This window comes from Psammomys obesus, unplaced genomic scaffold, assembly GCF_907164565.1.
Source record: "Psammomys obesus unplaced genomic scaffold, mPsaObe1.curated_primary_1811, whole genome shotgun sequence".
In the NCBI taxonomy this organism is placed as follows: Eukaryota; Metazoa; Chordata; class Mammalia; order Rodentia; family Muridae; genus Psammomys; species Psammomys obesus.
The window spans coordinates 18,989,351-19,054,692 of NW_026585504.1; the positions used below are offsets into that span (position 1 = coordinate 18,989,351).

The window sequence follows — 65,342 nt, forward strand, 5'->3', positions numbered from 1 at the left end:
ATGCTATAATAATTAAAGAAAACAGAATCTGAGATAGATCAAAAACAGCAGGACATTTAATGGAAAGGGTTGGAGGGAGGGAAAGAGGAGAATGATGTTATTATAATTTTAAAAAAATAACAAAAAGACATTGGAAAAAAAAAACAAAAACATACCTCACAATGAAAACTTCCTGGTGACAGAGAAGGTAACCAAATGTTCTTAGAGATTTGTGGTGACTCATCCACCCTCCAATCTGAGGGAAGATTTCATTTCAAAAACTACTTTCTAATGTTGAGAGATAATAGTTCAGTATTGAAAAAAGTTCACCAGGAATGCATCGCACAAAGGATGAAAAGACCTAAGACACAACACAGACTGACCCCTGAGAAAAGGGATGGTAATGACCACCAGCATTCAGGCTCAGAGAAGGGAGTGTTTACAGACTAGAGAAAGGAAGAGAGCTGAGTCAGATCTGCAGGGATCACGTCCCCTTCCTGTACTTGTTTTGTGAAAGAGTATTTCTGGGGTGCTTCCACTGTCTCCAAGAGAGCTGGATGCAGTTCTAAGTTATGAAATTTACATAGACGCAGCCTGGCTCTTAATGTCTGGGAGGAAGGAAGGATGGCAGAAGCTCTGGGCATTCTCCTGGAATGACAAATGCATGCTATCAATTCAGCATTCACATGGGGTGTGTGTGTGTGTGTGTGTGTGTGTGTGTGTGTGTGTGTGTGTGTGTGCTGGGACCTCAACTCTGGTAGGGCAAGCATTTTACAGACTGAGTATCTCCTCAATCCCCACTTCCAAGATGTTTTTGGAAAGTCAGCATGTGCTGGACTGAGAACCTCAGGGGGTTTCTCAGAGCCAAAGTCTGTGTGCCATTCCTTCTGTTGCTCCGCACCTTTCACTGTCATGGCCATTCCATCTCTCCCGCTATTTAGCGCAGAAGGCACTCACTGTAGAGTGGAACAGGACATGACTGCTAAGGGATGGTTGAGAGAACAGAGGTGACGCTTGCTCCTAGAAAGTTTGTGTAAAGTTCATGAGAGCTCTTGCATTAAAAAAAAAAACAATGATAATTGCAACATCAGGTTTTAAATCTGTGGCTTTGCAATTTCCTTTAGGATTGGGAAGCTTTCGTCTGTCGTTTTCAACTGCTCCTTGTGTTTCTCCTTTGTGAGCTGGAGTTACACATACATAAAGGTGCTTTCAGTTTTGTGGTAGCCCCGTTATATTGCATTACATCATATACGATGTATTATATTGCAAATGCTTCCTTTTCATTTTGATTTATTATACACAATGTCTGCTGCTTTGTCTTCAACTCTACCAGCTTTGTCTGTCTGTGAGATCTAATCTATATAAATTAAGTCCAGCATGTTCTGATCTTTTTATATGTTACATAAATCTCTTTTAAAAAAATAAGGCTTTATTGAAGTATAGTTGGCAATGTTGAGATTTACCTATTTAAATGTACAAAGTCGGTACTTTTCAATAGGTCTTTGTGCAGTTGTATTTTTTATCAGTTAGATAGCTGATAGTGAGTGTGTTTTCTTGTATATCTGTGTTAATATTTTTTCAGGGTTGCATTACTTTTCAATGTGGCTGCACCATTCTACACTTCCAGAAACAATGCTTGAGGCTTTCATTGCTCTATGGACTTACAAACCTCTGCGGTTGGCAATCTTTTTCATTAAGCCATTCTTGTGGATGTGAGGTCATAGCTTAGGGTTTAAATTTACCTTTCTCTGAAGACCTTGAACACATGACCTTGCTCATGTGTTTATTGGTCTTTTGCCTATGTCTTTGATGAAATATACATTGTTATCATCTGTACATTTTAAATTGGGTTGCAATCATATATTTTTTCTGTTATAAGAGCTTTGTACATTCTGCATATAAGGCCTCTTATTCACTATATGAGTTAAAATATTTTCTTTCAGCATTTTGCTTATCTTTCCATTTTTGTCTGTTTTCTGAAGTGTCAAGGTTTCAAATTTTAATGATGTGTAAGAAGTCATTGTTTCTGTTTTCAGTGTATTCTATTAAAATTATCGCCTGTTGGTGTCCATGAAGACTATTTCTTGTCTCCGGGTTGTTGCAGGAGGTAGGCTTTTACACTTATAGATATGTCCATTTTGAATCTTTATAGTTTTTTCTGTTTAGTTTTTGAATAGCAGACTACAGTTTGAGCTGTTTAAGGATCTTCTGTCTGTTCTACAACCCTCCCCCCCCCATTTGGCTTCCCTGGTGGCCCACATTCTCTTACCTTTTTGCATGTGTAGTAGGCTCTGATTGGGTGCTGGATCTGAGGAATTTGGTTATGCTGCATTGTAGATATTTGCATTCTATTCATATTTATGATCTTTGTTCTAATACATAGTTAAATTACTTGGAAACAGCCTGATCCTTTTAAGCTCTGCTTTTAAGATTTGTTAGGTGGTCCCAGAATAACATTTAGTTCAGGGCTAATTATCCCCCATACTGAGTCAAGACTTTCCTGTGTGTTCTATCTAATGTTGTGCGAATTACAAGGTTTTTCCACATGGCTGGGAACAACAGGCACTATTTCTGGCCAGTGCAAGTGCCAGCTACTGTTCATGCCTGTTTGACTTGAATGTGAAATGTCCCCCACAGGATTCTGTATTTGAACGTTTGATTCCTAGCTCATGGTGTTCTTCTGAGAGGTTTTAGAACCTTTGAGGTATGGGACATGGATGGCGCAAATGTTTCCTAGGAAGGGGTGAGGGCCAGATCTTTGAGGATTATAGTTCAGCCCGGTCCTTATCACAGGTAATGAGACCTGGCTGTGTGTTCCCACTAGGAACTCTGCCAGGCCTTCCCCATGATGGATTCTGATGCCCAGGAGTCAATATATAGTTGCTGCTGTCAGGCATTTGTCACCATGGTGAAGAGAGCTCAGAATACACTGCTGGTTCTATTACTGTCTTTTTCTGCCTTGACTAGTTTCATCACACACATGTGATAGCATTTAGTGCTTATGAGAGCCCCCCTCGAGTCACCAGAGCTTTCTATTTGGCAGATGTGTCCTCTCAGGGTCTCAGTGCTGAGAAATCTGGCTGACCTTGTCTTCCACAACTCTAGGAACTCCACTTCCTGTCACAGACACTGCTGGCCTTTGTCTGGATTCCCTTTTCTTCGTGACGCTTTCTTCCAGCATTTACAGGTCACTTTCTGGTTGTCTGTCCTCAGTGTTTTTTTTTTTCTTAATTTTTTATTAATTATACTTTATTCATTTTGTATCCCCCCATAAGCCCCTCCCTCCTCCCCTCCCGATCCCACCCTCCCTCCTCTTTCTGCATGCATGCCACTCCCCAAGTCCACTGATAGGGGAGGTTCTCCTCTTCTTTCTGATCTTAGTCTATCAGTTCTCATCAAAAGTGGCTGCATTGTCCTCTACTGTGGCCTGGTAAGGCTGCTCCCCCCTCAGGGGGAGGTAATCAAAGAGCAGGCCAATCAGATTATGTCAGAGGCAGTCCCTCTTCCCATTACTATGTAACCCACTTGGACACTGAACTGCCATGGGCTATATCTGTGCGGGGTTCTAGGTTATCTCCATGAATAGTCCTTGGTTGGAGTATGAGTCTCTGGGAAGTTCCCTGTGTTCAAACTTCTTGTTCTGTTGCTCTCCTTGTGGAGTTCCTGTCATCTCCAGCTCTTACTATTTCCCACTTCTTACATAAAATTCCATTCACTCTGCCCATCAGTTGGCCATCAGGCTCAGCATCTGCTTTGATAGTCTGCAGGGCAGAGGCTTTCAGAGGCCCTCTGTGGCAGGTACCTAGGTTTCCTGTTCTCTTCTTCTGGCTTTCAGAAGGCCTCTGTAGAAGGTTCCTAGGTTGTTTCCTGTTTTCTTCTTCTTCTGATGTCCATCCTCTTTGCCTTTCAGGATGGGGATTGATGTTTTAGTTAGAGTCCTCTCTCTTGCGGTCCTCAGTGTTTTAATATTGGTCCCAGTCAGTCCATGTTAGGTCAAATGCAGAGTCTGTAAAATGACATTTTTACAATGCTGAAAGCAAATCTGCCCCTATATGGAACTTTTCCTACCCCCCAAAAAAGTGCCCAAACAATGACTCAAGAGTAAACACTTTACCAGATAAATAACACTGGAAGAATTTGTTAAACGCAATCACAGGTAGAATGGAAAAGGATTTGTGAAAGCCTCACATCTCTGAAAGGAAACGTGAACAATTGAAGGCTTAATCAGTGTAAAAACACAAATTAATATTTGTACAAAGCAATTCTGTACACAAATGTACATCTGAATATATAATTCACTAAGCATAGAACATAGCGTAGTGGAGAAATAAAGATTAAAGTTTTTCAATTACCTTTTCATTCTCCATGACTTCGTGCTTCCTTCCTGAATCTAGGAAGTCAACTGAAGAGGTGACACATGTGCTGAAGTGCTTGGTATATGAGCGCAGGGACCTATATTTACGTTTGCAGCGCTTAGAAAGCAACTGCTGCATGTACCGGGGCTCCTCGGACCGGGGGGTGGAGCCAGGACCAGAGATCCAGAGGGCTCATTGCCCAGCCAGTATCCCCGAATGGTAAGGACCAGATGCAGTGAGAGACTATGTCTCAAAATTAAAGTGGAGAAGTGTTTGAAGAAGACACCCAGTGCCGCTCTCCATGTGTATCTGCGCCCTCCCCGCACACTCACACACACACACCACAAAAAAAGGTAAAAAATAGTACATAATCCAAGGCTTCACTGTTAAAAGGATTTAAAAATCCATCAGAAAGCAACAAAGGGTTAGAAAGTTAAATTATTTTCTTGTTTTATTAACAGCATGAAATATATCTTAGGTCACTAGCTTCCTAATACAAAAATCGATAGGGTCAAATTTAAAGAATATAATTTTGAGATCTATTTTCTCTTCAATGAGAAAAAGTAAGGACCAAAAATAATCTGCATGCCATCTCACTCTGGTTCTAAACTTCATAAATTCTTTCCTTGTAATTCCTCTGAGGTTGAGAGATATATGGTAATCAATTAGTTATCATAGCTCTGGTTATAGAAATTTCTGTCTCTCTATGAATGGAACATGAATGTGTCTGAAAATGGTATCCCTTAGAGTTGGTAGAACGTGATTACAATGACTTACTATGGGCACCTGCTTTACATATTAATAGCTAATATTTATTTATGTACTTATTTATTTGATAGGTTCATATCTGTATATAATAAATTCAGTAACCTTACCCTCACTTCTCTCTCTCATTCCTCTCCCTCTTCTACTGACACCCTTCTCATTGCATTCCTTCCCACTGCTTTGATGCCTTTTGTAGGATCCACTGAGTTTAAGGAGAGTTGCTTGCACGAGCATGGGTTGGAGGTTATTTACTGGAGTATGGGCTATACTACTGGAAAAATGGTAGTCCTCTCCCAGCAAACACTAACTCCCAGTGTTCCCTGGAGAGGCATGGAGCTTCATGAGCTCATTGCCAGCCCATGATGACACGTAGATGAGTCCAGTCTTGTGCAGATGACCACGGGTGCAGTGAGGTTGTAAGTGCAAAAAGACTATGTCTTCTCCAGAAGACTCTCTCTTTTTTGTAGCATACCTCCTTATCCTTTACCTCTGATATCCCTTCTGTCCCTTCTCTCATGAGGTTGTCTGAGCCATTGAGAAGGTGAAATAGATAGACACGGTTTGGATATCTAAAAGCAAGCCCTAGACAGTTTCTGCAGAGTAAGACATGGGAGTTGGAGAATGAAAAAAAAAATATTTAAGAGTATCTTTTTCATATGACACAGGATGTTAGAGTGGCCACAGATGTTCCTACCTTTATTTTTTAGGGACCCACCCCATTCAATGTCAAATCGTTGCTCAGATGCAAAATCACTGAGTCTGCTAAAAGCGTCATCAAAACTTTGGTATAAAACGAAGTGAGTTTTGGCATGTTGAGTGAACATGAAATGGAACAAATAGAATAAGCACATGAGAATACAAAGGTCCAAAATTCAGCAAGGCAGCAACATATAATCTGACGTAGTCATGGCAGCTTGGATTCCTAAAATTTTCTAAAATCTGGAGAGTAATCACTAGTTATACTTAACCAATTTCCCAATTTCATTTTGATTTCGAAGAACAGGCTAACATCACCAGATACCTAGTTAGAACATTTTTTTTCTCTTTTACGTATTTGTGTTTTTTAAATTTATTACAAATTATTCACTTGGTATACCAGCTGTATTCCCTCTGCCTCATCCCCTCCCATTCCCTCCCTCCCTCCCTCTTCTCCTTCCCTGCCCCTCCTCCAGTCCACTGATAGGGGAGGTCCTCCTCCCCTTCCATCTGACCCTAGTCTATAAGGTCTCATCAGGACTGGCTGCACTGTCTTCCTCTGTGGCCTGGTAAGGTTCTTCTCCCATCAGGGGAGGTGATCAAAGAGCCACATACTGAGTTCATGTCAGAGACAGCCCCTGTTCCCCTTATTAGGGAACCCACTTGGACACTGAGCTGCCATGCGCTACATCTGTTCTGGGGTTCTAGCTTATCTCCATGAATGGTCCTGGGAATCAGTCTCAGAAAAGACCACTGGGCCCAGATTTCTTGATTCTTTTGCTCTCCTTGTGGAGTTCCTGTCCCCTCCAGGTCTTCCTATCTCCTCCTTCTTTTGTAAGATTCCTTGAACTCTGCCCAAAGTTTAGCTATGACTCTCAGCATCTGCTTTAATACCCTGCAGGGTAGAGTCTTTCAGAGGCCCTCTGTGGTAGGCTCCTGTCCTGCTCCCTGTTTTCTCCCTCTTCAGATGTCTATCCTGTTTGCCTTTCTGAATGAGAATTGAGCTTCTTTCCTGGGGTTCTCTTTCTTGCTTAGCTTCTTTAGGTGTACAGATTTTAGTATATTTGTCCTGTATTATATGTCTAATATCCACTTATAAGTGAGTATGTACCATGTTTGTCTTTCTGCTTCTGGGTTACCTCACTCAGGATAATCTTTTCTAGTTCCCACCATTTGCCTGCAAGTTTTATGATTTCCTTGTTTTTAATTGCTGAGTAGTATTCCATTGTGTAAATGTACCACAATTTCTGTATCCATGCCTCAACTGAGGGACATCTGGGTTGTTTCCAGATTTTGGTTATTACAAATAAAGCTGCTACGAACATGGTAGAGCAAATGTCCTTGTTGTATACTTGAGCATATTTTGGATATATGCCCTCCATGCCTAAACAAAATGCCAGTGTGTGTATGTGTGTATGTGTGTGGGGGGGGGACTACATTTTCACTATCTAGTCATTAATGGATAAGTATCTAGGCTTCTTCCATTTCCTGTCTATTATGAATAGAGAAGCAATGAGCATGGCTAAAGATCTGTGGACTCGGATGTTGATCCCTTCAGGTATAGTTACATTAATTTTTGAGGGGGAGTAGGTATGGTTTGTTTTTTTAATTTGATTTTTTTTAAAGTTAACATCAAAGCAATGGATTTCATCAGGGCATTTCCATACCTGATTTGTCCTTTCCTGCCCTCTCTAGTACTACTCTCTCTCTTCAACTCCCCTCTATAATCCACTTCCTCTTCTCATACACTTCACTATCCTCTTTTTCTCCTTTCCTTCCCTGTCATCTCTTCTTCCCTTCCAATAACTCTTTTTGTTTATGCCAAATGTTAACACATACTATCCAATCCTTATGAAACACTGTAAGAAAGCAAATCTGCATTTTGTGCTTCAGAGAGTATCAGTAAGTTAAAAATCTATGTTCAAATACATGGTTATGAAGTTAAAATTGAATACCTTCAATTACACTGCTGAGGTTCATTTTTAAGCCAGTGATTTTCCTCCTGAGAATTGGCTTTAAAATAATGTAAAAAATTTTAAAGCTATAATCATGTAAATACAGCAACAGGATTTAGCAATAACATTCTAAATAACTTACTGTGGTTTCAGCAGTGTTGTTATTTAGTAAGTCTTGATCCGTGCCCCTATTGGAGGAGGAACCAGCTGTCTGTACCTAGCAGTGTGAGCTTTAGGTCTCAGGGATTCGTGTGCATAAGCTCCGCATACAGAACCACGGGAAGGGTGGGCTTTAAAAATGTATTGTGCGTTTATAAAAGTTAGAAAGATACTATTTATAATGACCACAGTTTTCACTTTAGACACCGGGACAGTGAAATACAGCCGCTGTTTTCCACAGTGATGCTATTTTATTACTTTTCTGATTAAAAAAAAAAATAACATCTGTGTCCAGCAGTTGACTAAAAGTCCCAAGGAGAAACATAAACAAGAGTTGGAGGCTTCAGGGTGAGGCGAAGAATAAATACTGAGGTCTGAGTTAGGAGGACAGAGTCATGGGGTGACTTAAGCATGGCTTCGGAAAGTGAACGCAGTTTAGGTAAACAGAATCTTATTTCTTCCAAATTCATTCTGCGGAGCAGTTCCTAACATCACACCTCACTGGAGGGAAAAAAAAAAAAACGGAAAGGAAGAAGGGGTGTTCAGCTATCATATAATCCACATAAGCCCTTTACCTTCTTACTGTAGTAGAAGCCTGGAGGTTCCAATATGACAGTGAAGAAGGAAGGATGCTTCAATTTTTTTTTTTTTGCTCTGAAAGATCTAAATTTTACAATACATCTCTTCTGCACTCCACCTAGCGTTTCCTTCTCTCTTCTCCTTTGGAGGGGGCGGTGTAAGGCAGTAAATGGCCGAAAGAGGCCCAGAGAGAAAAGACACACGAAAGACGCACAACTTCAAGCAATTCTTTGATTCCATTAATCTCGGCCTTCAGTCTCAGAAGCAACAGATATTCAAAGTCTGCTTGAGAGCTTTAGGCTCAGCACAATGTCAAGTGAGTTTATTGGGGGTGCTCTACCTCTAAATACTGTCCTATTCCCAGGGTGGCTTTGCCTGTCAGCACTGTGTCCTTAGGTCAGCTCCAGGCGTCAAAGCATGGATAAGCACATGGAAGCTTTCCTTATGGAACCTATTGATTTGATCAGAATAAACTATTTATTCTGATAAACAATTAATCCCATGGTATTAAAACATTGCTAGCCTTCCACGAACAGAATAAAAATCAATCGACCATTTGAGATCAGGGAAGGCAGCGCGATCCCACTGATGATGACACCTGTAAGTCATGTTATAATTACTTCTCCTAAATCCCGACAGTAACCAAACCGGAGCACAGCAGCAAAGCAGGGAGTGATGTTCGTGTGTCAAGGAATAACCAGAAATCTTCTCCCCTCCCTGCTAAGGTAAGAAGCGTAAACACATTAGGGGCATTCCAACCATAAGCTGTACTTTCTCTTTCCACCCAACCTCCTCACTCACTGAACGAAATAACCAGCACATAATGGCACTTTCCTCTTGCTGAAATTTGGTCTTAAAGCGAAGCGTAACTTTCTGAATAATTATTTTCGGCTTGTAAATGGTGTCTCTCTCGACCCATCCAAGCGTGTAACAAGAAGATGGAGATGAGACTTCGCTTTCAGTTCATTTCCCTTCTTTGTAATTGACAAGCTCTTGCTGGGTGTCAACTTTAAAAGATGACAAATCCTAAATCTTAGAGGACCCAATTCAATAGTTCAGCTCTCTAAATTGTTTGCAAATTAATCTACATTTTCAAATGAGTCAGGCATGAAATATAAGATGACATCTATATTACAAAAATATTAATTTCCTTGTCTTTCTTTTTTTTTTGCCAAAGACAAAAGATACGTTTAAAATATCCATTCTGTTAAGATTTTACAAATGAACATACACTGTGCATTTTAGTGGCTTGGAATTTTCTAATTTATTTTACACTAATTCATTTCCATCTACTTAATGCAGGTTATTCAGTTTGTAAATGTTCTGTGCATTGATGAGGGGAAAATTAAGTACGTGAAGTATTTTCACTACACCACATTTTTAATGAAGGCTTATTTGCGTTTAACAAATGAAGTAACGTGAGTCCCGCTGGTTTATGGCCTAGTGTGAGCCCTCTTTTCAAGTAGCCATGGCCTCAGTTTACCCATGTGTAAGTAAATACTGCTGTGCTGTTTTCATGTGAACTAATTGGTGGTTGGTGAGAATTCTGCACATTTTTAATTTCTGGCTGAGCTTGCCATCATACTGATACCGATGATTTACTGAGGTTACGGTATATAAGATCGATGTTGTATGGTTTTCCATTCCTCTAACATGAATCTTCAGATAATTTTAAACTCCATTGAGTCACCATATATCCTGTGCCTAACAATTAACTCTAATATCAATATCAAAAGAAATTTATCTAAATTAATTAATGATCATTAAAGGACAGTCAAGCATAGTTCCTTAAATATACCACATTGCAGATAAGACTATTTCCTGAACCTGAACCTGTTAGTACATTCTAGTAAAAAGACAGGAAGATATCTTCATTTCAGAAATATAAGTGAAAGAATTTCTAAGTTGTTATAGACACTAGATTATTCTTAACTCAATGTCACAGCTATTTTCATCAAATACTACTTTACATATGTTCCTAATATAACAAAGTAGTCGTTTACATGAACGTGGTCTCTACCGCAGCTATAAAACAACAACAGCAAGAATAAAAAAAAAAATACAAAACATGGACCAGTAAAGCAGGTTAAATCAACAGAGATGTGCTTGAGTAATGTATGTAAACCATGTGTTTGAACATCCAAGGCGGACTTTGTATGCCACCCAATTCAATTCAGTTATTTTACAGATAAAGGGAGTCTGATTAATGAGACAAGTCCAGAAGGAAGGGTTATTCAAAAAATAATAAGTACAATGGCAGAAGTACTTTTAGATTTTGTGTGCATTATACTATGTGTATGAGTGAAAACGAAAAATGACTTTTTGTTTGTGAACAGATCCACGACTGACCTACTATATATTACACTAACAACTGTGGCCCCACAGTAAACCTGACAGAGAGATGATACAAAAACCCTGCTCCATGACTTCCTGATTCAGCTACTGCCATCAAGGAGGGGGCAGAATTTGTATCTGATGTGGGTCAATGAAAGGAATATAATTTAATGCAAAACTCTGAGATTGAAGAACAGAGGAAGAAACCAGAGAGTCTAATTTAGGATTCTGAAACAATTATGCATGAGCCCGTCTTTGATTTCAATGGTTCTAATATTACCGTTTCACTAATTAAAATGGAATCTCTTGACTGAATGTTCTTCATTGAACTATGCTGAATGTATCTCTAAAATGCTCTGTCCCACACTGGCTACACTGTGCTAATAATTCCTACATCCTGTCCTTTGGACATGGTGTCTTGTATCCAGAGAGCGTTCGTTACACATATGGGTGATGATGATACGTTTCTTCTGCTTTCATGGTTGGTGCCCTCAGAAATTCCAGTGTGAGACAGAAGGTTTTTATTCTAAAATAGTTATGTGCATAGATGTTTGTCTTCCTTCTTACACTGTGAATTCCTGGGAGTCTGTTCTCTGTATAATGTGAACTAAATGTCACAATCCAAGTTGCTGTAAAAAAATGTTTTGTTAAAATATGAGTTCGTGAGAATGCATTTCTGCAATTGTTCTGTTGACTGGCTATTTACATTTCTCTAGGTTTGATCATATAGGTTTTGGTCTTGTGTTTTTGTGGGATTCCTATGTGTGCAAATGTGTGTCTCTACATTCATATGTGTTTCTTGTGCTTTTCTTTTGTATCTTTTTCTTATGTTTATTTTGCCTTATTCTTTTTCATTTTATTTTACTATTAATCTTTAGAAGGAGAGGTGTGGGGAATATCAGAGAAGATGTGCAAGGAGAACCATAATCAGAGTACATTGTATGAAAAAAATTACTCAATAAACAAAAATTAGGAAAGAGATGCACACACACATATATGTGCTTTTTATGTTTAGATACTTTTTTTAAATACCTTGAGACTCTCAATGGTGGGACAGAGTCCTACCAATGAAATGTTGGTATACAGACTCAGTAGCCATTTCACATTGGTTGTATCTAATTCTTCCCTTTCCCAGAAATAATTTTTATTCTGACAAGAGTGGACAGTGGGACGACATAAGAAAGCAAAGGCAAAGCCACCAAGTCACTAATTACAGATGTTGTTGGCCTATACTCCAGATTTCAGCCATTGTTCTGATTTGCACTTGGCTGCTTAGGTTGTAATCACCTTCATCGTTGGTCTTTGAAGAGTATTAAAATGTTTATCCAGAAGGCCACTCATAGATTAAGGTCTCATAGAGTGTGTCACATTTATGAAAAAAATAATTTATTATTTAAGAGATAATTTGATTATACATTTGTTTGTTGTTTCATTTCCTAGTTCTATATTTTTAATTGTTTGTTTACCCAGAGAAATTATTCCTTATCCCACATATCCATGAATCATTTGAAACACAGGTTGCTGACAAACAAAAAAAAATTTTCTTTAAGATTTATTTTTTATTATTTTCAACCACGTGTGTGTATGAGAGCAAGAGAGAGACAGAGAGAGAGAAGGAGGGAGAGAGATTATACCTGTGATTTTAGGTTCTCAGGGGCCAGGAGCATTGAATTCCCACCCCAGGATGTATAGGCAGTTGTCAGTCACTCTCTAAAAGCAGTATGGGCGCCTAACCATGAAGCCCTCTCTCCAGTCCTCAGAGTATTCCTTTACATCCCTAGATCACTCTGCACCCTGAAAGATATTAGCTTTCTTCATCCATAAAATCTTCCATGAAAATATCATTTCTGTATAAATCCATACTGATGTTGTTTCTTGGTTCAGCCACAACACACTTACAGAAAGCTGCAACTTTTGGAGAGATAATGAATGCTCCAACAGTATGAATCCATAGACACATTACCACAAGACCCAAGACTATTTGTCAAAGCACTCAAAGCCGTAATAATAGTAATGGTCCTCAATGGCAACATCTTTCTATTTGATGAACAACTAGGGGCAATTTTAAAAGGATAGATAAATTGATGATAGATAGATAGATAGATAGATAGATAGATAGATAGATAGATGGATAGATAAGGTATTCTGCCTTAATCTGCTACTAGAATTTCAGGCATGAGCCACCACACCAGACCAATATTTTTGTTTTAGCTCTGACCTCGGTCCTGTGAAAGAACTATTCAGTGAAAGATGGGAGCAGTCACTGGATCACTTCATCATGAACTTATTTTTGTTTTTTGGAGCTTCCTTATGGATTTGAGACACTCCAACACTCCCCACTTCCCCCAGGCTCTTGTATAGATGAATAACCTCTTTCGTTTAGGAATCGTTTTGAGGGTCTTCCTTTAGAGGGACTGATGTCAACATGTTCCGTATTGAAGGCCATGTGGAATCCTTTGCAGCTATTCCAGTTCTGCCATTGTAGTGAGAAGGCAACAGTGGACAGGTCATAAAGAAGTAGACACAGCTTCCTTCCAACAAAACTTTATCTACACAATAGGTAGGATGCTGAGTCTTGGGTCATAGGTTCTCAACCCTGGGACTTCTTTTCCTAGTTTTGATTCCAATTGTACTTCACTTGTTTTTCAAATCTGGAACAAATATCTACCTTTGATGCTAATTTGAAGCACTTAAAGTAGCTTAATCTTTTTAGTCATGTAAATGCATAGTAGTAGTTTTCTCATGAGATAACACGAATGTACCTCTCTACTTCTTTTGTGATGACAAAATTACTGCACCTGAAATTTTTCTTTAATCTATTGTGTGCAAAGCTGATGTAGAAACTGTTTTTAATGATTTCTAAATCTGTGGAATTATTCGTATTAAAAGTGGCAGCACCCTTAGTCTTAGAAATGAAAAGTTTAAATATAAGAAACCTTATGATACTTATGAAAAGTCCTCCCAGACCATCTCAAGGTAAACATGGCTCATGATTAATTTACATTAAATGGCATCTCTAACTCTTTGGCATCAGCATTTTACTTATCTATCCACAGTCACCGCAGAAATCTTTGCAGCGAACCCAACAAAAAACAATGTGTTCTGTTTCACGTGCCATTTCTAATTGAAAAAAAAAAAAAAGCATTCAACAATGTCAAAGATTTTGACCGAATGACCTAAGTTAGCATCAATAGTTACAGGATTGTAACTGTATCTTTCCCATCTGCTTTTTCTCATGTGTAAAGCAGATTTGGCCAGTTTCTTGATGCTTTCGCTTCAATATATAAAATTGTTCTCTTTAAAAAAAATGCTGCAGCAGAGCCAGAAAGAAAATGGAGTATGTACTCACCGAGCTGTGAAATTCAAAGATCTATTCGAGTCCATTAGCTACAAAACATACATCATCCACTAACGTACTGGACAGTGAGCAGAAGCCTCCGAGGAGCACAGCATATACAGACTAGGGAGAGGTAAGCACTCTAGCGAAGGTCAGATGCTGCAGATAGCAGTTTAGACATTTCCCAGGACGGTAAGCAGGGTTGGTGGCCAAGCAGTCCTTTCCAAAGCTGTCTCTCCAACTCTAGTGACCACTGTTGGGATTTTATAAGATTCCCTTAGAGATTTTTCAGTGGTCTTTATTTTGACCATAGATAAAAAAATAAATATTTGACATGCTTTCCATTTTAGGAGGCTTCAACCCATGTGGCTTTGGAATGGTTGGTATGTATTAAGCTTCTTGGAAGTTTTATCTGAATGATGAGGATAAATAGGAAAGGAAATAAGTAAGCTTCCGTGTTCAGCAAGAAACTTAAAGCAGTATTTACCCAGCATGAGCTTCAGTACTTATGAAGGGAAATGATTCATACCTGTCTTCAGTTTTGAAACCCTTCCCCAATTGTTGCCATGAGGTAGAAATACTTAAGAGATGCTTGCCAAGATTAAAAATAACTCAATTAAAAATTTCTTCTGGAGTCACACTCATCTGTTTGTCTGTTTTTTACTGTGACATGTGCAGGTTTTATGCTCTTGTAGGAAAAAGCACTAAATGATAATCATATGAGCAGCAAAATGTCTCTTACTCGTAACAAAGGACAGTCAAGGGATGAGATGGGTGAGTATCCTAATTCCAGGCAGAATTTTCTCCATGTGCTCACACCATTGTACCCCAAAGGAAGGGTGTGCATGAACTGAGACATTTATAGTTAGAACAACAAATAATTCAAAGAATCCTGAGATTACTTGTAACAGCTAAAATAAGTTAGGGATTCAGAAGGACCGAATATCTTCATCCTTTATAACAACAGTGGTTATAGCCATGAAAATCCAGTACTTGTTAAGTACTTGCTCCAGGAAACTTCTGTGTAATAATGTCACATGTTCAAAGTTCAATATCTTATTCCACACTTTAGACCTGTGCACTGTCTAGGCATGGGAACACTTTCTATAATGTGTTGTGTGGCTATCCAGCCACTGGAAATTTATTCATAAAGTTATTATCAACTATGAGTTTAGGGAGAAATGAAGACTAGTAAAAAATATACTATATATATGTGTGTGTGTGTGTATACATATATATAGTATATTACAATATAACTAATATAGCAATTACAATCTAACCTGTGGATACTAAGAACTCTGCAGTGTTTTAGTGAGAAAGATCACTTCATGTCAAATGTTTTAGCTAAAGCCTATTAAAGGTATATTTTTAAGAACTGTGGAGGAGGCTAAGTTGGTAAAGTGCTTATTGCACAAACTTGAGGATCCAAGTTTGGATGTCCAGCTGCCACCTACACAGGTAGACGTAGCATCATACAGTTCTCACCCGAGTTCTGGGGAAGTAGAGATAGGAGAATCCTGAAGCTTGCTGGCCAGCCAGCCTGGCTAAAGCAGTGAGTTCCAGGGTCAGTGAGATATCCCATCTCTAAAAGCAAGGTGGAGGGATTGCAGACCAAGAAACCAGAGGGCTGTCCGTGATCTATACATGTACATGTGTACACGCGTAACCACAGAGAGACGGACAGACAGACAGACACACACACACACACACACACAAAGCACACATGCATGCACTATTTCAGAGACCACAAAAATAACCATCACTTTACAGAAAATTACAAGAAGCAAAATGAAAATACAAACAGTAAATATTAGTGGTGCAATTTTCTTCTTCCTCATTTTCCCTATTTTAATTTTTCCCTACAATAGCTTGAGAACGATTGCCCTCAAAATGAATCTGGGTATTTTCCCCCATGCTTGGACCATAAACAGATCACCGCTTTAGGAATCTGTTCCAAATCAGAAATTACCTACTGACTGTAATTTATTTTGAGTGGATGTAGCTAAGTGGACATGAAAAGTGCAGACTTGCTCGGTGCCCATTTGAACAACACTTCCTGCAGTGCAGCTATAAGACAAGTGTGGCTGGAATCTGAGTGGGAAAGGCCTATAGCTGGAATTCGATGGCTCTCTTCTTACCAATTCTTTGAATTATGACTCCTGTGCATTTCAATCAATCTTCTTAATGGCACCAATCATTTCTGTGGGGTCAGAGTTTTGCCATAACGTGGAACAGCATGGTGTAATAACTTTTCTTTGTTAGTACAGCATAACTAATCAACCACTTCCTTTTAATGTGTGATTGGATTTAGTAAAACCATAGTTCAAACAAAGGAAGGTCTATTGCTGACCTCAAAATGGGACCTGGGTCTACGGAGACCCTTTAACACAGCCACTGAATGAATTCTTTTCTTCGCTCTGCTTTCTTCAAGATAGGCAATCTCTCATGCAGCGAGCCTAGGAGTAAAATTGTGAGTGTGTTTGTAGGGTGATGACTGACTGGTGTGCTCCCCAGCTCTGATCTAAATGTTAAAGGAAAACCACAATGTTCTTTGTGCCAATTTTATGTACATGTGTGATTTATACAGAAATTTCCACTTTTTCTTTTCAAACGTTATTAAATCAGGACAACTGCCTACCACATTCCCATTTATAATAGTGTCACATTCTTTCAGGGTTGTCATGTAAATAATAGGCAATCAGGAGTGAAAGTTTTTCAAAATTGTAGTCCTTTAGATGTTACAATTAAATTAATTACAAATCTCGAGTAAACAACTCTTAATCACATTAAACATCTCTGCCGCATTATACACACTTTTGTTATGATGTAAATTGAAAGCCAATGGAATATGTTTTAAAATAAACACAGCCACACACTCCCAGAGCTCTTGCTAACCCTTTATTAATAAACAGATGCGTGGCAAAGATGTGCCCCAAACATCTGCTCTTGCTAAAAGTGGCATCTTGTCTTTCAGTCTTAATAGGGGCAGTTTGATAACCTAAATAATACTTATTTTTAATTTTTTACATGAATAGTCTACGGCTAAACAATTCTTAAGCACTTTGTTAATTAGCAAAGTAGCTTGGCAAAATAAACTGTTTCATCAGAAAGTCAAGGAAAGGTGGCCAGTGACCAAAGAAAATTATCCAAAGACCCAGGCCTTGAAACAGTGGATTTTTGCAAGGAAGTTTATAAGGCTGATCTCAGATACTATAGAAGGTAGGGTAGGGAGATGTTGGTGAGAAAGATAAGGTAAAGAAACTGATTCGAACAGTAGCTTCTAGGGAAAAAAAAGTGAGGTAAGGGAGAGAGAGGGAGACAGACAGAGAGAGGGAATTCTTATGAATGGCAAACTGGTGAATGCCTTCATGATTACCATGTCACAGACATGGTGTTGCCCTTTAATATGCCTGTGGTATAAAAAATATATCAAGTTGAACGGCGTGCAGTCTAAAATTCTAATGCTAGGATGTGGGCTTGTGCTCATCATGACTATCTTCAGGCGAAGAGCTGAGAATGAGCATTTCTTTGGCACCACGTGATGTTCTCTAGTCAAAGAAAGTTTGATGCAAATTGAGATTGGCTTTGCAGCGGTTTCATGAGACCACATGTACTATCCCAACTCACTTCCACTTAAGTAGCCCCAAAGTGAGAGGCCCAGGCAGCAATTCTGATAGGAAATTTTAGTAAAAAAAAAAATCTGCCTCTCTGATTTTGAATCCTGTGGCTTCAGAAATCTCAGCTGGGACCAGTAGGCTCTTCGGATTATGATGAGGCCTTCCTAAACTCATAGTATCTTTCTAGAAAAATACTTGGAAGTTGGTTCTACCTATCACAGTGTTTTTGTGTCTGTGTGGGAAATAGATTAAAAAAACAGCTGACAGAAATGAAAATCATATTTTGGGGTGAAAGATATTCACTGACCCATATAAAATATGTCTCCAACTGTTATACACATTTCAAGCTACAAATTATAACCTATCCCAGATACATGCTTTAAATGTACTGGAATGAACTAAGTAATGACTTGGTCTAAATTCTTCTTTTCATGGCCTTGCCTGCTCCCCTAAACACCTTCAGCAAACATGCAGGTACTACTCTAGGTCCCACGGATGTGGAGGCCCCGGCTCTGCTGTTCCGCATCCTGTTCTTCAGCAACCCCGACCCCTTTGGATGTGGGCCGCACTTGGGCAAGTCCAGGGTTATCACTGAAACTCATGTGAGCTAAGTGAAACTTCAAGAAGAACACAAGCTTCTGCTTGAAGTGATGGTGGATGGTTCACACAGCAGTTAGCTGGGACAACAAGAAGAATGGCTCTTACGACCTCCTTTCCGTAAGGCCACCGCTTGGAAAGGATATCAAATACAAAAATCTAGATCTGATCTTTTAAATTCTGCACTGCCTTTCTCCACGTCCTCTCCAGCATGTGTTGTCACTTGAGTTTTTGATCTTAGCCATTCTGATGGGTGTAAGATGGAATCTCAGAGTCGTTTTGATTTGCATTTCTGTGATGACTAAGGATGTTGAGCATTTCTTTTAGTGTTTCTCCACCATGCGATATTCCTCTTTTGAAGAGGGAGGGAGGGTGGGACTGGGAGGAGACAAGGGAGGAGGTTGCAGCCAGTATACAAAGTGAATAAATTGAAATAAATAAATAAATAAATAAATAAATAAATAGGAAAAAAAATAATTCTCTGCTAAGCTCTGTACCCCATTTTTAATTAGACTATTTGGTTTGTTGAGTTCTTTATATATTCTAGATATTAGCCCTCTATCAGATATGTGGTTGATGAAGATTTTTTTTTCCCAGTCTATAGGCTGTCATTTTGTTCTGTTGACAGTGTCCTTTGGTTCACAGAAGCTTTTCAGTTTCATGAGGTCCCATTTACTAATTGCTGATCTTAGAGCTTGAGCTGAGCCAGGGGGTCCTGCAGAGACTGATACACCAACCAAGGACCATGCATAGAGAGGGCCTAGACCCCCTACTCAGATATAGCCAATATGTAGTTCAGTCTCCATGTGGGTTCCTGAGTAAGGGGAGCAGGGGCTGCCTCTGCCATGAATTCGGTTGTCTGCTCTTTGATCACTTGCCCCTGGCAGTGCAGCCTTGAGGATCCAGGTCACAGTGGAAGAGGATCCAGGCATTCTTATGAGACTTGATAAGCAATGGACAAATGGCAAGGGAGAACTCCTCCTTTCAGTGAACCAGGGGAAGAAGATGGGAGGAAGAGGGAGGGAGGGTGGGACTGGGAGGAGTTGAGGGAGGAGACTACATTCAGTATATACAATGAATACATTGTTAAAAATTTAAAAAAATACAAAAACAATCTTCACTGCCATATACAAGGAACATTTTGTTCTTCCCATGAAGCCATGCTAGGTAATTCCCCCTCTTTTACCTTTCCCTGGGGATGACAAACACTAGAGCTGCATCTCAATGTTAGTATGATCAATATAATGACACACAATTGGAATTCCAGCCCCATGCAAGCAGAGGCAGGGGGATGACTCAAGGTTAGCTTGAGCTACATAGTAAGCAGGAAAACAGTCCTTGCTGCATGGAGACATATTGCAACAAAACAAAGCAAAATGCACATATGCAAAATAACAATGTTTGCTCTTAAACAAGCAGTTTAAGAGTAAAAATAGGGTTAGAACTGATACGGCCAGGTTAATTGTTTGGGACTAAAGAATTTGTGAAGCACTCCTTGTTTTCCACAGTAGCTATTCAATAATCCAAGAAGTTTCCAAACAATTTTATTTTTGTTCTGGTAAGAAAAAAGAATCTTGTAGAAAAGTTCGTGTTCTTACACACATCCAGCAGGCACCTTCATTCTTCGGATCTCAAAAATATCATAGAGCATTGGTTAGATGTTGGCATTAGAAAGGGGACTGGCAGGCTATAAGGTCTCAAAGGCTCCATTTATCTTGCGTTGAACAATAGCCACTCTGCATTTCTTTCCCCAAATTGATTTGATATATATATCACATCTGCTTATCTGTGTGCTGGAAGAATTGTTTAACACTTTTCTCTAATTCTTGTGTTGTGGAAAGATTACTCCACTTTGTGAATGTATTTTTATTTATTAATATTATATATTAAAATAATTCAGTCACTCTCCTAGGCCCATCGCTTCACAGTCCATCACTCCAGGGAAATTTAAGAAACCGGAAGCTGCTACTTGCACTCAGAGTCAAGAGCAAGTAGTCCCCAGAAGAATCAGAAGAAACTGTAGAGAGTTCCATGCAGCACGGAAGAGAGGCCTGCTCCAGAAGGGAATGGTAGACCTTTGTAGTCAAGGCTGTCAAATAGCCCAAGGTCACTCTAAAGCAAATCAAATCACCCAACATTTGAGGAAAATAATCAAAAGTAGAAATCGTAATCTATCAGGAAAATTGTGAAATCTCGTAAGACATTATTCCATATTGAAAGAGAGACAGCACAGGTGCGTCCAAGGGAACACTATAGACAGTGTCCACTTCCCCTATAAGTTTTGTTCACAGTGCTTCTGCCCAGACCTATAGCCCCACATCTCTCTCTATTTCCTTCCCTGCCTCTCGTTCTATACATTTATCCAAGTTGTCCAACTGATCTCTGTAAAATATCAGAGATTTTGACGTAAAAATGCATCAGTGTTTTCTGGTGCTGGAAACCTCAGCCATCTTTCCCAAGGCATTGTGATGAAGAGAAGAATGGCCGAGGCAGTATAAGAAAATGAAGTCTCTGAGTAATCAGATGTGCTTTCTTCTACTGACATCACTGTTGACCAGTTGAGACCTTAGTTTTGTTATTGTTGTGTGTGTGTGTCTTTTTTTAAAGAGTATAGTTGATTAAAAGTTAAAAATCATTCTGTGAACTTCTAACATAGTCTTTAAAGTTTGGATGTATATAATTGGCAAGTAAAATAGCAACCTTTAAATGAAAAAAAATCCATTTGTGAAGCTTTTGAGAAAAATAAATGGTTAAATGGCAGATTTTTTTTTCCCAAAAACATCTTTGTGATGATGGATGTGTTTCAATATTTAGATTAACAGGAAAAAAATGTAAAGATATCTTTATTGAAAACATAAAGACCCCTTTTTTTCTGGAGTCAAAAATTTAAAGTAAACTTCTCAAAGTTAATGCTTATTTGTCTAGTGCGTGAACAGTGGGAAGAGAAAAACTATCAACTAAAATTTTCTGTTTAAAACAGGAGAAAGAATGATGTGCTCCCTAAAGCAAAAGGAAAGGTCAGGTCTGAACAGACGTTGAAATGATGGTAAGAACACTAAACAAACAGTTGTGGGAGCCTGTTTACTCTGAAATGCTGTACAGCAGTTCAGAAGAACAGAGAGAATATGCCAGAGTTCAAATATAACCATCATGCTCAAGTTCCATCATTTGACATGCATCATTCCTTTACGAGACATTCCAAATCGAAAAGCTCCAGATGATTAAGCAAACTCTGTGTAAGGTAGTTCACCCTGAAGGACTTAAATTCATGGATTTTTTTTTTCCTGATAGGTGATCTCTGAATAAATAGTTCTGGTCTGAAATCTTAAGGAGAGATAATTTAACTATCAAATCCATGCGATAGAAACTGCTACTCCCAGTAGCTCTAGTAAGTTCTTCTTTAGAGCTCCCAAGGGTTTCTGAACACGACAACTGACTTTCTCAAGATTGTCATTGGTAAGAAAGACCTGGAAACTCAAAGTCCCCCAGCAAGCTTCAGAGTGAGTTGTCAATATCACTGCAGGTGACGGACTGACTCAGACATGAGGAACGCAGAGTCAAGAGGATCCATGCAGACACAAGGAAAGCGTGGGCGAGAGAAGCACGGTAGGAAGTGCTTGATTTCTCCCAAACCAGAAGTTATTTCCTATCATTCAAACCTCTGCTGGTCTGTTCCCCACAGAATATATCTATGGGAATACCTTGAACCTGGGTAACTGCAGACTCAAAGGTACTGACAACATTATTCTGCTACCAGGAGCCTCTCTGTGTGTCTGAGTCTGTGTGGAAGACATCATTTTCTGATTCTTTCGCATCTAGGACTATAAACACCTTCTAAATTCCAGGTCTTGACTCAGTCCTTACCACCGTACTTTCCACAGTAATAAATTTAAAACAAGGGAAATAAGTATATTCCCAAAAGTATTAATGCTGAATAAAAATAGAGTGTATTGTGAAGAATAAAAAAAATGAGCATAATTAATAGCTGTTGAGAATTTCTTCAATCATACCATGTAAGAAGGTAAATGATCAGATGTAGTTCTGAGATGTTATGCAAAGAGGTTCACTGTTCTCAGTTTTTACATCCAAAGCCAAAGGTATAACACACACCATACATTAGTTAAAAAGTACTTATGAAAAAACCTAAGAAAAAGCCTACATACATACATGTGTATATGTGAATGCATGTAGGTACACAAAACATTTATTAGAAAACCTGAACTCATAAGCCTTGTGCTATACACTGTGAATATTCACATATTTTTCTGCTGTAATATTAATGTAATTTCAGAATGCCCTGCCAAATACAGCATCCAAAAGCAAAACGTTTATATTAAGAACTCCCAACCCAAACCCAAGAATATGATATAAGTATCATTTTCTGCTAATTAGATTTAGTCTTGGAATGTAAGAATGGATTAATAATAGAACATTAATAAACATAAGTCATGTAAAAAGAAAAAAAAGTATTTGAATAGATGCTGTCAGGATGTTTGACATAATACTGTTTTGCGCAAATGACTTAAAGCACTACAGTTAAACAGGAGTTTACCAAAACACAGTAAGCTAAATAGTGTTTACCAAAACCCAAGATAAAGCATTGTCAAATGAAGAAAAGTTGAAAGCTACTTAATAACTGCTAGCATTGAGTTCTATCAATTTAGTATGTGATGCGTGACAAGCAAACACCACAAAAGCAAAGATACAGCGCCAGCCCATAATTCCATTTCAGGAAATCATGGACATCAACTAAAACGTTTTTTAAATAATAAAATCTATCCTAGTACATATTATTTAGTAGTATTTTTATTATCTTCATCACATATTTTCTTTGCCTCAGTTCTTCCATCAAAAAAGTAGTGAAATGTTAAATGTCTACCCTGTCATTAATTGAAGGAATGAAATGATTTAACAAATACACAATCTCCATAATGCCCAGAAAAATGTTACCTCTTGTTGTTCCTTATAATAATTACCATGTTTAACATTTTATCTATCTATCTGCCTGTCTGTCTATATGTATGTATATATGTCTGGAATTCAAGTCAGAATTTTCTTTCCTGTAGGGTTCTGAAGCTGTTTAAGTCAATTCACTCGCAATCTTCACTCCTTATTCAACATGAAACTGCATGTTCTCATCTTCTTGACTTACTAATAGTGCAAAATGAAGGCAAATGCATCCTTTGTAAAATAGTCTTAACCTGGCTGTAATGACATTAAACAAGGGAAACTTTCCTCTAACATCACTGGACAGTGTACTTAGCCACTCAAACAAAACAAAACAACAACAACAACAACAAAAAAGCCTATCTCCCTTTGCCCAGATCCCAGTGCTGAAATGGTCAAGCCTCAGAAATTAGATTCACTTACATAGTTATTCATTCTTCCCTAGGTGATCTTATAAAATAAATCAAATTAAATTACTAGAATTATACTTTTGTCTACCTGATATCAACCCTCGTACTTATTTTCTGTTTACTATTTAAAAATGACTTACATACATAGAAGAAACCTCTCTTATTCACTGTTTGTAACTAATTTAAATTGGAAAAAACATTAGAAGGTGGAAAAATTCCTATATTCATGGATTGGCAGAATTAATATTATGAAAATGACTATATTACAAGAAGCAAGCTATGGTTTCCATATAGTCTTTATCAAAATCCCAATGACAATTTTAGCAGAAATAGAAAAAAAAAAAAAAAAAAACCTCACATTTCACTGCAAAATGCAGAATACACTGACCAGCCAAAACATGAGAAAAACAATGTTAGAGGTATCATAATAATTTCCCATAATTATAATTTCCCATAATATAATCAGAAAAAGAAAATAGCACAGTAATTGCACAAAAGTGGGTTCCAGGGCAGTCTCTGGGGAACTAAACCTTAAACAATGCATGTGTTTTCATAAATAAACACAGAGAATAAAACGCCACATAAGGATACAAAGTAAATTTTTCATATTAGATAATTAAGGGAATGAAGAGCAAGATTAAAAGAGAGAATCATAATTTATTCACTCCCTTACTTTCTTAATGAAGAAATACAACAAATAATTAAAATCACCAAGAAAGTATTTTCTTGCTGGTAGAAATGTAACATTCCTTCCTAACTTTCCGATACTTCCAGCTTTACAAATGAAACTGGTTTAAAGTTGCTTTTAAAGTCCTCAGAAAAGTAAGTCACTGGCTCTCCAAAATGGGCATGCTTTGCACTCTTAATTTTTATAACTGACACGAAGAATGTGATTGAAGAATTATCATCGCTTGTTCTTTCTAGCATATTTTGACTCCTGAGGTTATCAGAATTTCCCCTCCCCATATTATCTGACAGCTGAAATTACACAAATCCTATTTCGCTGGAGAGCTAATAGCTTTACCTTGTGTGTCGTTAGCACCATCCATATAAGGAAGTAGAAAATATGAGGTGTGGATTTTTGAAATATGATAAACCAAGAATACTGTTAGATGGAGCACAAGGTGTGACTCCAGACCACACATATTCTTATTAGAATAAACACGCCTGTATTTTATTGTACTAAAATAGTCAGCGTTCTGTGCTAAGAGTTGACATCTTTCCAATTATTTATTAAGTTAGAATATATAAACCTAAGATGAAGTATGTTTTCACTATCATTATTTTAATGAAATACATGGCACAAGGGACCACAAATAGGCAGACAAACATATTTATGTTTGAGAATATGCAGTTGGGATGTAGAAACTATTTGTTTATATATTTTGGACCTGAATACTTTTTCAACATGGTTTTTGATGTTTACATAGATAGCTGTATTTCAAGAAAATATAAATGCAAATAATGTCACCCTTGAATATTCAAAATTAAAACACATTAGTGTATTTACTTAAATATAAACTTTAATAGTCACATGTTATTCATAATTACAATACTTAGATTGCAAGGGATAGTTTTGATCTCAGTAATGTTGAAAGTGTCTTCTTCATACTTTGCATTGGCACAACTATTTTCATTTAAACATGTTCTAAATATGTTCTTTTCTTTTGTTTGAAAAGAAGCAGAAACATTTTGTGTTTATTTAAAAATATATACAGATGGTGCCAGGGCCTTTTAATTTTAATAATTATTTAATTATTCATTCATATTTTTTTTTACCTTAAGGTTTTGCTTATATATTATAATTTACGGTTTGGGGTTTTTTAATTTTCTTTTTCTTTTTTTTTTTAAATAGATTATTTCCTCATACAGTATATCATGATTATAGTTTCCCCACCAACTACTCCTCGATCCGCTTCCTTCCTTCCTTCCTTCCTTCTTCCTTTTTTTCTTTCTTCCTTCCTTTCCTTCATTCTTGTTATGCGAGGTGAGGTTTCTCTACATAGCCCTAGCTGTCCTGGAACTTGCTCTATAGTCCTGCTGGCATCAAACGCACAGATATCCTCCTGCCTCTTCCTCCCAAGTACTGGGATTAAAGGCGTGTGCCAGTACCACCCGGCACTTTCTATCTCCCAATAGAAAAGATGGTTTTTGTTTTATCTTAAAGTGTTAATAAATATAAATTCCTTTCTATAAAAGGCAACAAGTAGATCCTGATATGTGAATGGGATGATGTAAAACATCAGAACCAAAATGTGTAAGATTCTAGGATAGCCACTTTGTGAAGGAAGCCTATTGGGCCCCAGGCACACCTGCTTCAAAACTTTGGCCCACAGCTCTATCTGCCTTCTAGATGCTCCTCGGCCCCAGAAACATTCAGCCTCCAGTCCACAGCTCTATGTGCCTTCCCCAGGAGACCTACCTGCCCAGGCCTCAGGAACAGCCAACCTCCAGCAGATGGCCATACACTTTTCCCGAGGAGGAGACTTGCCAAGGCCCCAGGATCATACAGATTAGACACCCCCCCCACCCCCTCAATCTCCTGCCTGTGGGTTGAACTGGAACACAGCCAGCAGAGGAGAGTGTCAGGCTATAACCTGAGTTCCAGCCTCCAGCCCACGGTTCTACCAGCCTTCCTCAGGAGTTCTGTTTGCGCCAGGAACACCCGACCAACCTTAGGGACATCCAGGTAGCTAAAGGTCAGAATAAGAACACAATCAACAAGGGCCAGGGCAGTATGACACCACCAGAACCCAGCTATCCCACCACAGCCAGCCCTGGATATCCTAACACAACTGAAACACAAGAAAATGACCTTAAAATATATTCTTATGAAGATGACAAAGTCCTTAAAGGAGAAAACAAATAAATTCCTTAAAGAAATACAGGAAAATATAATCAGATAGAAGCCTTAAAGAGGAAACAAACAAATTCCTTAAAGAAATATCGGAAAATACACTCAAACAGATGAAAGAAGTGAATAAAATGGTTCAAGACCTGAAAATGGAAATAGAAGTAATAAAGAAAACACCAACTGAGGGAAGCCTGGAGATGGACGAGAACAGGAACTACAGGCATAAGCATCACCAACAGACTATAAGAGATGGAGAAGAGAATCGAGAACCTCAGGTGTGGAAGATACAATTGAAGAAATTGATACATCAATCAAAGAAAAGGTTAAATCTAAAAAGTTCCTACCGCGCCCCTCAAAATAAATCAGGTGCACTATGAAAAGTTGAAACTTAAGAATAATAGGAATAGAAGAAAGAGTCCTGGAACCAAGCACCAGAAAGCATTTTCAGCAAAATCATAGAAAAGAATTTCCCCAACATAAAGAAAGAGATGCCTATAAACAATAAGCTTACAGAACACCAAATAGATTGCCCCCCCCCAAAAAAAAATATCTGATCTTCTTGGACCACCTGGGACATTGCTAACAGCCAGCAGAGATGAGCTCTGTTCTGGCTCCAACCTCTATTGTCCACTATCCAAAGGAGGCCTCTGGGGGTCCCAAACAGCATTTAACTTGAAGCTCTCTCCAACTACTCCAATCTGCCTGGCCCCCTGGGACAAAATCAGCAGAGCCAGCAGAGGTGAGCTGTATGCAGGCTCTGACCCACACTGTCAACCATCACAAGGAGGTCTGTGGGAGTCCCAAGCAATGTTCAGCTTAGAGCCCTTTCAGCCTGATCATCAGGGACTACCAAGTCTGCTAATACCAGCCACAACCAGATAGCTAGAGGCCAGCATGAAAACACAAGGAACAAAACCCAGGGTCATATGACAGCATCAAAAACCAACTATCCTAACACAGCAAGCCCTGGAGATACTATCATACCCAAAGGGCAAGAAAACGATCTTAAGTCTGAGGTTAGAGGCCTTAAAGGATGAAAATAAATCCCTCAAATAAGTACAAGAAAACACAAACCGGTGAAGGAATTTAATAAATCACTCAGAGAAATACAGGAAACTACAATCAAATGAGAGAAAGCAATAAATAAAATTGTTTAAGACCTAAAAATGGAAACAGAAGCAATAAGGAAAATATAATGAGGCAAACCTGGAAATGGGAAACCTGGGGAAAAGAGCACCAACTACAGACACAAGCATCACCAACAGAATACAAGAGATTGAAGAGAGAATCTTAGGTGTAGAAGATACAATTGAAGAAACTGATACATTGGTCAAAGAAAATTCTAAATCTAAAACATTCCTAACACAAATCATCCAAGAAATTGGGGACACTATGAAAAGACCAAACCTAAGAATAATAGGAATGGACAGAAGAAGAAGACTCCAAGCTCCAAGGCCCAGAAACTATTTTCAACAATATCAAAGAAGAAAACTTCTCCAACCTAAATAAAAAGATGCCTATAAACATACAAGAAGCTTACAGAACACCAAATAGATTGGACCAGAAAAGAAAATCCTCCCGATACATTATAATCAAAACAGTAAATGTACAGAACAAAGATAAAACATTAAAAGCTGCAAGTGAAAATACCAAATCACATATGAAGGCAGACTTGTCAGAATTATACCTGATTTTTCACCAGAAACCCTAAAAGCCAAAAGGCCTGGGCAGACATCTTAGAGACACTAAAAGACCACAGATGCCAACCCTAACTATTATACCCAGCAAAGCTTTAAATCACCATAGAGTGATAAAATAGGATATTCCACGACGAAAACTAAACAGTACGTAACCACAAATCACCCCTCCAGAAGACACTAGAAGGAAAACTCCAACTCAAGGAGGCCAACCACACCCAGGAATACACAGGAAATAAATAATCCCACATCAGCAAAACCAAAAGAAAGGAAGCATGTATACACACTCTACCACCACCAACATCACAATAACAAGATTAACAACCACTGATCATTAATTTCTCTCAATATCAATGGCTTCAACTCCCCAATAAAAAGACAGAACCTCATCATTCTGCCACATACAAGAAACCCACCTGGGTTCAGTCAGATCCCAGCAGCAGCTGCAGCAGCTCAGTTCTTCTGTAGCTCTGTGTCTCCCTTTAGTTTGCGGAAACATGGCCTCTGGTGTGGCCGCCTCTGATGGTGTCATCAAGACATTCAACGACGTGAAAGTTAGCAAGTCCTCAACACCAGAAGAAGTAAAGAAACGCAGGAAGGACTGTTCATCTGCCTGAGTGAGGACAAGAAGAACATCATACTGGAGAGCAAGGAGATCCTGATAGGAGATGTTGGACAGAATGTGGATGACCCCTTCATTGCTTTTGTCAGGACACTACCAGACAAAGACTGCTGACATGCTCTCTACAGGGCAACATATGAGACCAAGGAGAGCAAGAAGGACCTGGTGTTCATCTTCTGGTGAACTCCTTGTTCAAGCTCTTCAGACTGCCTCCTCTTCCCCTTTTCAGGAGAGCTAACAGAAGTCATCCCAAGTATGGGGGTCAGGGTTGTTACAAAACAAGTAAGGAGCCCAGCTGGTGGTTGTGGTTCACACCTTTAATCCTAGCACTCAGGAGGCAGAGGCAGGTGGATTTCTTGAGTTCAAGAACAGCCAGGGATACACAGAGAAACCTTGTCTTGAAAATAAAAAACACTATGTAACCCACTTGGACATTAAACTGCCATGGGCTACATCTGTGCAGGGGTTCTAGGTTATCTCCATGCCTGGTATTTGGTTGGAGTATGAGTCTCTGGGAAGACTCCTGTGTTTAAATTTTCTGGTTCTGTTGCTCTCCTTGTGGGGTTCCTCTCCTCTCCAGATCTTACTATTTCCCACTTCTTACATAAGATTTCATGCACTCTGCCCAACAGTTGGCCATAAGTCTCAGCGTCTGCTTCGATAGTCTGCAGGGCAGAGCCTTTCAGAGGCTGTGACAGGTTTCTAGGTTGTTTCCTGTTTTCTTCTTCTTCTGATGTCCCCCTGAGGGGGGAGCAGCCTTACCAGGCCACAGAAGATGACAATGCAGCCACTCTTGATGTGATCTGATAGACTAAGATCAGAAGGAAAGAGAGGAGGTCCTCCCTTATCAGTGGACTTGGGGAGGAGCATGCGTGAAGAAGGCGGACGAAGGGTGGGACCGGGAGGGGAGGAGGGAGGGGCATATGGGGGGATACAAAGTGAATAAAGTGTAATTAATAAAATAAAATTAAAAAGAAAGAAAATAAAAAACACTGAGGCACTTGAGGTGGTGGTAGTGGGGGGTCTTTTCCTGGTCATCTGTTATCGGGATAGCTACAGCAGTTTCTTTGCTTTGTATTCAGGGCCCCTGAGAGTGCACCCCTTAAGAGAAAAAAACCTTCTATGCCAGCTTCAAGGATGCTATCAGAAGAAGCTGACATGTAAGTATCCATTCTTTGTATACACTTCTGTGGGAGTCATGGCTGCATTGTGAAATAGATGGCAGTAACAGGGCTCCTCCATTCTCCTGCCTGCTGGGTGCTCCCTTGTTCCTTTTATCTGTTCTAAGGACTGCTTCCCAGACACTCCACATCCAAGTGCTTCCTCCTCACTGGAGGAATCAAGCATGATTACAAGCAAACTGACACAAGAAGAGCAAGGACCTCTGCATCCTGGCAAAAAAAAAAAAAAAAAAAAAATAGGTTGCTAGGTTGCAGCACCATCATCTCCCCAGAGGACAAGCCATTGTGAGCTGCTTTCAGCCCCCTGACTGATACTTGCATAGAAACACACTGGTCGATCAATGGAATGGAATGGAATCAAAACCCAGAAATAAACCCACACACGTATGGACACCCGAATTTTGACAAAGAAGCCAAAACCAAACAATGAAAAACAGAGAGTACCTTCAACAAATGGTTCTGGTCTAAATGGATGTCTACATGTAGAAGAACACAAATAGATCCGTATTTATCGCCCTGCACAAAACTCAAGTCCAAGTGGATCAAAGACCTCAACACAAAACCAGAAACACGAAATCTATTAGAAGAGAAAGTGGGAATCAGCCTTGAACTCACTGCTACAGGAGGCAATTTCCTGAACAGAACACCAACAGCACAAGCTCTAAGATCAACAATTAATAAATGGGACTTCTTGAAGCTGAAAAGTTTCTGTAAGGCAAAGGACACTGTCAATAGAACAAAACGGCAGCTTACAGATTGGGAAAGAATCTTTGCCAACTCTACATATGAAAAAGAGCTAATATCTAAAATATATAAAGAACTAAAAAACTCAACACCAATAAACAAAATAATCCAGTTTTTAAAAAATGGGATACAGAGCTAAACAGAATTTTCAAGAGCGGTATCTCTAATATCTGTGAAGCACTTAAATGTTCAATATCCTAGTCATCAGGGAAATGCAAATCAAAATGACCCTGAGATTCCATCTTACACCTGTCAGAATGGCTAAGATTAAAAACTCAAGTGACAGCACATGCTGGAGAGGATGTGGAGAAGGGGAACACTCCTCCATTGCTGGTGGGAGTGTAAACTTGTACAACTACTTTGGAAATCAATCTAGTGCTTCCTCAGAAAACTGGGAATAGATCTACCTCAAGTCTCAGACATACCATTCCTGCACATATACCCAAAATATGCTCTACCAAACAGCAAGGCCATTTGCTTAGCTATGCTCATAGTGGCATTATTCAAAATAGCCAGAAACTGGAAACAACCCAGATGCCCCTCAAACGAAGAATGGATAAAGAAAATGTGATTACATTTACACAATGGAATACTACTCAGATATTAAAAACAAGGAAATCATGAAATTTGCAGGCAAATGGATGGAACTGGAAATGATCATCCTGAGTGAGGTAACACAGACCCCAAAAGACACACATGAAGTGAGCCTAACATAGCTCTCTTCTGAGAGGCTCCACCCAGCAAAGGATGGACAGATGCTAAGACTCACAGCCAAAGACTAGGCAGAACGCAGGGAGCCTTGTGGAAGAGTTGGGGGAAGGATAGAAGGACCCAGAGAGGACAGGAGTTTCACAGAAAGACCAACAGAGCCAACTAACTAGGGCCTAGGGGGAGTTGCAAAGACTGTAGGCCGCCTGCCTATATATACTGGATGGGAAAGTTGCTCTTCTTTGGGTCCACTAGTAAGAGGAGTTTGGCCTGTTTCTGACAAGGACTTTGTTGCATTCAGGCTAATCACTTCCCCCTGGTGGAGCTGCTTTGCCAGGTCACTGTGGAAGAGGATGTGCTCAGCCCAGAGATGACTTGAAATTTGGGGGTGGGATAGTGGGGGGGGGGGGGGCCCGAAGGGGGGGGGGGGGGGGGAGGGGGGAGGGTGGGACCAGGAGGAGAGGAGGATGGAGACTGTGATTGGGATGTAAAGTGAGCAACTAAATAAATAAATTTAAAAGTTAAAAAGAAAGGGGAAAAGGAAAGAAAATCTTCCTGCCACATAATAATCAAAACACTAACGGTACAGAACAAAAGAAAGAATATTAAAAGCCGTAAAGGAAAAAGGCCAAGTAATATATAAAGTCAGACATATCAGCATTAAACCTGACTTCTCATCTAAGACTTTAAAAGCCAGAAGGGCCTGGGCAGATATCTTGCAGACCATAAGAGACCACAGATGTCAGCACAGACTACTACATGAAGCAAAACTTTCAATCACCATAGATGGAGAAAACAAGACATTCCACAGCAAAAACTAATTTAAACAATATCTATGCACAAACCCAGCCCTACAGAAAATACAAGAAAGAAAACTCCCACCCAAGGAGGTTAACTACACGCAAGAAAACACGGGAAAAAATTCCACTGCAGCAAAAGCAAAGCTCACAGGCACGTGCACACACACACACACACACACACACACACACACACACACACTACCGCCACCAGCATCAAAATAACAGGAACTAACAATCATTGGTTGTTAATATCTCTCAACATCAATGGACTCAATTCTTCAACAACAACAAACAAAACAAAACGGGATAACAGAGTGGATGCATAAACAGGATCCACCATTCTGTACATACAAGAAACATACCTCAGCAACACAGATAGACATTATCTCTGAATAAAAAGCTGAAGAAAGGTTTTCCAAGCAAACATGCCCAAGAAGCAACCTGGAATATCCATCCTGATATCTAATAAAATTGATTTTCTGCCAAAACTAATTAAAAGAGATGGGGAAGGAAACTTCACACTCATCAAAGGAAAACTACACCAAGAAGACATCTCAATTCTGAGCATCTATGCCCCAAATACAGGACCAGCCACATTTGTAAAAGAAACATTACTAAAGCTCAACTCACACATAGAACCCCACATATTAGCAGCAGGAGATTTCAACACCCCACTTTCACCAATGGACAGGTCCTCAAGACAGAAACTAAACAGAGAAATAATGAAACTAATAGATGTCATGAACCAAATGGACCTAAGAGATATCTATAGAACTTTTCACCCAAACACAAAAGAACATACCTTTATCTCAGAACTTTTTCCACAACTGACCATATACTCGGTCACTTCAACCAATACAAGAAAATCGAAATAACTAACTCCTTGTACCTTATCAGATTACCATGAATTAAAGCTGGACTTCCAAAACAAAAGAAAGCCTACAAACTCATGGAACTTGAACAGCTCTCTACTCAATGACCACTGGAACAGCGATGGAATGAAGGAAGAAATGAAAGACTTTCTAGAATCTTGGGATTTTTCCAGATCTGGGTTAGGGGAAAGCCCAGGAAGTCCACGTGAGCCCCACTCCCCACCTGAGACTCCTAGCAACAGGGGATATAGAACCTAAAGTGGCCACTTCCTGTAGCCAAGCCAGACCTATAGGGTAAAATAAATAAGAAATTATATGGATAACATACTCCATTACAGATGTGTGGAACACTGCTCAAAGACATGAAACTAGATACTGTAAAAGTGAAATGTGCACAGTTCTTGCATGAAAAAAATCTAACATGCTTCTATCTACAGATCTAGGGTCAAGAATTTTGCCTTCATTCAACATCAAAAGTGAATAAGATAGTAAGTGATTCTGTGTTTGTAGTGTTACATCAAGAGATTGTAGGTGCATGGAACTCTGAGTGAGAGATTTGCCCCTGGCCTTGAATGGCTTTCTTTCTTTTTTCTTTTCTTTCCTTTGTTTTTTCTTCTTTTTCTTTATCCTTTTCTCACACCACATCTCTCCTACACCCTCCCATCCCTCCTCTCCTCCCACCTCCACTCTCCACAGATCTACTGCTTCTCTATTTTTCTTAAAAAAAAAAAAAAAAAGCAGGCATTCAGTGATATTAACTGAACTGAACTTGGCATAACAATATGCATAACTAGGCACAAATGTTGATATCAAGGCTGGGTATGGACAAGGCAACCCAGTAGGAGTAAAAGGCTGCCACAAGCAGCAAAAGAGTTAATGACAGCCCCTGCTCTCACTGCTAGGAGTCCAATATAAACCCCAGCGTGTGTGTGAAGGCCCTAAAGCAGACCCATGCAGGCTTCGTGATTGCCACTTCAGTCTCTCAGAGCCCCTATGAGCCCTTGAATCTGTGGGTTTTCTTGTAGGGTCCTTGACCCTTGCTGCTCCTACAATCATTCTTCCTCCTCTTCTCTTCCACAGGTTTCCCCAAACTCTGGTCTCTGCATCTGTTTCCAGCACTTGCTGGCTGAAGCCTCTCTGATGACCATTGGACTAGGCACTGATCTATGAGTATAGCAGAATATAATCGGGGAATCATTTCATTGAATTCTCAAATTTTTAACTTATTTAGGTTTCCTTAATTTACATTCCAAAGGCGCCCCTCCTCTCTTTTCAATCCCTCCTCCCCCTTTCCCCTTCTCTCGCTCTTTTCCCCCAGAAAAGGGGAGTTCCCCTCTCCTGTATCAACCCCTCCACAGCACAGCAAGTCACATCAGGACTGAGCATAGCCTCATCCATTGGGGCCAGGCAAGGCAGCCTTGCCAGGGGCAAGTGATACAAAAGCAGGCAACATGTTAGAAACAGCAATCCTCCTCCACTCGCTATGCCACCCACATGAAGACCAAGCCGCCCACCGGCCACATATGTGCAGGTCCAGATCATGCATGCTCCTTAATTGATGTCTCATTCTCTGTAAGCTCCTATGGGACTGGGTTAGTTGTCTCTGTTGGTCTTCTTGTGGAGTTCCTGTTCCCTCCAGGTCCTTCTATTTCTCCCTCAACACTTCCACAGACCTCCCAGAACTCCGCCCAATGCTTGGCAGCAAGTCCCAGCATTTGTCCACCCAGCTTCTGGGTGGAGCCTCCCAGACCACAGGTGTGTTAGGCTCCTGTCTGCCTAGTGTCAGGAGAGGGCTCTCTACTGTGGGGGTGGGTCTCAGGTTAGGGCAGTCATTGGTTGTACATTCCCTCAATCTCTGTTTCCTCTTTATCCCTACACTTCTTGTAGACAGGGTAATTTTTGAATGGCAGGTTTTGTCGGTAAGTTATTGTTCCCCCTCCTTCCACTAGTCCAGCCTGGCTAGGAGGTGGCCACTCACTTCCGTCTCCATGCCCTTCCCAACCCGTGAGGAGCCCCACCTAAAGTCACACCCATATCCTCTCAGGAGCCTACCTTGTCGAAGGCCTCCAGCTTGTCAAAGAGACGTCCCTGTCAGTTTCTCTTCTTGTTCCCAGCCCTCTCACCTCCCACCCCTGTTCTCCCCACATCTTATCTGTACCCTTGTTTGCTTCCCCATTCCACCTCCTGTCCAGTCCCCTCTCTTCTTCCACATCTGTGGTCTATTCTTTTTCCCCTTGTGTGTGATATTCTGTCACCATCCTTTGGGCTCTCCTTGTTACTTAGCTTCTTTGGGTCTGTGGATTGTAGTATGGCTATCATGTACTATAGGTCTAATAGCCACTTACAAGTAAGTATATACCATGTGTGTCTTTCTGGGTCTGGGTTACCTCACTCAGGATGATCTTTTCTAGTTCCATCCATTTGCCTGAGAATTCCATGAGTTCCTCATTTACTTGTTTGTGTGTTTTTGCTTTTGGTCAGTTGTGTTTGGTTCTACCCTAGATTTCTGAGTCGTCCATCTTCCAGGTCCTGGCCCTCTCATCACTAGGTATTGATCAGTCATTAATTGGCCAAGCTCTGAGTACCACTGCCCCAGCCCATCTCACAGGCAGGGCATGCTGCTGGCTGGGTTGGTATCCAGTTGTTATCCAATTGTTATCCAGTTGTTACTCACTGCCTTGCCAGGCTACAGAAGATGGCAAGTTCATGCTCCATACCCTCCATTACTAGGAGTCCTCTCTAGGGTCACCCTCATAGGCCTCAGGAAGATTCCACTGCCCTGGGTTCCTATTCCAGTCACCTCTGCTCATACTCTCTCCCTAAGCCCCTCCTTCCCCAACCTGATCCCTCTTGTTCCTAGCCCCACTGTCTACCTGCCCCCTTGTCCTGGTGGAACTGGCCTTTAATCCCAGAACTCAGGAGGCAGGGGCGGGCAGATCTCTTGTGAGTTCAAGGTCAGTCTGGTCTACAAAATTAAAGGGCTTTCTTAGGAAGTCTTCACTGTAGTCAAATGATTAGGTAGTATAATCAGACTGAATGCAAGCACCACCACTTAATACATATGGAAACTTCAGAGAATTATTTATCACCTATGAACCTTGGATCCTTTGTATATTGAAGGAGAATAAAGAGTTAAATCACCTCAGGATACTGAGCATCAGCTGGATCATGTGCCAGCAGTCAGTAAATACTCAGCAAATGTGAGCCATAAACAGTTGGATGTGGAGAAGAAAGGATCTGTACTCACTGCTAAACTTTGCAATTTCTCCTCCATTTTACTGTTATTTAGTAATAACAAGCAAACAAACAAAGGAGTGGATATCAGAAGCAACTAATTTACATTAACAAACAAACAAAGGAGTGGATATCAGAAGCAACTCATTTAAATTTATTGGTATCAGTATTGTGAAGTACTGGCCCTTCCTGCTTTCTAAATTAAGACCAGAAGTTTGGTGCAGTGGCAGACAATTGGGATCCCAACTCACTGGAAATAAAACTGGAGGATAAGGAGTTCAAGGCCATCTGAAGACACATGGAATGACTCAAAATACCTAAATCAAACAAAATAGATTAAGAACATAAACTAAAATAACACAGATATAAGTTTTAAAGTATATTATGTGTTAAAATTCTAACACATAAAAGTTCTAAGATCAATATATTGCTTTTTGTACATCAGCTTATGCCAACCTGTGTAAATATAATTTGAATACCTGTAAAGCTCTTATTATGAGTTCTTTATTTAAATGAAAAATTTAAAGTTACTTAAGTGATAACATTATATCCTAATTCATTTCTTTTTGGTTTAAAATGAACTTTTGCACATGATTTATTCTTTTTTATTCAATACAAGATGGTAGACTCTAATGTTACCCCTCAATGAATGACTTGTCTTAGAGACCAACGTTCAGAAGGATGAGGCCCAACCTTAGGCTAATTACCAAACAATATTTGGTTATAAAATGCACGCTACATTCTAACCACAGTGCTTCTTGGAGCCTGTGGGATTCCAATGCAGTTTCAAAAGGAAGGGGAGTGCTACCTCTCTCAAGACTGGTCAGGGAACAAACCTAAGTACTTCTCCAGTCTTATTGTTAGTATTTAGGCAGCCTGCTTCTGGGTCGGCTAGCAACCTGTGATATCAACATGTGTTGCCCGCCAGGTAGCCACGCCTGGCAGCCATGGTCAAGTCTTTAAAAGGATTAATCCACCACTTTGTTCCTTCCTTGCCCTCTCTTCTCTTGCCCTCTCCTCTCTTGCCCTCTTCTCTTTCTCTGTCAGGGCATCCCCTCTTCTTCCCCCTATCATGCTTGCTCCTTTCTCTCTCTCTCTTCATCTCCATCTACTAAAACTCTTTCATATAAAATCTGCTGTGTGCATCATAATTTATTTGGTCCTAATATTGGTGCTTTTGGCCGGGAAGGACTCTCCTGGTAGCACCTGGTCTGGTCATGCCAGGACCCCTTTAATCAGACCATGATGCCTGCAACATATTTTTTTTTCTGCTCTACCTACCCCTAACAACCGTGTATGTCTTAAAACATATACTTTCTCTCAACTACTATGCTCTTACCAGGCACACCTGTCCTGATGCTCATAGCTGCTCAGACTCAGCATCCTGCCATGTGTTCCGAGCACCGGGGACACGGCATACACTCACACTGTGCCAAAATAGTCTCATGCCAGATGCTGAAACTGCTACTTTGTACACAGAATGCTTCTAAACTATTGCTGTTAGTGTAAGCAATTATTGGGGACCCTGCCCACACACAGATGGCTTTAAATTGCATCGCACCCTCAGGCCCCACAGGTGAGATTTTAAATCTCCCACAGAACGCCTGCTGCAAGAGGCTGGCTTGTGGAGAAGGGTTTTCAGTAGCGCAGACTTCTGATCAGCCATGCCACATGCATGCAGAGTTTTGAATGGGGCTGGGATAGCCATCCCATGAGCAAGCACCTGGTCTCACTATGTACATGGCTAGCTGCCATGTTGGTTTGGGGATAAGGAGGATGGAACCATGGCTTCGCTGCCATTTCCACTAAGGGTAAGCACATGGTTTCATGCCCATCTTAAGTTAGGGCAATTTAGGACCGTCACATGATTGGCAGCCATCTTGGTTATAAAACAAACAAACAAACAAACAAACAAACAAAAACACTGTTGTTTCCCACACTACCAGCTGCTTTTACTACTTTGTTTCTGTCCCACTGTTTTTGGAGCTGCAAAACTGCAGTCTCTTATAGGTGCCCTAGACGGCCACTGCGCTCCTTCCTACCTCCATTCTAAAGCTGCCTATCTGCCCTTATCCTTTCCTGCGGATGAGATTACCTCCACGAGAACTCGGCCTTACTGCTGATAGAGCCTTGGTACCAGGCACTGAGGTTCTTGGGCTTAGCCAGGTTAAGCCAATGACCTGCTGTGCTATTTGGTTGATGAACCACTAGCCACATGGTCCATTTCCATTTCCCCTTTCTCGTTCACAGGAACGACTTCCTCATATTCTCTCCTCTTAGGGAAACCTTTGGCTTCTACACCTATATTTGCCCTACTCAAATGATTAATATCCAGTAACACTAAGAGAGATCTGTGAAGCAAAAAACAATTCCCTATTCCTCTTTTCTCAAAGTCTTGTCTGTTTCTCTCTGCCTGCTATCTCACTAAATATACTCTTTGGTTTCTTTTTATACTCTCAAGAAAAAAATCTTAAACTGTAAACCTTAAGGTGACCACGTGTTTTGAACAATTTTAATCACAATTAATCCTGCCATGAGCTGCCTATGATCTAGAGTCACCACTAGGCTTTCTGGCTAATAGGTTTTCTGTAATAAATTCAAGTGTAATTTTTAAATTGCTTTATACTGCTCTACTATATTGTTTTAAAATTCATAACTCAAGGGTTACTACTTAAAAGTTTTTACCAATACTCCAAAATTAAGATCTATTAATTTCAGAGGCATTTATTTATTTATGATAAAACTTGGTCATTGTGCTATATATCTTTACTATCGAAAGGTTAGAATACGATTGGTCTTGTTTCCTAAAAATGGTATTATTGTCAATCTATAGTACAGCCTTAGACTTTTATAAGCTATAAACTTTTTATAAGCTAAATCATACAGAAAACTGTTATGCTCTCACTTCAATGGACTATATTTATGACTTTTAAGGCTCCAACTTAACAGGGACAAAACCTAAAGTCCTAGTATTTGAACGGTTAACAAATGCAAGTTAATAGTCAGTCATCTCATAGATGATCTAGTTCTCTAACATGTCCAAAAATATGTTTATGGTCCTACAGATACAAACATAATCTCACTGCCATCTTTAATAAACAGCTGAGCGTGGTCCTTGAGTTACCATACAGGAGCTGGTAAAAATAATAAGAGAAGAGCCTTCCTATCAGGCTCATCTACAGCAAAAACTATGGTCCAGACCTTGGCTGCTGCTCTGAGGCTGTTGGCATTCCTGCACAGAAAACAAGAGGTCTGCAATGCCCCATCCCACTGGAGTATAGCCAAAAGCCAATTCCACCAGGCGACTCTTTCAAATGCAGCCAAAGGGGACGCTGGTCCCGCTGCTGCCTCAACAAGCCATGGCTGCCTGCTGGCAGACTGGCCTCTGGAAGTCAAAATGCTCCCATGCAGGTTTGTCCTCTGTGCCCAGCCATGGAGGCTCAACTAACACAAGAGCCAAAGAGACTTTCTGCTCCTTGGCATGGCCGAGGACAAATGGCTCCTTGATTCAGTGACCTCCACCACGCTCGCACAGGCCTGAGTAACATTGCAGGTCTGTTTTGGCCTCACACCGGAGTCCAGTGGGCATGTTGCTAACTTCTGTCTTGGGAGACTTCAGATGCATTCTCAGTTCTCTTCATATACAGGAGACCATGCCTTATGCGGACCATGCCTTATTGCTCTATAGTCCTAGAGCTATTGTCAGGCCTAGACACAATATGCCTTGCTGCCAGACTCAAGAAACAGGCCTGAATGGAACCTTTTACCATCCCTTTAGAGGAAAATAAATGACCATAACAGTCTCACCTATGTCTCACGGTAAATAATTAGATACAAAGGCCTAAAAAGATGTTGTTTGAGGGTCTAGAAAGTGTCTTAAGGTTGGTAAATGCAAGTTATAAATGTTTGAGGGTCTAAGAAAGTGTTTCAAGGTTGGTAAATGCAAGTTATAAAGGTTGCAAGATCTAAGGTGATTTAAAGTATCCTAAATAGGTAAAAAAGCTTAATATTTCCTCCTGTTGCTATGCTACTGTTATATTGACTATCCAGAGCTTTGACCTTTATCAATACAGCTCTGATTTATTAATCTACCTCTAATACAAAGCATTCCACTATGCCACCCACTCTCATGGTTCCAAGCTCAAGATTTTAAATCTCCATAATGTGTACTTATACTAAAGGTTAAGATGAGGAGAGCTTCCCCTTCTACTTCACGAAAGGCTCCTGCCTGTTCAGAGCTCACCTTAAAGAATGCTTATGCTGTTAACACAAATGTGTATGTCCACTGTCTTTTTCTACAATGTATATTTCAGTGCAGATTACAATTGTGATGCTAACATGTCAAAAGTTGTATCTCCTTCGTAAAACTTAAAAGCAATTCTTGTAAGCTGCAGGAAACCAACTTAAAGCCACCTCTCAGGTCAATAGGGCTCCAGATAAGTACTGCACTTATTGCCTATCTCAGAGGGTGGGGTTCCTCCCCTTTCCCTGGTTTTGGGACTTCCCTTTCCTGGCTACTTGATTGATACCTCCTACATGCAACACCAGCTGGATTGGTGAGTTCCCCTCATTGGACAGCATAAACGTTTCTCTTGGTAGGGAAATATTGACCATTGAGTGTCCGGCAACTTAATAGTACCTTTTGAGATGGAGAAAGCCCCAACCAGATCTTCACTGGCCACAGTTGACCCTCTTTGCTGACCTCCATTTAGGACTTTCTCTTTCCCTTGGGTGAGATTTTTCCCTCTTTACATGTACCCCTCCCCCCCCACACACACACTCTTCTATGAAAATCCTAGAGCTAGGTAAACCATGGCTCCTACGGGCAGCTGTGCCCTTGGTCTCTGGCCAATGCTGATGAGTTTTTGGATCAGGTAGGGCCATACTCTACTGAGCCAAACCTTTCCTATGGGATGCCTCTGGCAGGTCACTGGCTCCCACCCTCCCAATGGAAATAGTCTATTCATCCATTCCTCCAGATTCTCCTCTAGGATGTCTTCTGGAGAATTTCAGATTTCTACATCTAGTGCCTGCTTTAAGGGCCTGTAAGTTTACACACTTCTGTAACCAAACTTGGCCTCAGTTTCCTTAGATGACAGATCCAAAGTGAAGCCATTTTAATTACTGCCAGTGATTGGGTAAATGGAGGTTCCCTCAAGTAAATGGAGTGCTCATGTTCAAGTCTCTTTGATCCAGACCTTCTGCCTCTGTTTGCTCTCTCAAAAATTTTAAATATACACCTAAAGAATTTTCTCCATAACCTACTTAACTTTATCTTCTGCATATATATTCAGTATCCTGCCAGACACCAATGTTTCCTATATCCACAACAGCACCAAAGCAGCTACCACAAGTGTTCCAGTCTGACCTCACAGACTTCCATCAAGCTGAACCTGCACTTTCCCTTCCAGCCATGGATGTTCTTACTGACCCTGGACAGCATCAAAACAGTCTGTTTTTCCTGGACTTGGCCAGCATTTCAGCCTTTTGACCTCCCTACAGCTCCCCCAGTGTCAGCAGGAAGTAGCCAGAAGAGAATCTATGTCTGATATTTACTTAATATTAACAAAAGACTGGAATGGTGTGTTTCAGGACCAGAATAAATAGCTGCAGGTTCTCCCAGCATTCCCCAGTCCCTACCTGCTGCCTTGGGTGGCTGACAACCCTCTACCCTAAACTTTCCAGAGCAGGGGCTTCCCCTCCTTCTCTTGGCCATATAATCTGGCCATTTTGTTGCTATTATTTTTTCTCTCTCTCTTAACCCTTTGCATGGCAACCAAGAGCTGCTTCCAATGAACCTAAATTTATATACCATAACTTACCTTATATGAGAAGCAGCCCAAGTTCCTTTTGTTTGTTTGTTTGTTTTTTTGTTTTGTTTTGTTTTCTTAATTATAGATAAAGGGAGGAATGTTAGTATTTAGGCAGCCTGCTTCTGGGTTGCCTAGCAACCTTTGATGTCATCATGTATTGTCTGCCAGGTAGCTACACCTGGCAGGTGTGGTGAAGTCTTTAAAAGGATTAACTCCCCACTTTGTCTCTTGCCTTATCCTCTCTTGCCCTCTCTCCTTTCTCTGTTGGGGCTCCCCTACTCTCTTCCCCCTATCATGTCTCACTCTCTCCTCTCTCTCTCTCTTCATCTCCATCTACTAAACCTCTTTCATATAAAATCTGCTGTGTGCATCATCATTTATTTGGTCCTAACACTTTTATATGACTAAGGAGAGGTTTTTATACAGATGTGACATTAAAAATATAGAGTCCAGAATTCATTTCGTTTATTTTAAACTTACCATTTTTATCATAAATTAACGTAAGTGGATTAAGACTCCTGTAATTCCAAAACTGTTATTAAATCTGTGCAGTTTGCCTCTGAAATAAATGAATGTCATCTCTCCTGTGTTTGGAAATGTAATTTCTTCTTAATGGTCCTTATTCCGTATATGCCAAGGCAATTATTCTTGTTGACACCACCCAGATGCATGTGACAGGAAAGCGATATCTGTAGAAACAGATAGTACCAAATTTAAGACACCTAATAGTCTTAAAAATAGAGGCCCTATGACTAGTTAGCTGATTATTGTATTTTTTACATCACTAATTCTGGCAAGTAGTTTAGTTTAGTGCTAAAATATCACAAATAGTTTTATTTCTGTGTTTGTGTCTGTGTATATATATATGTGTGTGTGTGTGTGTGTGTGAGAGAGAGAGAGAGAGTAAATGTGTATGTAGCAATAATAAATAAAAAGAAGGTGTTAATTTGAGAGTGATGGGGAAACATGGAAGGAGTTGGGAAGCAGAGACTTGGGAGGGACTGGGAGGAGGAAAGGGAAGGGGGAAGTGTTGTAATTAAATTTTAATTAAAAATATAAAGTAGAAAGATTAAAAATAAAAAAGCCAAGTCTGGTCTATAAAGGAAGTATAAGACAGCCAAAGCTACACAGAGAAACCCTGTCTTGAAACAACAAATAAATTAATAAAATTAAAAGGCCAGTTTTAAGGATAAAAATCTGATTTGGGGGAATGAGATCACAGATATGTATATTAAATTATCAAGAAGAAATTTTAATATTTTCACCACAAACAGAAATAAGAATTATATCACACAAAATATCTAAATTTATGAACATCAAAAACAATAACGAAACAAAATATTTTATAATATAATTTCTGGTTACCTAGACTATTTTACAAATGCTATAGCGGGTACACTTCAAGGCTGAAAAGAAATACACTTAAACTATTTGTATAAAGTGACATTTGCTCCATTATCTTTGAACTGGAAGTTCATTAGAAGTTATTAAAATGCATTATGACTAAAAATGACTTTTCACAATAATTTCATTTGAGAAAAATAACAAATTTATTATAACTGATATGAATACTTTCCAGATTACATAGTGTCGATTCAAGAATAGACACACCAGCACGGCATGCTCTTTTTCTGGAATTATCCCAAACATCTCAAAATACCATATTTTTATCATTCTCATTGTCTCTACTTCGGGTGAGATAAGTAGACTAGAGGTACGTGGTAATGAAAAATGACTTTCTCTGAGTAAACATTGACAGTGTTCAACTCAATAGACGGATTTTCCTGGCCAAAATTAATAATGATAACTGTAATAATGAGCTTGAAAAATAGGCTGCACCCTTTTTTCTCTCTGAGCTCTATTAAGCTAGGAAAATAGAAACACATCCTCATCCATCATTTCTGATTACACTATTTGAAAGTCTATTTCAAAGAAAGAAAAATATGGAGAAAAGGACTCCTTATTATTATAATAGATACACTACAGATTAATCTTAAAAGCTATGCTATAAAGCTTTGAGACAAAATGCTTCACAATTTACAGTTTTTATTATACTTTAAAAATTCCTCTCTGTTGTGGTGGTTTGAATGAGAATGGCCCAAACAGGCCCATGCATTTGAATGCTTATTCCACAGTTGGTAAACTGTTTTGGAAGGATTAGAAGGCATGGCATTGTTGGAGAAGGTATGCCACCAGGAGTGGGTTTTAGGGTTTCAAAAGCCCATACCATTAACATTAACAGTATCTATCTGTCTGTCTGCCTGCCTATCTATCTATCCATCCATCCATCCATCCACCCATCCATCCACCCATCTATCTATCTATCTATCTATCTATCTATCTATCTATCTATCTATCTATCCATCCATCCAGCTCTACCTTTGACTCTGTACCTCCTGCTTGAGGATGAAGGATAAGCTCTTAGCTACTGATCCAGTGTCATACTTGTCTACCTGTCTGCTGTCATCATTTCCATGATGGTCATGGAACTATAAACAAGCTCTGAAACTGTAAACAAGCCCCCAAAAACTCTTCTTGTAAGTTGCCTTGCCTATGGTATCACTTCACAGTAATAGAAAAGTAACTAAGACATAAACTGGTATTTATACACACATTTTATATTAATATTGCTCCCAGCTGTAAACTTTACTATATAGGCCATTAGAAAAACCACAATGCAAAAAAAGGTAGGTTAATTTACCCTTTTCAACTGACTATCTAGGGTACCCTAACTTTTCTTGGGGATGTTTTCTTTATGAAATAAAAATATTTGATATCCAAAAGAACAGAGAAGAGTAGTAAAAACAGCTCATGAACCTCAATGAGAAGGGTAAATAGAATAGAGAGAGGAAGTGCTCAAAGAGAGGGAAAAGAATAAGGGAGAGAGGACTGAGCAAAATGAGGACAGGGGTCTTCCAGAGAGAATAGAAACCATGTCCTGGGACATCTCTGAGTCAGACTGGAGAGCTTCGACAGGGTAAGCTCGTGGGAAAAAATGGGGGTTACTTTAGTGGAGACCCCTACTAGTGGGAGACATGGAGACTAAAGAGGCCACCCTCAAACCAGACAGGAGTAGAAGGAGAAGAACACCAACACATCCCAAAAAACTTTGACCCAAAATTTACCCTGCCTACAAGATATTAAAGGCTAAAGATAGAGCAGAGATTGAGGGACTATCCAGCTAATGGCTGGCCACACCATGGGAGAGAGCCAACCTGACACTATTAACGACATTCTGCTATGCTAGTAGACAGGAGCCTAGCATAGCTGTCCTCTGAGAGCCCCACACAGCAACAGATTGAAACAGACTGTGAGACTCACAGCCAAACATTGGGCCGAGTGCAGGGGTCCTTGTGGAAGAGTAGAAGGAAGAATAGAAGGACCTGAAGGGAACAGGAGCTCCACAAGAAGACCAACAGTGCCAACTAATCTGGGCCCAGGGATCTTGTGGAGACTGAAGCACCAACCAAGGACCACATACAGACTGGACCTAAGCCCTCTACAGATATGTACCTGATGGACAGCTTGGTCTTCAAGTAGATTCCCTAATAAAGGATATGAAGTCTGTTTCTGACAAAAGACTATCTTACATGTTTTTTTATCAGCCCCTGGTGGGGTTGCCTTGCCAGACCACCATGGTACAGGATGCACTATTCCTGATGGACTGGTATGGGTAGATTTGGGGGGGGGGGCTCTCCTTTTCTGAAAAAGAAGGGAGGGGTTGTACGGGGAAGAGGGGACTATGAAGAGAGGATGGAGGGGCTATGATTGGGGTTTAAAGTGAATAAATATATTAATAAAAATGTCTCCAGGGTCATATCCACAATATGGCGGTGTAACTGGGGATATGCAGGCTTTGACTTTTTAAAATCTTTATTTGGGGTTCCTTATGTCCCTTTTCCCCTTCACCACCCCAATCCCTTCCAACACTGTAACACCAGATAAGAGAGAAAGTTTAGTGGGGAGAAGAGGCAAGGTTCTCTTTAACTACTTCCTGCTGGTTAGGGTCCTTGGGTTCCTAAATTCCTCTACCTCCTTTTCAACAAACCAGGTAGCAGAGAAAAAAGATTCACAGGAAAGTCTGCACGAGGATGTTTCTCAGCTCGCCAAAACCCCCGCATGAGACAGTTTCCTGTTGACAAAGATCACATGCCCTCCGGAAGCTGTTTATCAGCTGACAAAGATATTGTGCCTCTCATGAGGCTGCTATCAGCTATGGACAAAGCATTCCCATATCCCACACCTGGGACTACAACACAACCAAACCTTCTACTACAGGGTTGTTTCACCCACAGTTCATTGCAGGGGAAAGTATAACATTGCTGCTCTGTATGCACAGTATGCTTGCTGATCATAAGATTGTGTTTCCATTACCCTGCGAACTGACAGCTTAGCAGGTTTTGCTGGCTGCAAACCCACCACGATGTTACATGCTTGCCTGTCATGGGTTTGGAAGTCAAGCCGAGTATGTTCACTTCAGTCACATCTTACAGTTCAACAGCGCTTGCCAGCTCTGAGTGTGATGTCTAGAGCATTCTGTGCCCCTGTTTGTCCAGGGTAGGACTAGTTTGTGGCAATATGCCAATATGCTTAATAATTCCTCTTGGTGTAGATTATAAAAGATATTGTGATTCTAATTGGAACACACCTATACTCATAAGATCAATCAATAAACTACAGAATCAGACAGGAAAATGATCATGGTGTTTATTTTGCAGATGAAAGAACCAGATAAGAGTCTTGACTACTCCAGTTTTCAAGTAGGTATGGAATCAAAACTCCAGACACTGGCTTCCCTGGCCCCTTTTTATCCTTTTCTTGGAATAGATTTTTTTTTCACATAATGTATCCCTGACTTTGGTTTCCCTTCTCTCTAGTCCTCCCGGTTTCTCCCCACCTCCCCTCTCATCTGCACCCATCCTCTCTCTGTCTCTTATGAGAAAACAAGCAAGTTTCCAAAGTATAATAAATAATATAATATAATGATAAACTAAAAATAAACAACAAATTAAAATTAGACAAAATATACAGAAGGAAACAAGTCCAAAAACAGACCGCACAAGAAACTGAAACCCACTCGTTTACACAGCTCAGGAATCCCATAAAAACACTAAACTGAAAGTCATACTATACATACAGAGGACCTGTAGGATTTAAGAAATAAGAACAAACATATAAATGAAATAAAATAAAACTTAAATATTTTTTTGAAAAAGAAAAAATCCTGGCATGATGTTATGACACAAGGACCTCTAAAGATGCCAGAATTCATCTTCTGGTGAACGTCTATTGCTGGGTGTGCAATCTGCCTTTAAGAGTGGTTAGTTTCTCCAATGAGACTCCCTTGGCAGAAACTAGATTTTCTTTTGCAAGTGATTGTCAGCTGGAAATTGCTTCTGCGCTGGGGATGGAGGAATGTATGTATATACTGCTCCTTTCAGCTACTGAACCCTATCTGGGAAGACCCATGCAGGGGCTGTGAGTACTGCCTCAGTCTCTGCAATAGGTATGTGTCAAGACTGTTGATGTAAAGGGCCTGGTTTCTTGGTGTCCTCCATCCCCTCCATACCTCCTCTTCTGTGGGGTTCTGTGAGGGAAGAAATTTGGTGGAGACATCCCATGTAGGGTTTTGTCTTCCAACGTCTCTCACCCTCTGCATAATGGCTGGATGTGAGTCTCTGTCTTTGTTCTCGTCTGCTGCAGGAGGAAGCTTCTCTGATAATGGGCTGAACAAAACACTGATTTATGAGTACAGAAGAATGACATTAGAAGTCATTTTATTGATACTTTTTTTTTTTTTAGGAAAGTAATTCTGGGTTTTACCCTAGGTCTCTGGGCTATCTAATCTCAGGTTCTTATTTACCCTAGAAGAGTCAGGTCTGAATTTCATCTCCTGGAGTGGGCCTTAAGTCAAATCTCATAGTGTCTGTTTTTTCCCACAAGCTTTGTCACCATTGTACTAGCATATCTTGCAGACAGGATACCATTGTCAGTTAAAGAGTTTGTGGCTAGGTTGGTGTTCTTTGACAGCATGCAGAGCATCTTCCTGTACTAAAGACATTAGAACATAGAGGTAAAAGCTCTCTGTAGGCACCAGCTAGACTTCTGTATGTTCAATGACTTACATAGATGTTGTCTTTTTAAATGGGGTTTTGTGATCAGTTTGTGGAGAGTAACCTATAGTTTTGGCAACAGAAGGGGTAGTTTTGAAAGACTTAGAATATCATCAGTACTGGGAGGTGTTGGGATTTTCCTGAAGGTTGGAGGAAGTGGGTAACTGGGGCATTGTTCTTAAGGTTATAACCAGACCTAGCTTCTTCTTGTTACTTCTCCATTCTCCACTCCATGTGCCTTAGCTGAAGAAGATTTACGGGCACACATACAGCCACAGACCACCATCTCTACCACCCCCAAGATTTCTAACCAAGCAATGAAGGACTGAACTCACTAAAACTGTGAGCCAACACAAAACATTCCTCTCCTCAGTTGCTGTGTGTGTGTGTGTGTGTGTGTGTGTGTGTGTGTGTGCATGTGCCTTTGACCATGGAGATAATAAAACTAACACGTGTGGTGAGACATTTAATAGGATCATTACTTTTGTTTTGAGATACTGTCTACTGTCTAGCCTTGGCTAGCCTGGACAGACTAGGCTAGACAACACACAGCTGTTAGCCAGCATCTGCCTCCCAAGTGCTGGGTTTTAAAGGTATACGCCACCATGCTCAGCTTGATCATAGGATCTTGACTTTTTCTTATATTTTTGCCTTATCTCTTGCAGTATTAAAATTTGGAGTTTCTATTATTATGGCTTAAAACAATTTGCAATATAAAAGCAAATGTTAAACAATAATCCAATTACCATGAATTTGCCTAAGAGGAGATTTTTTTTTAATTTACTGATATTTCCATTTTGATATTATTTCACAATTTACAATAAGTTCCAAAATAATAGCAGAGCTTAAAAGACGAAAGAGTACAAAAATAATTCATTATGAAACAAGTAGATTCATTTGAAAAGGAAAAAGCATTTAATTACATCTTAGTATATTTGCCATGATTCATGATGGCTATTTACACCAAATGATTTTTTAAATATTAAATATTAAATCCATTTAAATGCAATAAGTTGTATGGAGAATTTTCATCTTTATTTCAGAGTCATGATACTTTAAAATTCATCATTAGAGCTAATAAGAAATTATATTGAAACCACTCTGTATATTTAAATGAAGCATAAATCAATTATTGAAGCAAGGAATTTTTTCATCATTATAATGATTATCAGAATAAATTTAGTTCTTCAATGCTGCCTAATGATGTCTTCAATAACAAATAATTTGCATAAACTTAATTTTTACTAGGAACTCTTTAAATGTGCTTATAATGCCCCTTTCCCCCTCCACCCCCAACTATAGCCTCTTAAAGAATTATCCTGCAGCATCCGGATGCTCTAAATGCCAGATCTCATTACCCTTCACACCCTAGAAATGAAAATTAGCTTCAGAATCAATACCCTGTACTAGCCATTTAACATCTAGTACAGCAAACACTAACAACGTTTACGAAAGAGTAACAGACTCAAAAAGGTCATGCTGGTAAAAAACAGTCAATACAGCCACATGCTGTCACAGGATGTGGGATTTTGTATGTTAGCTATCCTGTGTGATACACAAAAGCTAGTCTACTTCTCCAAGAAAAGTCTTCGGATTTCCTCCAACCAGATGTGAAGCACCGACTGGCTAGCTAAATCACACGCTTTGAGTGCCATGGCTCCTATAATAAGCAAGAGCAAAAGGGCAATGCAAAAAAAAAAAAAAAAAAATCACTGAATGTTTGGCTTCGGTAACTTAGCACAACTATGTCATCTGCACCGGTCCATTATCAGTGTGGTTAAACACATACCGAGCACCAACATTTTGTGATGCATCATCTCACTCAATCTTTTCCACAAACTTCCTCATTTTACATCTGACATTACACAAGTGTGTCATAGTTTCATCTGGAGACAGCTCCGGTTCCCTGAATCGACACAGATATTAAGAGAAACAATGCTGGCTTGCCGTTGCCCACTCTCATATAGGTTGTTCAATCAATAGAGGTGTAATCCTGAAATGTTCTGAATCTTGCTGTACGTGTAAAATTTGATGAAGACACGATAGTGATGATTTAAGTGTGTGCATCTAGGGTTTTGCAGCTTGGACTTTACAAGGTAACGCAGGGTTTCTTATAGCGCTGGCTGTGAGGAAGTGATGGAGTTGGCTACTGCCTACCCAGGTCTGAAGTGATGTCAGAGAATTTTAATGCTTAGAAAAAGCTGACCAGTATCAAGTATTTATATTAGCTAAAATCCTAATGCCCAAGGATGGGTGGACAGATAGGTAGATGAATAGATGTTAATTTATATTTTACTGCTTTCATGTAGATATGTTTTCCAGAATATGAGAAGTGACAGGGGTGAATTAGAAAAGCCTTGGTGAATTTTCTCACTCAGAGCCTACCAATGGCATCAATGGCATACTATGTATGTTTTCTACGTCCAGTAAAAGGTATATGATACCTGCTCTGGGTAGATGAAATCCTCATTTTTCCCTCTTCGATTCTGAAAATTATATAACACATTCAAGAGTCAAACTCAAGAACAAGCCAATTAAATTGAAGGGTACATGAGTGATACATATGCACACTTGTGTTATATCATACAGAGATGTCATGGTTTTGAATTGTTGATTTTTAGTGACTTTCATCTGAAAAGATAAAAAGAGACTGTTTGGACATACAAAGAATATTACACAAATTCACATACTACCCACCCCTGAAATTCAATCTATTAGTAGACAGCAGGGAGATAATTTATATTGTTGTAAATAAACTAAATTACCACCGAGAAGAATAGTACATATAAAATAGAACTCCTTTAATCTGTTTTTTTTTTTCTCCTTTTGCTAAATACTGGGAGGTGCATGGTTATACTTCACAGAATTTCAGTGATTGCTTAAATGTATTTAGTTATGCTTTAGATACTGTATAGTTCACTTAGTGACAATATTACAAGACTGAAAGTTATATTTCATAATGAAGCTAAAAAAGACGAAAGACTCCCATCAGTTAATATTTTCTTGTCATAGTCTTCTTCCTCTGATGCAGAGCTATCCCATTCACAGACTTTGAGATATAAACCTAGCCATGGAAGCAACCAGGAAGTTATCAGCAAAGTGAAAATCCAAGGCTTAAGAATGCAGAGCTGTTGACAATCTTCTGTCTTATCTTTGTTTCTCAGTTATTCTCACCAGTGCAAAAGGGGATGCTAATCTATATACTTACTGCATAAATTATTCAAGAGGGCTTTAAATTTTAAATTAAATAATGAAAAAGTGTTCTGAAAGCATTTGAATGATCAGTTATAAGACCATGTCAGGTTTTTTTCTCTTCTATTTTTCATCTAAGACCAAACAATTTTCTTTTGTTAGAAACAAAAACAAACAAACAAAAAATCGTTACACAGAATTGGATAGATTTTTTTGCAGTTTTATTTTACTTTTAGAACTGTGTGTGTGTGTGTGTGTGTGTGTGTGTGTGTGTGTGTGTGTGATGTGTGTGTCTGTGGATATACTCGTGCTACAAATCAAGTATGGAGGTGACAGGACAACTTTTGAGAACAGATTTTTGTCCTTCTACCACCCAGGTCTCCTGGCTTGTTTAGCTTATTTACTCACTGAGACATCTCCTTGGCCTTGGAATTAGGCACATTTACTAGACAGGACATTTTTGCAATTGAAATCATCTTCACCATGCCCTCTGTGAGGAGAAAAAATGCTGAAGCTTAACCCTGCTAGCACTCTTGGAGTTCAGTGGTTTCACAGGAATTCAGATTTCCACACTTCTCAATGTTAAGCCCTTTATAAGCTTTTCCACTGGTTATCCATGTTTGCCCCTTTTTCACGTCATCCCCGCTGGGAGGCCTATTTTTTATGTCAACCAGCATTTGTCGAAGTTCCTGGTCACCGTATTTACTATGATGAAATCTGTTGACTCCATGAGATACTATAATATCAGTATGAGGATACCTCCGACTGTCTTCCTGGAGGGTGTATCCTTGATTTCTTTTCCTATCGGCACAGTGTGGCATCTCCCACAAACACTCTTACTGTTTTTAAAGTGCCCTCCTTCAAGTGAGCACAATGTCTAACCCCTAGCAAGAAGATATTTTCAAGTGATAGCTGCTAAATGACACTGAATCTATCAACCACAATGTAGGGAAGGCCCATGCTTAAGAGTAGTTGATCAACATAAAGCAGAGGTCATGCTTTCTCTCTCTCTCGTGTGTGTGTGCACGTGCTTAAAAGAGAGAGAAAACATGAAGTTGGGTGGGTAGGAGTTGGGGATGAACTGGGAGGCATTTTGAAAGGGGAAAGAATTTGATCAAAATATACTGTATGCAATTCTCAATGAATAAATAAACACATTAAGAAAAGAAAAAAATTTCTCTTCTTGCTTTGAGCTCAGTTACTGTCAGTCTTCTGCTTTCTGCTCTCTGCTTTGGCTCCATGTCATCGTGTCTCAGCAAGAGTGTGCGAGGAATTTATAAACTTACATATCCCCAATATCAAAGACATATATAAAACAAAAGTCCATCTTAATGTAATGAAATCACTATGGCTTCACGAAAGCCCCCAAGAGTTAATTTCCCTTCCCTCTTGAATGTGAGGAGTGCCGGCTAGTCCTGACTTCAGAATGATGACCCCATCGCTTGCTGACAAGCTATCAGTGTGGCAACTTACTGCGGTTCTGAGAGCTTAATGAGCTAATGTACTCAAAGCGTGTACATTAGTGTCTGACACATCACAGGCTCTCTTCTTTCTCAGCTGTGGAAATGCCACCTTTACCATCATCTCAGAAACCTGTCAAAATTATAATACCAGCTGGCAGTTAAATATCAGAAAACTAACACCAAATAAAACCATGTGAAGAGAATCTGCAAAACTCTCATGCAGATCTCCTAAGCATCGTACTTATTTCTAAGAACCGGTAAGAAAGAATGCATGGTTGCCTCTGCTGATTACATCATCACCTGAAAGCAAGTCTGTGGCCTAGGCCTTGTATGAAGCCTGAAGCTCTGGCCTTCAGTGCTGTGCTAGAGAAAGCGTGGTGAGTCAACAGATGTTGGTCTTGAAGACAGAGATTTTGTGCTGCTCTGTGACTAATTCTCACTGTCTACCCAAGCACTTTTTAAAATGTTTCTATTTTTTCAAGATTTTGATACCTGCTGCGAACCACATTGAAAATGTTTTCTATTTATCAAGAGCCATACATATATTTATCTGTTCTGAATTTTATCTTTTAATTTAATCCCCTTATCATCAATTTTTTTCTTATATTTGTACTACAAGGAAGCTTACATTTCAAAAACTATTCATACTTTACCCATCAACTCTGCTAGCAACAGTAGCCAGGACATTTTGAACTCTATCCTCATCAGATACACATAAAAATAATAAACATATAGCCAGTGTGGCTGTATGCTCTTATATTCCCAATACTTGGAAGGATAAAGCAAGAAGATCTCGAGATTTAGGCAAGCCTTGGCTATTCACTGAGATTCAATCTAAAACAAAACAAAATAAAATAAAATATGTAATGGGGAGATGACTTGCTCAATGAAGCACCTGTCACACAGGCATAAGAACCTGAATTCCCATCTCTAGAGCCATGATAAAAAGGCAGGTAAGGCGGACTCAGGATTTCTGGCTCTTATTAGCCAGGTGGTCTCTGATTATCCTAATCTGTGAGCATTCAGGTCCAGGAACAGCCTTATCTTGAAAAGTAAGGTGCTTATTAATAGAGAAACACATTACACATTGGCCTCTGGCCTTCACATGTCCACATACTTTGACCACACCTATACACACACACACACAGACACACATACACACACCACATACTTAGAAGACATTTAAAATATGACAGACCAAATAGACGGTAAAGTCTTCATACTTCCAACCCCACTGGCATTATGGCAAGTTTAATATCTCACTTACCTGAAGATCAGGTAATTGATGTTCATCAGTCGCACAAGAATTGGATTACTGGTAAGAATGTGATTTTGGCTCCTGGTCAGCTTCATTGTAAACCTTGGGATGATGGTGATTTGATGTTTACGACTACATACAAAGAAACAAATAGTATTTTGTTAATCGTAGAACTAAAACTTGATCATCTTTGTATAGTGAGAAACCCTAGGCACACACTGAGCTGAAATTTAGACACATTATACACACAGCAAACATGCTTCTTGTCTGTCTCCTCATCTCCACACTTGTTGCAGTGAATACAATTGTTTTTTAACTTCATTCAATGTCACTTTTATTTCTACTCATTCTACGGGCTTAAGGTCTCCTCTTTTAGCTAGCTTGCCCATGCCTGGTAACAGAATGTTTAATTAATAATGCTTCATATCACTTAATCCCATGGGACACCGCTGACAAACAAAAGAATCTTCAACAAACAAGTTACCAAATTATTATTATGGTATATAATATAAATCAAAGAATATGAACTTTTATTTCCTATAAATAAAGGCAGTAAAAAGAAGAGAGTATAAAAATGAATATGAAAGAAATATGCTCTTAATATCATTTCTATGTGTTTAAATAGTGATGGTATTATTTTTGGAGATATCCTGAAAAGAAATACTCTTAGCTTCCATGTTCAAACAGGAGTGATCTCTGTCTTTCACAGAATACAAGCATTCATCATCTTGGCAATAATCAGATATACAAATTTCCTTGAGCCCACTGCATAGAAGGAAAAAGTAAAACATTCAAAGCCTCACTAGGCCAGTCTCAGGTCCATTGCTACTTAGCGATATTCATGATCACAGTTCTCTGCTTTATAAAATAAATACTCAGGACAAGGCTTCTTCAGTGTAGCATACATCATATCGCATCGTTTTGACAGAAGAGGAAACCTATCTAAATTAAATCATTGCCACAGTCAAACCTAGCAGAGATGCTTTGTCAGCAATGGCAAGGTTTTCGCATTTTAGCTTTAGACTCAAAATTCTGAGCTGAAGGGAAGCATAGAGATAATGAAGTCTGCATCTTCCTCTCTGACTGTTGGAAACCGATTTCAGAGCATTGATGCAAATTCCCCAGAATGTCAGTGGTGATCCCTGACACATTTGGGAGAGCCCAGCCATGTTCCCCTCCTTCACGTTCATTGTTGAACTCCCTCTCAGTGGTCTTACATTCCTAAAAATGCTTACAACTAAAAATAAATTTGGATCCTGAAAAGCGAAATGTTACTTTTTTTCCATCACTAATGCACGCACCATCTCTTTGATGGAACGTTCTCTTTCATTTTTGTACTTGAATGAGCCTTTTCCTAAAGATGGTCTCTCTTTGTCTCCTTCTCTCATTCGATCTCATCTCCTGTTAGCTTTTGAGTCGCAGTTAATTGTTTGGTCTCCTCTCAGTGGTCTCTAACAGAAGTTTACAGTGTGGACAATGACTGCACAGCCGTTTCCCCTATGGTAAAGAGGGTGAGTTTAAGGAATAAGCCAAAATTAGTTAAAGCTTCCTTAGTCGACAATAAAGGAAGAATATTACAACTATACTTAGCAAAAAAGGTTTTGATTTGTCCTGTGTAAAGCACAAAGATGGCATCCACAGTGTATCCAGGAATATGGCCCATTCCCAGAAAGGACTGAGAGCAAGACTCTATTAGAGAAGAACCTTTGAAGCTTCCATTTTCTCTCTTGTCTTCACTGCATTTTCTGCATCTGCTTCACTCTTCGCTGTCACCAGAGAAATGGAGCAGCCGTCTCTATTTCTCAGTCTACAGAGTGGAAAACAAACACCAATGGAGGCTCTCCAGCTGAATTCGGACCTGCTCAAGAGCAGAAAAGTTAGACTCCAACTCTCTTCGTCTCAGGTGCAATTCCCAGGAGCACTTGGTCCAGCCTGGCAGATGTTGATTCCTTTGCCAATAAACTGTGATGGGGGACATTGTAGTACTTAACATCGCTGTTGACAATGTAACTCTGAAAGGTAGAAATGGTGTCTCCAGAAAGAGAAGCCAAACAGACCGGGCAGAACAACACTGGGTTTTGACCAAGGTTATAACCATGGTTGAATGTTGAGGTCCTCCTGAATAATATAATTGTCACCAACACTTTCTTGATAATTTGGTACTTGAGGTCATGCTAGACTAAAGAGTTTTTATTTATAAATTTTCATAAAATATATTCTGATGGCATTATTTTTCTGCTAAAACTCCTCACAGATCCTCCTTACCTCTGTGTCCACCCAACTTCATGCCCCATCCACAAAAAAAAAAAATGCAAGCAAACAAAAAAAATTAATAAAATACTCAAGCACACAAATGAAACAAAAGGCATTCACAATAAGCAGTGAGCTCATTTTGTTTTCTTCAACTATTCCTGAACATGAAGCCTACCCTAGACCATGGTTTGATATAGCTAGTAATTTTCAGTTTGCCACCAGGTATCAATTTCAAATAGTTTCTTGGTTAGGGATAGGAGACTGGGTCTACTTCCTCCTCTCAGTGCTGGGATCTTTTCTGCCTTGACTTGTCTAGGATGAGACACTTGCTCATCCATATTAAGTGCTGCTTTAGTATAATATCTAGAAACTGAAAACAACCTAGATGTCCACCAACAGATGAATGGATAATGAAACTTTGGCACATTTACACAAAGGAATATTGCTCAGCTGTTATGAAAAATAAAATTATGAAACTTACATATATGTGCCTTGCTCAGCCTTCATCAGAGAGGCTTCTTCTCAGAATAGATGGGGTCTAATACAGAGATCCACAACTGGACAATGTGGACAAACTGGACTTTGAAGGACTCAGTCCTACACTAAATGTTTTAAGTAGGTTACTTTAAAATACTTTCTACAAAGCTATGGTTTCATACAAAAATAAACTAATAACCAGAGAGAATTAGGTGATTCTTTCAACACCATATGAATAGGAAGTGCACATGAAGGATACAAACCTCCAGAATATTATTCTGGGGCTTTTATTCATCTTACAGACCTATTCGTGTAAAAAAATTCACTTCAAGGGGAGACTGACTGACCAGCTCTGCTGCCATCTGGGCCTAGAGTCAGCCCTTCCGGTCAGTCAACCCCAACACCTATTCCATCTGCAGGCTGCCGGGCCCTTGCTGCAGAGCCAAGTCCAAGAGGACATCGTTGCCATTGAAGATGAAAACCTGAAACATGGCTGTGATCAAAAAGGTCTCAGTGATGGTCTGGTATTTACAGTGCCTCAGAGACCAGAGACCTTGAGCCACACCAGTAACTAGTGAACTAGTGGTGGCAATGAAATTTGCCTATAGAGCTGTGTGATAAATACACACACACACACACACACACACACACACACACACCACATATATATATACTTAGTGATGCATCGCAGTTTCCAATGCCATTACAACAAATGATTTTGCCAAAGAAGGGTGGGGAATATAGAGATGTGTTTATGCAGTGGAGAGAGGCTGAACCGTATCTATTGACACCGCAGCTACCTCCAGAGGCCACACTAACGTTCATGGTCTGTACTGCCACTCAAATGATGCTGATGTTTGTGGCTCATGCAGCCACCCAGTAGCATGTCTGAGTCCTTGGCCCTTCTATAGCCAGAGGCTATTGATGTCCATGGCCTGTGTTACCATCGAAGGCCATGCAGATGTCTGTGGCCTATGCCACTGCCTGAAACCATGTTGATGTTTGTGAGCTGGGCTGCCACCAGCGACCATGTTGGTGTTCATGGCCAGTGTTGTCAGGGAAGCAATGTTTGTGTGTGTGGCCATGCTAAGGACCGTTGGTGTCTGTGGTTGGTGCTTTGGTGCTGCTGCCAGGGGCCATGCCTAGGTTCCTAGGCCTGCTGCAGCAGGGGGCTGAGCTGACATCTATGGCTCTACCAAAAGCCACGTGGATGTCCGTGGTCTGTGTCACAGCCTGAAGTCATTTTGGTATCCGTATGCTGGGCTGTCGCCAGAAATCTTGCTGAGGTCTGTGGCACATCCTGATGCTGGAGGCTATGTCTGTGGTCTGTGCTGCCACCAGATACAGTATGGAAGTCCATGATCTGAGCTCCTGCTGACTGTAAAGGACAAAGAAGCTTGTCCTGCAGTGGTGTCGAGGACTGCAGATTCACAGGTGACCAAGATGGACCTAGAAGACTCTGGGACAACCACCACCTCACCTCCCAAAAACTAGCAACCTAGAGAGAGAACCATTAAGGAAAACTTTAAAATTGTGATGGGAATGCCCAAGTGTAGCTCTCTTGAATAGATGGCTAGTGGTGGGCCTGGGGGTGGGAAGCACACATTTTTCTTTGAGGGCAGGCCCCTGGAAGTTTGACCATGCTCCACTGACTATATGGACAATGCAAATTGGACTTGGGTTTTATTTTTCAATCTTTTATTGGGGATCTACAAGCATGGGGGTTGGACCTCGGAGGGCAGGGAAGTAAGGGTGATCAGGGTGCATGTGAATTTCCCAAATAAACAATAAAGATAAGGTGGTAAAATAAAAAAATATCTACTTCTGTATCTGGGTATTTTGCCTGTAGTTTCCGTTTGTGTACTACATGAGCACAGTGCCCACAGAGACCGGAAGAGGGTGGGAGATGCCTGGAACTAGAGTTACGGATGGTTGTGAACCACTATGTGGGTGCCAGGAATCAAGCCTGGGTCTTCTGGAAGAACAGCCAGTATTCTTATCCACTGAGCCATCCTTCCAGCCCCTGGGATTTCTGTTTAAACGTTTATTGGGTATTTATTTTTCTCCAAATAATGTGACAACTGTTCTAGTGGCATCCTCTCAATTAATCCTCATGCAGACACTGTCACGACAGTTAATAGTCATTCTGAGATGTGTTGATTGTAGCCGGCACTCGAAGCCAGAACTGCTTCATGAGAAATTTCTAAGCCAGTGCTATCCAATAAGATAAATTTGAGTGACATATATAATTTTTAACATTTATTTTACCCGCATTCTTGAAAAACGAAAAAAAAAGTGTTATCAGTCAGATTTCACTATATCCATTCCTCTCTTGCATATGGTACTTGCTCCTGCATGAACGGGTCCAATTCAGGCCACAATCCTGTGTAATCTCTTTTCTTCACACTCAGTGAGAGACTTTCTCTGCTACTACACGATCAATGGAAGGATCCCTGAAAAAAGCAACAGCCCGAGGCTCAGCCTGTTCTTTACCCTCCCAGCAGAAAGACCCATCTAAAGGGAAGCTGACATAAAGCATTGCTGTCTCTGTTGCTGTGACAGACACTCTGACCGAAAGTAAAGTGGGGAGAAAATAGTTACCGGGCTTACAATCCAAAGTCATACAGTCCACCACAGAGAAAATTTAGGACAGTAATTCAAGCAAAAACCCAAAGCAAAAATGGTAGACTCTTGTTGCTTACTGAGTCACTCTCAGCTACCTTCCTTATAGAGCAAAGAAGATCTACCTGGGTAGGAATGGTTACCCATAGTGGGCCAGGCCCTTCCACACAGAACATCAATCAAGGCAATCTCTTATAGACTTTGCTACAGCAAATATGACGTAGTCAATTCTTCAGTCCAAGTTTGCTCTTCCCAAGTGACTCTAGGTTTTCACAAACTGACAATAAAACCTAACCATCACGAAAGGTGAACTGTAGTATTGTACCATATCAAAGAAATAAGTTTGGTACTAGTGACTCAAGAAATAAACACACACACACACACACACACACACACACACACACACACACACAGTACAACATACCTTATTTTCAGTTCTGCTTTCAAAGTGTCCCCTTCACCAGAGAGCAAGCAGTAGATGTGTTTTGACTCAGATGGCTTTCCAAGCTTGGTGTTAGACCATTAGCAAGAATGTCGTAACCCATTTAGATGGAGAGGAAGGGCCGGGCCCTCAGCATATGCTAAGCACCCATCTCTGCCTTCTTTCTCAAGCTGTGGGCAGCAATTAACATCAGCAGCTGACAAAGCTTGTCCTCTTTTCAACGCTATTTTCAGCACTGCGAAACAAGTCTAGATAATGAGAAGAAACAGGAAGATGGTTGAGAAGCCAACTAATATACAAAGATACATAAGGTGAAAAGTGGGAAAGGCAATTATGTGATCCGCATCTGTACGGAGTGAAAAATAACCAGTTCATAAGCTCTAGGAGCTCCAGAGGCTTCCCTACCTGATTACTATGAATTCCTAAGGTACAGAAAGTGTTCAGGCACATTTGAATGCTTTGTTTTACCAGTGAGAAAATTCACAAAGATTCAAAACTACTTTAAAACTTAAACATTTAAGAATTAAGTGCTCATAAATGTTATTGATCTACCTTTCTGAAATATTGGTTTATAAACTCCCTTTTATATATGCATAAAGTAATAATAGCTCAGGGCAACCTGCACTTAAGTATGTTAATCAGATGTGTTAAAATGAATACATTTACATCATACCCATTTCTAACATCCATAATTTATTTTCTTCTATGCAGAGTATCACATTTGCAAATACAATATATTAATCATGGACAGTTGCTTTCCAATTTGTTAAGTTTTCGAGACACGCTTTTGTCACTGACCGCAGTATAGGACAAGTGAAAGTAATTCAGGACAATAGATATAGTACCTGCCTTAAAGAACACATAACTTAAATTCTCTATTGTGATGACAGCACATACAAGAAAACACTGGTACCTGGCTTCTGTAAGAACCAATGGAATGGTAGAGAAGTGAGTGGAAAGAACTGTGCTCACTGACTGAAAGAAGAGTGACAGGAAATCTGTGACAGCTGGATGGGAGGGTTTCTACCCCCCAACAGAGCATAGAAAATGAATTTAGAATGATGAAAATCCTATACAAGCTTGGAAGTTGAAGTAAAAGAACAACTCCTGGATGACACTATGAGAAAACTATGTGTCAGCAGCTGTGTGCTTCTATGTTTGCTGCACACTACTAGAGAAGTTTAAAGACAGAATCCCCAGTGTGTCCACTTGGGGAATGAATGGGTAAGGAAAAGACAGCACATATCCACAATGGGATGCTAGAGGGTTAGTTTAAAAACCCTGGTGATTCTGCATGGAGATAACCTAGAACCCCTGCACAGATATAGCCCATGGCAGTTCAGTATCCAAGTGGCCTCCATAGTAATGGGGACAGGGACTGCCTCTGACATGAACTGATTGGCCTGCTCTTTGATCATCTCCCCCTGAGGGGGGAGCAGCCTTACCAGGCCACAGAAGTTGACAATGCAGCTACTCCTGAGGAGATCTGATAGACCAGGATCAGAAGGAAGGAAAGGAGGACCTCCCCTATCAGCAGACTTGGGGAGGGGCATGCATAAAGAAGGGGAAGGGAAGGTGGGATTGGGAGGGGCGGAGGGAGGGGCTGGTGGGGGGATACAAAGTATATAAAGTGTAATTAATAAAATTTTTAAAAAACTGGTGATTGTGTTAACAAACTAAGTCAGGCACACAAAGGTAAGCAGTGAATGATTTCATTCATATGTGACTCTAGAAGAGCTAAACTTGAGGGAGGCAGGAGAATAGTGGATACCAGAGGGGCTATTGTGGAGGTGTATGTAAGGAGGAATTGGCTAGTGAGTCTAATAGTACTCACTGTAGATAGAGTACTATATCTATCACAGCCAGATAAGGAGAGTGAACTTTGATATTCTATCTCATGAAAGGGTGGATATAATCTACAGCATTGTATCTTAAGAGCCAAAATAACTAGGAAAGAGGATGGCGAATGTTCTCATTATGTTTGAGATTACAGATAAACTAGGTATGCCTCAATTGATTCAAAGTATATAAATGCTCTGATATTTCACTCTGTACCAACAGAGAGATGTACAACAAGAGTCAGTTAAGTACATATTAGAAAACATTCAAAGTTAGAATACACATGGTCAAATTGTAGGTGCTTCAGATGAGAAAGGAAGAGTCTTGAAAACAGATTTCATTTGTTCATTTCTATGGTTGAAATTGCCATAGGATCAAGGAGTCTGCTGTGAGACTGTGCCTCATATGACACCAGAAACTACACCAATAAAGTCTCGCAATATGACTGCTTAAATGTGAGCTGAACAGATGCAATTCCAATGAGCGTGCCAAAGTGGACAGAGACAAGGCCACCATGCCCCATCCCAACGCAAAGAACTATAGGCAACTGAGGAAAGCTGGGAATGGGAAAAATGACCTCCTCAACTGATTGCGCAGGCAAACAGCCAGCCTTGAAAATATACATAGAGGTAGCGTTATATAGACCAAACACATTATATATAGGAATATACATATATGCACATATATGCGTGTAATAACAGTGGAAAAAAGAGACTGGTTTTGGGAAGGTTATATGGGAGGGCTTTGAGGGAGGAAAGGGAAGGGAGAGATGTTTTAATTAATTTACCATCTCAAATTTTAAATTAAGAAAGAAAATAATCTTCAGAGGCTGAGGATATGATGAGCCTCCAGAAAAATCCATTGATGGCCTCAACAGATGTGAAAAGCGCTGAGCATACTTACCTAGAAGGGAATGAATAACAGCCACACAGCGGTTTTTCACTGGAGGACTTGGGAATTATTTCGGCTGTCAGAGTTTTAGGATGAAAATTGGCTGAGCATGGGGAACAAAGAAGAGTGGAGAAAAAGAAGGGTGAAATTCAGGCCGGAGCAAGGGAAGAAGCGTTCAAGAACAAAACAGCAGTGGAGATTCTTTCTCAAGGTTAAAAGCTAATGAGGGCGTCGCAAGTTAAAAGAACAAGCAAGGATATCACTTGTCACTCTTCCTCATGGGAGTCAATGCAGGCAATCACATGACTGGTCTGTATTTTGAAGGTGAGTGCTAAGAGATGGCAGGAGGAAGGTAAGGAGAGACACAGAGAGAAAGAAGAAATGGAGAGAGAGGACTACTGTGGCCAAACCTAAAAATCTTCGCTTTCTGCAATTTTGTCAGTTGCTAAGAATTACACCTAACCATTTCTAATACGTTTAAAGTAGGTCTGGTGCTGTGTTCTCAACTCATTTCCTCTTCTGTCTTCACAGGATTCTCTATCTATGGAATTCCAGGTCTAGCTCAGCATGGTTTGCATTTCTGAAAACAAGGAATGAGCAAGGATGAATGCTCCAGACTTGCTTACTTGGCATTTAGTGCCAAATGTATATATAATTTTTATATTTAGAGGCAAAGAACAGACTTAAAATTGCTTCTGCGCTTAATTATTAGGATTTATAACATCCAGAATTTGCTTTAACTTCAGGCCGTTTATACACTCAAGCTATTTAAGGTTTTTCCACCATTTTTGGTCTAAAGCATGTTTTCTGTTCCAGTTGTAAACAACTCTAAAATCCAGTGATTTATAATATAAACAATTGTTTATTTAGCTCACAAGTCTGTAATGTGGACATGGTGTGAGGGGGATGAGTAGCCTTTAATGCACACGGACTGGCTGACAATTTTCTTCACCTGACTGGCAAGTTAACTCTGCTGGAAGCCCACAGCCAGAAGATCTAATGTTGTTGTTGTTGTTGTTGTTTTCCTTTTTTTTTTCCTATGTGAACCTCCTCATGAACTGATTAAACTTCAGAGTGTAGCATGTGGTTTCACTGAATCAGCATCCTGAGAAAACCAGACAGAAGGTAGAATCACTGCTGCAGCTAAACTTGACTAAACTTGGAAATCAGAACATCTTTTCTACTATATCTGGAATCAGCCTGGATTCAAGGAAGAAATCACTAACTACACCTCTCAATGGGAAAAATGTCAGTCACATGATGATAAGAGAGAGGCAGCCTGGGAAGTACCGTTTTTAAAAACTTCAGACGATAAGGCAGTTGTACACACAAACTGTATACAATTCTAAGTGAAGATGGGCCTCTGCTTCCTTGTTTTGTTTTGTGTTTCTAGTCAAACTATATTGCTCTAGAACCCAAAATATCTTTTAGAGGTTGCTGGCTCTCTAGTGACCACCATAAAGGGGACGGGGGTTAGGAAAAAAAGCCATTGTCTTTTAGACCTGCTAGAGCCATTTGTTAGCCCTGGAGTCTACTGCCATGAATTGTCAGCACATCATTTGGATAGCTGTTACCAACCAAATTAAGGCCCCACTAAGTTGATGTTTGTTCAGAATAACATCAGACTGTCTACCATGTGCAGCTCGGGGGGTGGATTTAGAGAAAAAACAAAGAATGTGAGACTTGAAGACTTCATTTAAAGTCAGGCAATACAAACCGACTTCATGCCTTCTACTAAACACCATTGTGAGAGTTACAGTAAAAGGATGCATGTATTCCAACGGGTAGAGTACATAGGCCTCTTGATCTTGGTAGAGTTCTGTTCAGTTCAAAGGAGCAGTGTGCATAAGAAAACAAGCGTGGGCTATCAAATATATTGAGGTCTTCATAAATCCCATTGCAATCATGTGACCTTAGGGAAGCTATCTAACTCCTTGAGCCGCAGTTCCATTATCAGTTACATAGAGGGAAAAGCAGTTATTTAATAGGGACATGTAAAGATCCAAGAAGATAATGTTAAAGAAAAGTCCTTCTGTCTAGTACATTAGGTCCTAAGTGAACGTTTGTTTTCCTTTTCTTCTGCCATGGCTTGCTTTACTACAGAGGAGCTAACTTTCCTGAATGTCACTTATCTTCTCAGGTGAACTCACCCCCACATTTGAAAGCAGTGAGCTGATGCCAGCAGCAGTGATACTGTAAATATGTTACGGTGTGGAATGCAACAAGGACTGTATAGATGCAGAGGATGCCAAGAGACAGTGAGACCCTGTCATGTTTTCTAGAAAGGACAAAAAGAGAAAGGGAGAAAGGGAAAAATAGCTAACTTTACAATTACCGGCAAATATTAGTAGGAAACATTACATATATACAAATAAGGAATCTCAAAAGAAGACCATTGATAATATGGGAAACATTTGTTAAATTTTTCTATATAGAATAATTATATATATATATATATATAATATATCATATATATATGATAGATATAATTAGATAGATAGATAGATAGATAGATAGATAGATAGATAGATAGATAG

The 65,342-nt window shown here is 39.9% G+C and overlaps 1 pseudogene; it reads left to right on the forward strand.

Moving 5' to 3' along the window:
- The first annotated feature begins 28,778 nt into the window (after nucleotides 1-28,778).
- Nucleotides 28,779-57,586, forward strand: LOC129686211 (cofilin-1-like; annotated as a pseudogene).
- The last annotated feature ends 7,756 nt before the right edge of the window (nucleotides 57,587-65,342 follow it).